The sequence below is a fragment of the Nannobrachium achirus genome, assembly GCF_963921795.1.
Source record: "Nannobrachium achirus genome assembly, chromosome: 23".
NCBI lineage: Eukaryota > Metazoa > Chordata > Actinopteri > Myctophiformes > Myctophidae > Nannobrachium > Nannobrachium achirus.
This window is the reverse complement of record NC_137830.1, coordinates 1,533,839-1,605,927: the sequence shown is the minus strand read 5'-3', so window position 1 is coordinate 1,605,927 and position 72,089 is coordinate 1,533,839. Positions and strand designations below refer to the sequence as shown.

At 42.5% G+C, this 72,089-nt stretch overlaps 2 protein-coding genes across 2 annotated transcripts in view; both read right to left on the bottom strand.

The window, feature by feature from the left end:
- msrb3 (methionine sulfoxide reductase B3) overlaps positions 1–10,177 on the bottom strand; it is a 24,993-nt gene extending 14,816 nt beyond the window's left edge. Inside the window, exon 1 of the mRNA XM_080754552.1 lies at positions 10,123–10,177. Within this exon, the coding sequence (XP_080610678.1) occupies positions 10,123–10,162 (40 nt within the window). The 5' untranslated portion in view covers positions 10,163–10,177. The remainder of the gene's footprint in view (positions 1–10,122) is intronic.
- An 11,553-nt stretch (positions 10,178–21,730) lies between these two features.
- lemd3 (LEM domain containing 3) lies at positions 21,731–61,106 on the bottom strand. The gene is made up of 18 exons (XM_080754543.1): positions 60,274–61,106; positions 57,370–57,639; positions 55,621–55,736; positions 49,713–49,816; positions 49,193–49,379; positions 47,558–47,687; positions 39,234–39,274; positions 37,638–37,707; positions 35,125–35,201; positions 34,464–34,546; positions 32,944–33,089; positions 31,874–31,975; positions 31,400–31,502; positions 30,850–31,031; positions 29,405–29,486; positions 26,092–26,197; positions 25,017–25,095; positions 21,731–22,336 (listed from the first exon to the last, which is right to left on the bottom strand). The coding sequence occupies exons 1-18, from the start codon at positions 61,097–61,099 to the stop codon at positions 22,161–22,163; spliced, it is 2,880 nt and encodes a 959-aa protein (XP_080610669.1). The 5' UTR covers positions 61,100–61,106; the 3' UTR covers positions 21,731–22,160.
- Between the last annotated feature and the right edge of the window lie 10,983 nt (positions 61,107–72,089).

Below are 72,089 nucleotides of genomic sequence, written 5' to 3'. Positions count from 1 at the left end.
GGAGCACAAGTAGGCCATACATGGCCACGAGTGCACAAGGTGCAAGTTGGCACCTCGACAGAGTGCAGTCTAGTTCTGAGAACTGAACTGTAATCCAAGGTGCATTGTGGGATATGTGTTTCTGAAGACTCTAATCCATTGGTTCTCAAAGTGGAGTCCGGGGACCCCCCCAGGGGTCCTTGAGGGACTTCCAGGAGTTCCCCAGCTAAAATATAGTTAGGAACCAAATGGACCCTTATGGGTCTGTTACTCTCAGAGTTAAATTAGATTTTGCATATAAATTGGGGTCCCCATCTATGAATGAGGTGAAAAGAACGCCAGGGAAGCAGAGATCTGATTGTTTTTACTACGGACACTTTACCGCGATGGTCGGCCGCGGTTTGGATTTTAGTTTCGCGAGCGTTTGTAAACAAATGGATTTTCTTCCTCAATCGTCAGTGGACACCCACGTGCACACGCACAAAGCTTCCGAGGCTCTTCAAAATAAAGCGTGAGTGAACGGCGGCAGCAGCAACAGCTAGAAATGTTCGAAACCTGAGGCATCCCATGTGTTAAATGGGGGTCTGTAGCCTCATGCATGTCAACACATGGTTGAGGATCACTGGTAGAGGTGTAAAGATCTTCTCTTATCGGGGGTCCCTGGCATATCTTTTCAAATGGGGGTCTGCGGGCTGATAAGTGTCAGTTTGGGGGTCCTTGACATGAATAGAAAAAGTTTCAGAAGCATTGCTCTAATCCAGGGGTCTTCAACAGGGGGTTAGTATTGACGGTTCAAGTGGTTAAATATCTGAAAACACAAATTGACATGAATCCAAATACACAGATGATTGTGCTGTCAAACAATGAAACTATATGGAATCTATGAACAGGTTGTGGGGGTCCCTGCTTCATCTCTCTCTCTACTAAGGGGTCCTTGGCCTGAAAACGTTGAAGACCCCAGCTCTAAGCCATGGTGCATTGAGGAATTTGTAGTTCTATGTACTGTAATCCATGGTGCATTGTGGGATATGTGGTTCTATGTACTCTACCTATCAGAGCGGCCCGTGGCAGCGAGGGGTAGCAGAGGGGCGTGCCATGCGGGTGGGGCCCTGCAGGAGGGGCGGGGCCACGCGAGCCATGCGTCTGAAGAGGGTGAGAGCCATGGAGCGCACGCACACATCACACACACACACACACACGTGCACGCACACACACACACGTAGTAACACACACTCACCGAGAGGTTCAGGCTAAAAGGGAAAGAGAGAGAGAGAGAGAGAGAGGTTAGATCAGTGTGTGTGTGTGTGTGTGTGTGTGTGTGTGTGTGTGTGGTGTGTGTGTGTGTGTGTGTGTGTTGTGTGTGTGTGTGTGTGTGTGTGTGTGTGTGTGTGTGTGATCAAGTCAACAGACAGACAGACAGACAGACAGATTTAAAGGAGTTAGTATATTAGACCCCCCCCCCCCCCCCACACACACACACACACACACACACAACATTCAACAGGAACATTATTTATCATCTGTTCTTAGAATGGGGAAAAATAATTCACTGATAAATTAATGGCACATATGGAGATCTCTGTATCAGTCCTGGAACCCTTTTATGCCCATATATGGAGATCAATATTAACATTAACATAATCATGGCCCAAGTGCCGCCAAACTGTGAGAGGAGTAGAGCGGCAAAATAAAGTTTGTGGAAAGATGGAATGAAATCCACTTTAGTGAATCTCATAACATTGGCCTGTATTGGAAAACAGATTTCCTGATTGGGGTATATCCCGTTGCATTGTGGGAATTTGAGTTTTTCTGTTCAGCCGCGGCTGGCTCACACACCAAAGCTAGGGGGGTCAAGCTAATCATCTGGGCCTGCAGTTTGAGGACCACTTCACTACCGATACAGTTTATTCCTGCTTTTAATCTGCATTAAAACATTTAAGACCAAAGTCCAATCATTTTGCAAGGAGCATTCCACACTGCTTAACACAACAACATGGCTGTTTTGTGTGTGTGTGTGTGTGTGTGTGTGTGTGTGTGTGTGTGTGTGTGTGTGTGTGTGTGTGTGTGTGTGGTGTGTGTGTGTGTGTGTGTGTGTGTGTGTGTGTGTGTGTGTGTGAGAGAGTTGCGTGCGTGTGTGCTGTTCTGAACAAATACTGTGGCTCATTGTTGACAGACACAAAAAGCATTGAAGTAGAGAATGACTACATATCCCATGATGCATCATGGAATGACAGAGGTCTCTACGGGAGTCCCTTTTTTGCAGGTCTTTCAGTCGGTTAAGGTGGAGACGACGGGAGGAGCGCCGTCTCAGGCGACCTTGAGCCACCTGAGACACCGCCGAGCGAGCGGTAGTGAGCGAGACGCTGTGTCGAGCGCTGCAAGGGTCGCAGCCTCTGAACAATTAGTCCATGGGCCATACGAGTTGTCGGTATCAAAAAGGTGGCAAAGGTTACCATGCATTTTTTAAAAGCTCTATATCTGTAGATTATATTTTTACATTCCTGGGGCTAAAACAGCCCCCACAAAAGTGTGAAAAGTGATGACTCATCACTTTTCATCACTAAACCATAGTCTTGTGGGACAGTTTTTAGCCCAAGGAATGTTTTTTGTGCAAAACAGATGCTTGCAATGGATTCAGCATCATGAAAACCCCCTAGTTTGACCCCTCATATGCTACTTAAAGCAGATTCATTTTTTGCTTTTTTTCCCAGTAATGTAAAGTTAATGGGACACCAACTCTAGCGGCTGAAAACACCAATTTAGCTGTGTCTAAGAAAGGGTTATCATACCAAAATATAATCTACAGATATAGAGCTTTTATAAAATGCATGGTAACCTTTGCCACCTTTTTGATACCGACAACTCGTATGGCCCATGGACTAAAAGATGAAGGGAGGGGGGAGAGGCGGAACACACCAGAGCTGTCTATTGGAACACAACATCTTTAACAATAGGCATTACTATGTAACCTACAGTAGCCAGGTTAAATGTTTGAGAGGAGAGAGGTCCATGGAGGGGGCCGGACAACAACACCCTCACCACGGTCACAGTCTATTTTAAAGATTCTATTCTATTTAAAGGGATATTTCACTTTCAAACTAAAACCGAATTTACATAGCATGTTATACAGAGACTGATGACAGCATCATTTACATTAAAAATGTAATAATGTAATTGTTTTTACTAATATTGTGAGTAATATCAATATCGAGGTATTCAACAACGTTATCGAATATGGAAGGTTTTCCTAATATCGCCCAGGGTTAGTTTCTATACATTATGAAAATAGCAGATCTACAAGCTCACAACACTTCGCAACGCGAGGCGTTGTGAGCTTGTAGATCTGCTATTTTCACCATTTCTGCCTCTAATATTTGAGAATTTGGCCAAAGTTTATTTTGTCATTTCAGAGGTATTAAAAAGTCCTTAAATTGTCACTTTAGAAATGTGCAGATATCATATACACTTAAACGTTATGTTGGTTTGTTTACTGTTGAGAGAGAAAACAATGTTGCACATTAAGCTAATCACCTGGGGACCCCCCAAAATAATGTGGGGACCCACATGTTGAGAACCACTGTTCTAAAGGCCAAGGAGAAATGGCAAAAACAGAAGAAAAAAAAAAAGGATCAAGCAGATTTTTTTAGTTTGTAATTCCATGGTCTGGTACTGGCAAGTCGCCATGTCTCCCGCTGACTGTTCAGTCCTGTTGCGTATCGATCCCAGGAATCAGGATTAATAAATATATGTAATACTAAATGTACTCTCGGATCCCAAATAATCATCCTCTATAAATAAACACATTTCCAGGCAGGTTGCCAATTTCAGCCAATCAGAAGAGTGTACCCATTTAATCAGCTTCCAATCTGATCACGATCCAGTTCAAATTGTGTCTACTCACGTCTTTGTGACCTCACTTCTCCTGAGCTCTCTTCTGACTGGACGAAACTGCTATCCTGACCTGAACAAATATTTTCTGTACTATCACCATAAAGAGCTGTTTAACTGTTACTGAACAAACACTCTATAGCGATGATTACTGTCACCATATAGAGCTGTTTAACTGTTACTGAACACACACTCTATAGCGATGATTACTGTCACCATATAGAGCTGTTTAACTGTTACTGAACAAACACTCTATAGCAATGATTACTGTCACCATATAGAGCTGTTTAACTGTTACTGAACACACTCTATAGCGATGATTACTGTCACCATATAGAGCTATTTAACACTGTTACTGAACAAACACTCTATAGCAATGATTACTGTCACCATATAGAGCTATTTAACACTGTTACTGAACACTCTATAGCGATGATTACTGTCACCATATAGAGCTATTTAACTGTTACTGAACAAACTCTATAGCGATGATTACTGTCACCATATAGAGCTATTTAACACTGTTACTGAACACTCTATAGCGATGATTACTGTCACCATATAGAGCTGTTTAACTGTTACTGAACACTCTATAGCGATGATTACTGTCACAATATAGAGCTATTTAACTGTTACTGAACAAACTCTATAGCGATGATTACTGTCACCATATAGAGCTATTTAACACTGTTACTGAACACTCTATAGCGATGATTACTGTCACCATATAGAGCTGTTTAACTGTTACTGAACAAACTCTATAGCGATGATTACTGTCACCATATAGAGCTGTTTAACTGTTACTGAACAAACACTCTATAGCGATGATTACTGTCACCATATAGAGCTGTTTAACTGTTACTGAACAAACACTCTATAGCGATGATTACTGTCACCATATAGAGCTGTTTAACTGTTACTGAACAAACACTCTATAGCGATGATTACTGTCACCATATAGAGCTGTTTAACTGTTACTGAACAAACACTCTATAGCGATGATTACTGTCACCATATAGAGCTGTTTAACTGTTACTGAACAAACACTCTATAGCGATGATTACTGTCACCATATAGAGCTGTTTAACTGTTACTGAACAAACACTCTATAGCGATGATTACTGTCACCATATAGAGCTGTTTAACTGTTACTGAACACACACTCTATAGCGATGATTACTGTCACCATATAGAGCTTAACACGGTTACTGAACACACACTCTATAGCGATGATTACTGTCACCATATAGAGCTGTTTAACTGTTACTGAACACACACTCTATAGCAATGATTACTGTCACACTATAGAGCTGTTTAACTGTTACTGAACACACACTCTATAGCGATGATTACTGTCACCATATAGAGCTGTTTAACTGTTACTGAACACACACTCTATAGCGATGATTACTGTCACCATATAGAGCTGTTTAACTGTTACTGAACAAACACTATAGCGATGATTACTGTCACAATATAGAGCTGTTTAACACTGATACTGAACACTCTATAGCGATGATTACTGTCACAATATAGAGCTATTTAACACGGTTACTGAACAAACACTCTATAGCGATGATTACTGTCACACTATAGAGCTGTTTAACACTGTTACTGAACAAACACTCTATAGCGATGATTACTGTCACAATATAGAGCTATTTAACACGGTTACTGAACAAACACTCTATAGCGATGATTACTGTCACACTATAGAGCTGTTTAACACTGTTACTGAACAAACACTCTATAGCGATGATTACTGTCACAATATAGAGCTATTTAACACTGTTACTGAACAAACACTCTATAGCGATGATTACTGTCACACTATAGAGCTGTTTAACACTGTTACTGAACAAACACTCTATAGCGATGATTACTGTCACACTATAGAGCTATTTAACACTGTTACTGAACACTCTATAACAATGATTACTGTCACAATATAGAGCTATTTAACACTGTTACTGAACAAACACTCTATAGCGATGATTACTGACACAATATAGAGCTATTTAACACTGTTGTTACTGAACAAACACTCTATAGCGATGATTACTATCACAATATAGAGCTATTTAACACCGTTACTGAACACACACTCTATAACGATGATTACTGTCACAATATGTAAGCAATTTACCCCGAGTGAGAGGACATTATGCTCTCATAATGTCCGCAGTGAGGGTGTTATCGGACGAGGCGCAGCCGAGTCCGATAACACACTCACTCAGGACATTATGAGAGCATAATGTCCGACCCCGAGTGGTAAATAGCTTTTCTACCACTTTTTCCCGTATACATGAAAGAAAACACATAGTTGTAACTTGCAAGGATCTTAAGTTACAATCATTATTGCCTATAAAACTTCCGCGAGACAGCAGATAGTTCCACCAACAACATCTTCTACTCACCAACAGATGGCGCCAACTCCATACTAATCCATGCGTCTAGCTTACAGCTAAGCTAACGTCAGTTAAAAGCACCGTTCCGGCCGTAAATAGAGGCTGTTCGCTTCCAGAAAGGCATAGGTTCAGAGAAAAGGGGCTTTAAAGTTGGCGGATTGCATTGGATCCAAATAAATCGGCGACGATAGTACGCACGTTAGTAAACATAGGACCGCTGCGACCTTCATTTGTTGGTTGGGGGACTACCTCCTGAAGTCCCCGGATGTACACTGAGGCGCATTGATCTCGGACACACAACTTTGCGGCAGTCGTCCTCTCATAACCTCCGGAATTTAGCCAATCAGAATCCAGTATTTGAACACGTGACTCGAAAAAGTGGTAGAAAGAGCTATTTAACACTGTTACTGAACACACACTCTATAGCGATGATTACTGTCACAATATAGAGCTATTTAACACTGTTACTGAACACACACTCTATAGCGATGATTACTGTCACAATATAGAGCTATTTAACACTGTTACTGAACAAACACTCTATAGCGATGATTACTGTCACAATATAGAGCTATTTAACACCGTTACTGAACAAACACTCTATAGCAATGATTACTGTCACAATATAGAGCTGTTTAACACTGTTACTGAACAAACACTATAGCAATGATTACTGTCACAATATAGAGCTATTTAACACTGTTACTGAACAAACACTCTATAGCAATGATTACTGTCACAATTTAGAGCTATTTAACACTGTTACTGAACAAACACTCTATAGCGATGATTACTGTCACACTATAGAGCTGTTTAACACTGTTACTGAACAAAGACTCTATAGCGATGATTACTGTCACAATATAGAGCTATTTAACACTGTTGTTACTGAACAAACACTCTATAGCAGTGTTTCTCAAATGGGGGTACGTGTACCCCTAGGGGTACGCAGAGGTACTGCAGGGGGTACTCAGGTAAATGCCCCCCCCCCCGCAAACATATTATTATTCATAGTTAAAGAATTAAAAAACATTAAATTAGGAGGGGGAAAATATGTTATGTTTAATGATGATACATGGAGACATTGGTGTGAGCCTGATAGTTGCCACCCCAAATTAAATAGTACCAGGGACCTGGGATGTGCTTGAAAGTTTTATAGTTATTGACATGAAAACTGGACTGAAATGTTTTGGCCACAGTGTTGAGAATAAATCTGTTCAGTGCTCATGTAGGCCTACCATTATTTATGGTTTGGTGCACCATGGAGTTTTATGAGCAAAATGTTGTCGGGTAAAGGGGGTACTTGGATTCAGAAATCAGGGAAAGGGGGTACTCAAGCCAAAAAAGATTGAGAAACACTGCTCTATAGCTATGATTACTGTCACAATATAGAGCTATTTAACACCGTTACTGAACACTCTATAGCGATGATTACTGTCACAATATAGAGCTATTTAACACTGTTACTGAACAAACACTCTATAGCTATGATTACTGTCACAATATAGAGCTATTTAACACCGTTACTGAACACTCTATAGCGATGATTACTGTCACAATATAGAGCTATTTAACACTGTTACTGAACAAACACTCTATAGCGATGATTACTATCACAATATAGAGCTATTTAACACTGTTACTGAACAAACACTCTATAGCGATGATTACTGTCACAATATAGAGCTATTTAACACTGTTACTGAACAAACACTCTATAGCTATGATTACTGTCACAATATAGAGCTATTTAACACCGTTACTGAACACTCTATAGCGATGATTACTGTCACAATATAGAGCTATTTAACACTGTTACTGAACAAACACTCTATAGCGATGATTACTGTCACAATATAGAGCTATTTAACACTGTTACTGAACAAACACTCTATAGCTATGATTACTGTCACAATATAGAGCTATTTAACACCGTTACTGAACACTCTATAGCGATGATTACTGTCACAATATAGAGCTATTTAACACTGTTACTGAACACTCTAGCCGCAAATTGCAACACTAGATTTTTTTATACTCGGATGAATCTAGGGTTGCAATACCACCCATAGGGATTCAATGCATGAAAACAGTTTTTTGCTAACTGATTGTATTAAACGACTTCAAACTCACCAATAGTGTGGCTCTATGGAAAGCTTGGAATTTACTCTTGTTAACTGCAAAGTGTTTGTTTCTGAAAATTCCACCGTGGAATTGTTATGATTTTATTTTCTGTCAAGAAATTCAGTTCGGGTGATTATTTTTTCTAAGTGCTGGAGTTTGGAAGCGCTTGTGGGAAGTCACTCAGCAGTCCTGTGTACCAGCTGGTTCTGTCACATAGCCTAATGCAGGAGGCAGCGGGACGTGGTGTTATAGAAGACGAGCGCTTCCTAAGTTCAAGACTTAGAAAAAAAACATGGCTGCTCGGATTTTATTAACAGAAAATAAATCATAACAATTCTTCGGTGGATTTTTCAGAAACAAACACTTTGCAGTTAGCAAGAGTAAATTCCAAGCTTTCCATAGAGCCACAATATTGGTGAGTTTGAAGTCGTTTAATACAATCAGTTAGCAAAAAACTGTTTTCATGCATTGAATCCCTATGGGTGGTATTGCAACCCTAGATTCATCCGAGTATAAAAAAATCTAGTGTTGCAATTTGCGGCTACTGAACACTCTATAACAATGATTACTGTCACAATATAGAGCTAGTTAACACTGTTACCAAACAAACACTCTATAGCAATATACTGTCACAATATAGAGCTAGTTAACACTGTTACTGAACAAACACTCTATAGCGATGATTACTGTCACAATATAGAGCTATTTAACACTGTTACTGAACAAACACTCTATAGCGATGATTACTGCCACAATATAGAGCTATTTAACACTGTTACTGAACACTCTATAGCAATGATTACTGTCACAATATAGAGCTATTTAACACTGTTACTGAACAAACACTCTATAGCGATGATTACTGCCACAATATAGAGCTATTTAACACTGTTACTGAACACACACTCTATAGTGATGATTACTGTCACAATATAGAGCTATTTAACACTGTTACTGAACAAACACTCTATAGCGATGATTACTGTCACAATATAGAGCTATTTAACACTGTTACTGAACACACACTCTATAGTGATGATTACTGTCACAATATAGAGCTATTTAACACTGTTACTGAACAAACACTAGTCTATAGCAATGATTACTGTCACAATTTAGAGCTATTTAACACTGTTACAGAACAAAACTCTAGTCTATAGCAATGATTACTGTCACAATATAGAGCTGTTTAACACATATTTTAAGGGTTTTATAATAACCTGATGACGTCACAGGTTTAATTATAGAGCAACATGTGAACATATAAAAAAGTACAGTACAGTTACACGGATGTCTGTGACCCATATACATGGGTGACCTCGCATGTAACACGATAGCCTGTGTGTGTGTGTGTGTGTGTGTGTGTGTGTGTCAGAGAGAGAGACAGCTTGTTAATGTTGACACATTGTATCAGATGACACAGCGACGCGACACACACACACACACACACACACACACACACACACACACACACACACACACACACACACACACACACACACACACACACACACACACACACACACACACACACACACACACACACACACACACACACACACACACAGTTATCTAATTATGACAGGCAAGTGCGAAGCAGACGCACGCACACACACATTGAAAAGCCACCACACACACAAAACTCAGTTAACTCACACAAACTCACAACAAACAAACAATCTAACAAACAAACACATCATACAACAACAACAACAACACATACCTGTCAGCAGCAGGAGTTGTATCAGCACGCAGACACTCATGTGTGTGTCAGTGTGGGTAGCGGTGTGTGTGACTGACAACAACACTGTAATGAAGGCCCGCCCCCAGCCAGGGTTGCCATGTCTTGGGCGAGAACTGAGCAACTCCTCTAATAACTGTTATACTGTATATCTATCTATCTATCTATATCTATATCTATATCTATATCTCTCTCTCTCTATATATATATATATATATATATATATATATATATATATATATATATATGTTACGGTCAGTTTGGGTAACTCTGTGAGATTGGGGTAAGAGCACTCGTTTTGTCGTTCACCACACACCCCTACCACCAACTGGATCAATTCACCTTGATAGTCTCTTATCACCTGTGTAATTCTGCGTATTCATGCACCATGAGATGGCGACAACAGCCATTCACTTGTGTAGTCGCTGACGTCACTCGTTTGCGACACCTCTTTCTTTGTTTATCTAACCTCGCATCACCAGGCTTTCCGCTGGGGGAAAGCCTGGTCTTCGTTTACTAAACGGGCCGTTTGATCCGGTCGGGAGCGGAAGAGCTCCTACGTTTTTCTGTAGTCCAAAACGGACTACACTTTGGCCGGAAACAACGACCGGAAACAGTTTCAACCCAGTTAGCGCATGCGCAAGTAGTTAGCGCATGCGCAAGTACGGGTTTTGGACTACAGAAAAACGTAGGAGCCCTTCCGCTCCCGACCGGATCAAAAGCCCGAAATTGGAAGCCAGCCCAGGCTATTGTTTATCTACTAGCCTAGCTTAGCTGTGTTTACTATGCCTAACTCTAACCCTAAACCTAACCTTAACCTCTGTAAAACTATGCCTAACCCTAACCTCCATGGGGTGAGGCGCTATATCATTCCTGCCGACGCTACGTTGTCGTGGATCAAAGCGACCGCTTGTTCCGCCCCGGACAGCAATCCTAAACTGTAATCCTGGGCTCTGCTCTCCCTCTGCCAACCTGGGGAGAGCCCTGAACTGAGCTCATGCTTCCTTTAGTGCTGTGCATGAGGAGTGTTCAAGCCGCTTCTTATCACCTGACAGGGGAGGAGTTTCCCCTGGTTGGTCGTATTGGTCGGGGGGGGGGGGGGGGGGGGGTGTTAAACCCCCAAAACCCCAACTAACAACTAACAATGTTTACAATCAACTTTACAGAAAGAAAAGCCCAAAGTGGCTTGGAATGAGCAGACATGGCAGCCCTGCTTGTGAGGTAATGACCCAGTGCATTCTGGGAGATTCCACTGGCTGGCTTTTAGATCCAAATATGAGCAAGAGAGAGAGAGAGAGAGAGAGAGAGAGAGAGAGAGAGAGAGAGAGAGCGAGAGCTCAGTCATGGTCGAGTGGCCCCCTATGTATGTGTATATGGAGAGACAACATTAGTAAACACTTATTGATCAGTGAACAGCCAACAGTGTCCAAGCTCAGTCCCGCCGACTCCCGCACTGCTTTGTTTGCAGACACTAATTAGAGTCAACATACGTATTAAACTAACATAAGATGCCTGTCTGGAACATTGGACCAATCAGGGGTGTCACACCAAATTCTGGGCCCTGGGTAAAAGGATTCACTGCATTATGTTGTGCTTTAACCATTGAAAAACAGCAGAACTACAAGCTCACAGCACCCGCTGTGAGCTGTGGTGCATACCACCATAGGCATGGATGCCTGGTGGCGTCGCCGGTTCGAGTCCCGATCCAGACGACCTTTGACGCGCGTCGCTCCCCATCTCTCCCCCCATTTCCTGTCAGTCAACTGTCCTACCAAATAAGGACATAAAAGCTACAAAAAAACAAATCTTTAAACTAAAACTCAACACAAACTTAATTGCTATCTGATTCTGGCCCTAAAACATATAAACTGGCAGGGTTTATGTAGCAGTGTCCAGGCACACATCAAAGGGGGGCTTGAGCCCCTGCCCTTTTACACGTCTGTAAAAAAGTGCCCTCTCCAGACCATGAATGTAGTTTTTACTAAGGTGAAAGAAATGCAAATGCCCCTCTTTCCATGCCATACCTGAAGGCAGCATTCAAGAGAATTGCCTTGTCCAAACTCTCCTGAACTTGAATGCAGCATCTTATGTTGAAAGTATTGTCCTTTCTGTGTAGAAATCCATGCTGTTACGCCACATCTCCAGTATTCACTTGATCAGTGTGGTATCAAACAATGAAAATAGCAGACCTACAAGCTCACAACGCGTCACACTTCGGAACAGAGCTGGAAACAAGGCCCTGCAACAAACTCGATAACAAATGTATTGATCACCTGGTATCAATAAGCTTTGGGCTTATCAAGCTTGTTATCGAGCATATAGCGGCCCATGATGTCATGTTTAAACAATCAATACAAGAGGCAATCAAGAAGTTATTACAGTACTATCCATAATATAAAGCCATTTAACACTTATTGCACACTAAAGAATGATTGTTTTAATGATATTTAATGATATTTGGTAGATGATAGACCATATGGTGGTCAGCCACAAACTCACAACAACTGGCCAATAATAAAGATACCAGTTCTGTCAGAATTTACCATCTCACGTCTTTCCACAAAATATTATACAACGCTCAACAGTGGTCTGGATAAAAGCCTGGATCAATAAGCAGGATCAATAAGGCGCTCATTATCAATAAACATTAACAAGCTCCATCCCTAGCCACGTTGAGCTTGGAGGTCTGCTATTTTAGATGTTTCCACCAAAAGGCCCTTTTTTAGAAATGTCAGCCCCTGCCTTTCTAACGTTCTCTGCACGTCCCTGCCTGGTAGAAACACTTGTACTTACAATATAGTAAGGGGAACATAAGAAAATCTGCGAAGTAAATCGTTACCAAGAAATTTCTTCACCAATGTGTTTCTAAAGGTGTGTAATAATATGTACTAAAAGGTTGAAATTCAACTCCCGGGGGAAACCTCGTAAAAAAAAAAAGATTTGTGTTTGTGTCCCATTAACTTTACTATACAGGAAAAAAATACAAAAAAAAAATCTGCTTTAAGCAACATGTGAGGGGTCAAACTAGGGTTTTTTCATGATGCTGAATCCATTGCAAGCATTTGTTTTGCACGAAAAACATTCCATGGGCTACAAATGGCACCCAAATAACGGTGAAAAGTGATGATTCATCACTAAACCATCGTTTTGTGGGTCCGATTTTAGCCCAAGGATGAGGTTCCCCCGGGAGTTGAATTTCAACCTTTTAGTACATATTATTACACACCTTTAGAAACACATTGGTGAAGAGATTTCTTGGTAACGATTTACTTCGCAGATTGGTCAAATATCTTATAAAATCCCCTTACTAAATAGTGAAAATAGCAGATAAAAGATGTACTGGCAGTCTGGTGTGATGAACCAGGGCTTTAACTTAGAGATACAAGGTTTCTGCCTGGCAGCAACAACAATTAAGTTAAGTATCCCGCAAGGACACTTAAATGACACAGAATTATTATTAATTAATTGAAGGAGTTAACAGCCTAGAATATATCCAATGAGCAACACATATACAGTATAATTGCAGGTGGTTTGGAGTAGAGGAGGCCTAACTGTAGATTCAACCACGCTTCACACAACACATTTACACTTTAAATGATAGTCACACTCTCTCACACACACACACACACACACACACACACACACACACACACACACACACACACACACACACACACACACACACACACACACACACACACACAGTTTAATTTGTCATTTTAGAGGTATTAAAAAGTCCTTAAATTGACACTTTAGAAATGTGCAGATACCCTCTATCTATACACTTAAACTTTGTTAGTTTGTTTACTGTTGAGAGAGAAAACAATGTTGCACATTAAGTTAATCAGCTGGAGTACAGGTTGAGAACCACTGAACTGCATTACCCAGGATGCACAGCACTAAATATTTAAACTGCAGATCGAAGGGAAAGGGGGCGTGGCTCGTTAAAGGTCTTTTTTTATTAGATGCAAATGTTTCTTTCTGCAAAGAAGAAGTTTATCTGTGTTGTTGAAAATAAAACAAAATAATAATAATTACAACGTATTAAAAATAACAATACAGAACAATGGCATAATAATAATAATAATAATAGTAATCTGGAATATAATCTGGACAGGAGAGCTGGATGATGGAACAGTTGTGAACACAATTAGAAACATAATCACAATAATAATAATAATATTTTAAAGGTAGGGTAAGCCATTTCATTTAATTCACCAACATGAAAACTGAAACTTAAGTGAAATCCCTCACCCTACCTTCAACTCCTCGAGAAAAAGAAGAAAGGAAAAGTTAGGAGAGGTATGATTGGGTGGATCGTTTCTCCCCTTCAATCAAACCAATCGGTATTGTACTCGATATCGTCCTAAAGCCTGATTGGTCTCCTTCACAACGAGGTACAGCTTGTTAAAGGTGTAGTTCACCCCAAAATGACTTTTTTTCTATTGATTACTCTCACGCCATGGAGACTTGAGTTTAATATTTGTATCTTGTCCCTAAGACACAAATCTGATTATAGTAAGTGTAACTCCAATGCTTCTGGATGGAGACACATGCATTTGGGTCTCCATCTGGAATCAATGGGGCAACATTTATTGTTATCAAATGGTCTGGTAATGGATACAAAACACAATATATTACTGAACTCCAGTCTCCATGGCTTGAGTGATCAATAGGAAAAGAAAAGTCATTTTGGGGTGAACTACTCCTTTAAGGATGGTGCGTTGGTGGAATGACCAACAGCTAAAGGTGCGAGTAGCGTCGCCCCAAAAGTGGAAGTCTCTTTTTCTATTGAAAATCCCCAACCAGTGGTCCAGGGACCACCAGAGGTCCTTGAGGGGGTTCCAGGTGGTCCAGGGACCACCAGAGGTCCTTGAGGGGGTTCCAGGTGGTCCAGGGACCACCAGAGGTCCTTGAGGGGGTTCCAGGTGGTCCCCAGCTAAATGGTGGTAGAGTTGGTAACCAAATGGACCCTTATAGATCTTTAACTCTTGAGTGAAAAATTAAACCAAATGGACCTGGTAATTCATTTCATGCTCAAGAGTAATTCATTTCATGCTCAAGTATTGTTAAAGGGATATTTCACTTTCATTTTATCGTCTAATCAGGCTTTTATGAACAGTTTTTAATTTGCTTGATTCAATATTTAGATATTTGATGTAAATGTTACCAGGCCCTCCAGGCCCAGGGCCTCTCCCCACACACATTCATTGTAACTTCAAACTCTATTTTAACCATGATAGATTCATTAAAAACACCTGTTATTTATTCTGGTGACTCATACTACCCTCCTAATACGTGAGCAGGCCGTTTTCAATAATCTTTTTCATTTATTTTGAATATTTTTTTTATTGTATTACATTTTTTTTCATTTTCACAAAAAATGTAAAAATAAATGAAAAAGGTTATTGAAGAAACACGGCCTGCTCACGTATTAGGAGGGTAGTATGAGTCACCAGAAACAAATAATTTGTGTTTTTAATGAATCTATCATGGTTAAAATGGAGTTTGAAGTTACAATGGATGTGTATGTGAGAGGCCCTGGGCCTGGTAACATTTACATCAAATATCTAAATATTGAATCAAGCAAAATAAAAACTGATCAGGGTGTTCATAAAAGCCTGATTAGACGATAAAATTACCAAAAGTTTTTTGAAAGTGAAATATCCCCCCATTTACCAGAAGTCTACACAATTATAGAATGTAGAAGAATTGTTATTTTGATCAAGGTTTGCCTGTTATCTCTGCTATGGAACCAACATGAATACAGCATGGAATTGTGGACAGGATCTTAATCCAAGGACAACTAAATCAGGGGTTCCCAAACTTTTTTGTCTCAGGGCACCCCATAAATATTTGTTTCAATACATTATACTTTTCACTCCCAGCACCTTATATTTATAGCATATCGTCGTTGTCGTGTGGAAACCTTGTATGTCCAAAACCGTTCGTTTTGTGTTTATCATCTATAAAATGTACTAAACTAGTGAAAACAGCAGATCTACAAGCAAATCAGCTGTTTTCACTAGTTTTGTGCGACAGTCTTGTATGATGAAGCAGGGCTTTGCTTTACCAAAAGACGTACACATTTGAAACTTGGAGATACGAGGTTTCTGCCCGACAGTGACGATATTTTAGTGATTATGTTGCAAGGAAAACATATCTGGCGGCACCCCTGGACTGCCGTCACAGCACCCCAGGGTGCCCTGTCACCCCTGGACTGCCGTCACAGCACCCCAGGGTGCCCCGTCACCCACTTTGAAAACCCCTGGACTAAATATTCTAAGTTTTGTTTCTGAGAGGTTAAATGTAACCAAAGGGTGGTTCTGTGGATCAAATGATCAAAATAATTAACCCATTTAGGCCTAAAATTATTGACTGCTTTAACCAGTGAAAAATAGCAGATATACAAGCTCACAGCGCGGCACCGAGTGCCGCGCTGCGAGCTTGTAGATCTGCTATTTTTGAAAAAGTCATGAAAATGTGTGCAAATCTTTGGATATATGTATATTCAAAGCAAACGTTTGTAACTCGAATTTCGCTTCTGGGTGGTCCCTGGAACTAAATATTTTGAGATGGGGGTCCTTTGCCAAATACATATCATTTTGGGGGTCCTTCACGTGAAAAGGTTTGAGAACTACTGTCATAGTAGTCTCTCAAGAAGAGACTAACTGAGCTCCAGTTAAGTGAAAAGGACCTTTTCTTTGACGATGGCTGGCCAGATTGCTGACATAGAAACATAGGTTTTTCAAAAAAACCTTGGAAGGATTCAAAAGACACTTATAGAATCGGGTCAAAATTCTAATTTTCACGATTTTTCAAAAATAGCAGATCTACAAGCTCACAGCGCGGCACTCGGTGCCGCGCTGTGAGCTTGTATATCTGCTATTTTTCAATAGTTAAAGCATAAAACATTGCGTCATAATGAGTTCAGGCCTAAATGGGTTATGAACCTTGATGTGAAAAGAGTTAACCTTTGCATGAGGACCTCTGCCTTGGATATCTTAGATCGAGTCATAAAAACTGTTCATAAAAAAAATAAACACATCATAAAAATGCCCAACCAGTCTGTCAGGTTTGTGACGGTGCCGTTTATAATGCTGTTTGGAGGGGGGAAAAAAAGATTTTCGATTTGCACTTTTTCATGTTAACCTTATGTTATATGTTTTACCATATAACATAAGGTAAAAATCACTCCATGTGTTTTATATTTTTCAGGAAAAATCTTCCTTAAATCTAAGATCTCTAAGGGGGGTGGGGGAGGCTGCACCACGCTATGAAGGCAACCAATCAGCCTTTACCACAACATAAAACTCCACACCCATTGGTTTCGTAAGGGAGAAGAAATTATCCAATCAAATAACTTGTCCAAACCTTTCTTCTCCTCCTTTTAAGGAGTTTTATAATCAGATTCGTTATAAATCGGTGGAAAGGTTTTATCGGACCCACACGACTGCTTTTCTATTGGACACGACGGAACCGCAGCGGTTTCTCAACGGTCGGGTCGAGGACCACCAGAAACTGGACACCAAATGGACCCGGCACTACCTGCTCACAACAAGGGTTACAGACCATGTTTAAGGCAGGGGGGGGGGGGGGGGGGGGGGGGTGTCACTAGATTGGGTCACTAGGACCCAATCATCATTTAGATGATTAGGTCATTTTCTCAAGAGTGTATAAAAAACAGGGTCCATATAATATCAAATGGGGGTCCGCAGTCTTGATGCACAACTGCAAGGACCCCCAAACCTTGACATTAAAATGGGGAGAGGGGGTCCCTGGAGAGAGAGGGGGTCACTGGGGGGAGAGGGGGTCCCTGGGGGGAAAGAGGGGGTCCTTGACATGGGGGTCCCTGGGGGAAAGAGGGGGTCCTTGACATGGGGGTCCCTGGGGGAGTCATTGGGGGGAGAGGGGGTCCCTGGAGAGAGGGGGGGTCCTTGACATGTAACACTTGGAGTAGCATTCAGACCTTATTTTTTTTAATTATTTAATGCTTTAGCTATCGAAAGAATAACAGATCTACAAGCTCACAGTGAGAGTGCTGTGCTGTGAGCTTGTAGATCTGCGATTTTTTAAAAATCTTGAATTTTTTTGCAAAATCTTATATATATATATATATATTTTTTTTCAAAGCAAACTTTTTGTTACCCAAATCTCTGCTTCTGGGGGTCCCTGGAAAGACATATTTTGATTATAGAAAAATAGCAGATATACAAGCTCACAGCGCAGCACCGACAAGTGCCGTGCCGTGAGCTTGTAGATCTGCTATTTTTTTAAAACATTACTATTTGAGCAAGTCTTTGTATATTTTTGGACTGGAATCTATGAATGACTACTAAATCCTAAAAGGTTTCTGAAAAACCTGTTTCTGTCATTCATGTGGACCCCCACAATGATATGTATTTGGCCACAGACCCCCATCTCAAAACATTTAGTTCCAGGGACCCCCAGAAGCAAACTTTGAGTTAGAAATGTTCGCTTAAAAAATACACATATTCAAAGATTTGCACAAATTCTTGCAAGGATAGCACATCTACAAGCTCGCAGCACAGCATTCGGTCGGTGCCGCACTGTGAGTGCTTGTAGATCTGCTATGTTTCAATAGAGCGTCGCAGCGGAAGTAGAGTCCTGGTGTCACTTAATATTCCCCATTCATTTTCGCCATAGACTTTTACAAAAATATTTATAACAATTATGTTAAGCCTCGAACCAAGCCATCCAGGATGGAGGTGAATCATGACCATACAACCTTTGATCCTATGTGAAAACATATTTTAATATTACATTATTTGATATACTACATTTAATAACTACCCTTTGTTTAGCGATTTTCAAAATGTTCTTTTCATAGAAAAAAAGGTTATATGGTCATGATTCACCTCCATCCTGGATGGCTTGGTTCGAGGCTTAACATAATTGTTATAAATATTTTTGTAAAAGTCTATGGCAAAAATGAATGGGGAATATTAAGTGACCCCAGGAATCCACTTCCGCTGCGATGCTCTATAGCTAAAGTATGAAATCATTCCAGGTCAAATGGATTAACGGGATCTTACTGTCGACCGTGAGCAGCAGCCAATCAAAACACACGCACATAGATAGAAGACAGCTTATTGGTTCTTGTAAAAAAAAAAAAAAAAAGTGAATAAAAAATGAACATCATTGATTTTATAATAATAATATGAATTCCCACCAGCTTTGCTTTGTATGGCCTGTGTTTACACCAGCGCCCCCTACAGCTGTGTCAGTGTAACCGCTGTCAAAGGGAACACAGAAAGAAGGATATTATAACGTCGTCATGGAAACGGATCAAAGGCAAGGCAGGCAGCGCTGCCCCGTGATTGGATAACAAAACAATTAACAGATCATAAATATATCATGGATTTTTTTTTTACCTCCCAAACGTAGAGAAAATAGCAGATCTACAAGCTGGCAGATCTGCCATTTTCACCACTTCGACTATTTTATTATAGAAAACATTATATTTTTTAAATATTTTATTTATGAAAATACTAGTAGTGATTCTCTTTTTGTTTAACCTTTTTTTTTTTTTTATCTTTTGAAATAATATAATAATCTATATTTACTAGCGACCTTTAAAACTTGGTCTGCGACCCAAAGAGCGGGTCCCGACCCAACGTTTGGGAAACGTTGCGCTACACACCAAGTAAGACCCGACCCGGATCCGACCTGGAATCACAGAACCAGGAACAGTTTACTGGAAACCTTTTGTTCATTTTTTATTTCACTGTCATTTCTGATAGAATAATAATAATAATAATAGTTTACAATAATAAGTGTTTAATTTAACCCATTCAGGCCTAGAATTATTGACTGCTTTAACTGTTGAAAAATAGCAGATATACAAGCTCACAGCGCGGCACCGAGTGCCACGCTGCGAGCTTGTAGATCTGCTATTTTTTGAAAAAAAGTCGTGAAAATGTGTGAAAATCTTTGCATATATGTATTTTCAAAGCGAACGTTTGTAACTCAAATGTTGCTTCTGGGTGGTCCCTGGAACTAGATATTTTAAGATGGGGGTCCATGGCCAAATAAATATCATTTTGGGGGTCCTACACATGAAAAGGTTTGAGAACCACTGACATAGCGGTCTCTCAAGAACAGACTAAGTGAGCTCCAGTTAAATGAAAAGGACCTTTTCTTTGACGATGGCTGGCCAGATTGTTGACATACAAACATCGGTTTTTCAAAAAATCTTAGAAGGATTCAAAAGACACTTATGTAATCGGGTCAAAAATCTAATTTTCACGATTTTTCAAAAATAGCAGATCTACAAGCTCGCAGCGCGGCACTCGGTGCCGCGCTGTGAGCTTGTATATCTGCTATTTTTCAATAGTTAAAGCATAAACTATTGCGTCATAATGTGTTCAGGCCTAAATGGGTTAAAGAATAACTATGTAGAGTTACAGAGCTGTAAGTAAGGCAGTGGTTCCCAAACATTTGTCTCAGGGCACCCCATGAATATGTTTTTAATCCGAGGCACCCCTACATTATAATGTTCACTCCCAGCACCTTATATTTATAGCATATCGTCGTTGTCGGGTGGAAACCTTGTATGTCCAAAACCGTTTGTTTTGTATTTATCATCTATAAAATGTACTAAACTAGTGAAAACAGCAGATCTACAGGCACACGACGCCTCGCGATGCGTTGTGTGCTTGTAGATCGGCTGTTCTCACTAGTTTTGTGCGACAGTCTTGTATGATGAAGCAGGGCTTTGCTTTACCAAAAGACGTACACATTTGAAACTTGGAGATACGAGGTTTCTGCCCGACAGTGACGATATTTTAGTGATTATGTTGCGAGGAAAACGTTGATAATAGCCATTTTGGTTAGAACTGAAAATAACTTTGTACTTTGTAGTTTAAAATGATACTAAAAAAAAATTCAAGTGACCAAATAAATTCCAAATATTATCAAATGATCTCGCAGCACCCCTGGACTGCCGTCACGGCACCCCAGGGTGCCCCGTCACACACTTTGAGAACCCCTGCTGTAAGGGTCCATTTGGTTCCACAGAATCAGAATACCTTAAAACATACTTTACAGTGAAAGGGTGAAATACTCTCATAGTTACAGGTTTAGAGGCAGATGGGTAAAATAAAGTAAATATTTATATATCTGTTGTTTTGTTAAGTAATCACAGAGCAACGTTGCATAGAATGCCTTTAATCTGAGCCGTACGTTAACGAGTGATCGTTAAAATCATAACAAGCATATTTTCACCACTTACAACTCAACAACGGATGATTATTTTCATTTAAAAAAAGGATGAAGTACAAAGTCTCTCTCTCGTTTTTTTGTCTTTTTTCTTTAAATATTTTCCGTCAGAAACTGGAAGCCTTTTTGTTTCCTTTGTTTTTGTTTTTTTATAAGTTTATGTTTTTAATGTTTTTATTCTGTAAATACAAAAAAAAAGAGCAATGACAACGAAAAATAAACGATAAAAAAAGAAAAATATAAATGGAGTCCCGTCAGACTGTCCGTCCGTCCGTCCTCATGCAAAGCTCCGCCCCTTTCTGCCCCCCCCCCCCCATGACTCCCCCCCCCCCCCTTGCAGGTGGTCCAGTCCAGTTTCATTCTTTTTTAGTTTTCAATTTTTGTTTTTATCAAAATACAGATTTACAAAGAGAAGGAAAAACTAAACAAAAAGTATATCCGAAAAGTACAAAGACGCAAGCGAGCCTCGCTGCAGTTCATATGTGGGGGGAGGGGGGGCTTTTTGCACGACTTTCTCTACAAAAACAATAAACTGCTAAATGCCTGATTTAGACTTCTTTAGGTTCGTTCAGTTGCACCCCCCCCCCCCCCATTCTAACGTTGGAGAGCTTGTAGATCTGATATTTTATACGGGGGGGGAAGGGGGTGTTGACGATTCCGAGACGCAGCAAAAAAAAAAAAAAAAAACAACAAAACAAAACAGGAAAAACAGATGTAAAGTCTCCATTGGTCGGCCGCAGCCCCTCCCCTCCCCTCTAGGTGGCGTAGCGGAGCGTCGCTCAGGAGAAGACCCCGCCCATCATGTTGTTGTCGGTGTTGTTGTTGCCCCCGGCGACCAGGTGCGGAGCGGGGGGGCGGGCGCTGGACGGCCGCAGCGGGGCACTAAGACCCTGGGCGGCGGGGAAGCGCTGGTGGTAGCGGTCCAGGCGGAGGTACTTCACCGTCACCAGCTTACCTGCAGGGGGCGACAGAGAGGAGCGCTCGTCTAAGGCACTGGCAGGGGTTGACACTATAATAATGTCATATAATATAATGTTTATCATGTTACAATTACATTGTTAACTGTATACATGTTACAGGGGTTGACGCTAAGCCCGTCGGGCAAGTACAGGTCATGTTCCACTTGCCCAAAAGGTCATGCCCTTAACCCTGCAAGGCCCAATGTTGCTTTTTGGCAACATTTTTTATTTTAGTTTAAATGTTATAATTAGTTTTCCTGTTCTTTTTTCACATTAACATCACCATTAAATCCTATTGTTTAGTATTACAATGCCATTGGCCACGATATTTGCATATGAATACGCCCCACAGAGGCTGACATTCACACCACTTAAAGATCTCTGGAGTCCAGAGTCTGGACGAACATCTTACTTTTTCACTGAAGCTATTCCTCACAAAAACATAAGTAAAATGCCTGTACTTAAGTTATTATTGTGAAGAATATCCCCAAAATGCAAATTAGAGCATGATTTATGATTTATGGCTATAAAACCTTACAAAAACATTAATCATTTTTAAACATTACATGTTCCTCTGATTAGGACTCCTACAACACCATCTGATTTTTTGTAATTAATTCGGGTCTTGTAGTAAATCTTCCATTCTAAAACGATAGGTAAAATGTACCTTTCAGTTTAACCCTTTTTTGTAACTATCAGGGGCTGATAAATACTGTCATACTGTACCTCCGTTTGTATGCCAAATAGCTAGAGTAGCGACAGTGAAAACAGCACAATCTTAGGCCTAGGGCAGACGGAGCTGGATATTTCATATATCCCGTTTTTTCAGATATCCACATAGAAAAATATCTAGGTCCACACGACAAAGATATCTAGGTCTAAAATAATCAGAGTCCCCAGACCTCCACTAGGGGGACAAGCACACACACAGTAAAGTCTTCAGAGATATCCGGGTTCCATGTCTAAATGGATCCAGTGAATCGGATATTTTTCAATGTCTCCACTTATTTATCCGGTTTCAAAAATATCCAGCTTTGTGTGGCTGCAAGCCCCAACCGCACAAAGAAATGTCTAGCAAATGTCTGGCTTCAGAAATATCCAGCTCTGTGTAGCCGGCACCTAAGTAGACAGTGCTCTTATTTTACATTTTAGAGAACATTTGGCAGAAATAAACAGCAGGGGTGGTGAAATAAAACAGTCCGACAAGCCCTGTACCGTCACAGTGTTGTGTTGTTCACCGGCAATTCAACTCACCGTGTGGTAGGGTAGCAACCCCAACAAAAAGATTGTCAAAAATGCCTGCAATTCTGTCCTGCTGGCATTTACTCTAGGCTTCCCTGGCACAGAGTTAAACATTAAAGTATAACAATTAAAAATGGACAATATGTATTGTTTTTTCTTTCCTTATTACTGTGGGAGAGTGCAATCATTCAATGCACCAAGCAACAAAGGTGAACACCAACAGAACAGTATTGCAGGCCTGCCAGGCGCTACCCACACGTTTGGCTTTGTTGCTCAATCCAAGAATACCCGATACTTACAAGCTGTACCTCGTTGTTAAGGTGACGAATCATCGACAACAATGATATCAAACACAATACCAGTTGTTATTATTAAAGGGGAGATATAATGGACCCAAGTTAAGTTTCTTGTGTGTAGGCTAAGAGTGGTATAAATCCATTGTAAATGTTTTGCAATGTTTTGCACAGCACAGTGGGAGCTTGAAGATCTGTTATTTTGTGTGGTGTGTCAGATGTCTCTACCTAAATTATTGTCTGGGGATCAATTAACTGTTCAGGCATGAAAACAGCCCAGATGTAAAGAGGGTGAAAACCTAAACCTAACCCTAAACCTAACCGGCCGCACGCATCACATTCACATTATTCCCTCGTCTCCAGCATGACAACTTTTGTGTTAACCCATTTAGGCCTAGAATTATTGAATGCTTTAGCTATTGAAAGATAGAAGATCTACAAGCTCACAGCGTGGCACCGAGTGCCGCGCTGCGAGCTTGTAGATCTGCATTTTTTTTGAAAAAGTCGTGAAAATTTGTGCAAATCTTTGAATATGTGTATTTTTAAAGCGAACATTTGTAACTCAAATTTTGCTTCTGGGTGGTCCCCGGAACTAGATATTTTGAGATGGGGGTCCGTGGCCAAATAAATATCAGTTTGGGGGTCCTTCACATGAAAGGTTTTGAGAACCACTGACATAGTAGTCTCTCAAGAACAGGCTAACTGAGCTCCAGTTAAGTGAAAAGGATTCAAAAGACACTTATAGAATCGGGTCAAAATTCAAATTTTCACGATAAAAAAAATAAATAGCAGATCTACAAGCTCGCAGCGCGGCACTGCGAGCTTGTATATCTGCAATTTTTCAATAGTTAAAGCATAAAATAATAATAAGTTGTACCTGTTCTGAATGGGTTAAAGACAACTTGTCTTTTTCACCTTTCAAAACAAAGGCTGACGAGACTCCTTGTGTTGGCCGAGGCATCTCTAAATGATGATGTACCAGGGAAACAGCTAACGTATAAAATAATGGTTTGAGTGATATAAAGTGACACAGGTGCTTTCCAGGTATAAATGAGGTTAAAGGGATGTTTCACTGTCGCCAACAAGTCCTTATTTATTCATCTAATGATGTATTGATTGACGTATTGACTGATTGACTCACCGTCGAACCAGGATCCGTGCAGAGCTTTGAAGGCTTTCCCTGAGTGTTCTGAAGACACACACTTCACATACACACACCCCTACACACACACACACACACACACACACACACACACACACACACACACACACACACACACACACACACACACACACACACACACACACACACACACACACACACACACACACACACACACACACACACACACACACAGTTTTAAGTAGATTGAAGCCTCTGTAATGTCCATAAATTAGTTGTGAGAGGTCTGCAGATTGAAGTCTCTGTAATGTCCATAAACTAGTTGTGAGGTCTAGAGATTGAAGCCTCTGTAATGTCCATAAACTAGTTGTGAGGTCTGCAGATTGAAGCCTCTGTAATGTCCATAAACTAGTTGTGAGGTCTGCAGATTGAAGCCTCTGTAATGTCCATAAACTAGTTGTGAGAGGTCTGCAGATTGAAGCCTCTGTAATGTCCATAAACTAGTTGTGAGGCCTGCAGATTGAAGCCTCTGTAATGTCCATAAACTAGTTGTGAGAGGCCTGCAGATTGAAGCCTCTGTAATGTCCATAAACTAGTTGTGAGGTCTGCAGATTGAAGTCTCTGTAATGTCCATAAACTAGTTGTGAGGCCTGCAGATTGAAGCCTCTGTAATGTCCATAAACTAGTTGTGAGAGGCCTGCAGATTGAAGCCTCTGTAATGTCCATAAACTAGTTGTGAGAGGCCTGCAGATTGAAGCCTCTGTAATGTCCATAAACTAGTTGTGAGGCCTGCAGATTGAAGCCTCTGTAATGTCCATAAACTAGTTGTGAGGCCTGCAGATTGAAGCCTCTGTAATGTCCATCAAATAGTTGTGAGGCCTGCAGATTGAAGCCTCTGTAATGCCCATAAACTAGTTGTGAGGCCTGCAGATTGAAGCCTCTGTAATGTCCATAAACTAGTTGTGAGAGGCCTGCAGATTGAAGCCTCTGTAATGTCCATAAACTAGTTGTTAAATGTGAACTGAAATGAATATGGATGTTAACGTGTGTGCGTGCAGTGTGTGTGCGTGTCTGTGTGTGTCTGTGTCTGTACCTCTCTAGAGCTCTTGTCCACGGCGATGTGCACGATGCCATCGTTGTCTTGGCATTTCTCCAGGATGGCTTCATGGATGGCAAGGTGCCAGTCCTCCCCCACCTCCCTGCGCGCGCACACGCACACACACACACACACACACACACACACACAAAATTCAATTCAAAGGGCTTTATTGGCATGAGAAAACGTACGTTTACATTACCAAAGCAGAAGTGCACACACAGTACAATACAATCAATATAACACAATCAAAATAAAATATGTATAATTTGAAGGGGTGGAACAATTTTCATGTATGGAGATTACTCCATGCAGACAGTGCAGAGATGTATGCACCATGATCAGTAGTCTTTAAGGTGGTTGTGCTCCATTTCACACACACACACACACACACACACACACACACACACACACACACACACACACAAACACACAGAGTGTCAAAATGGACTCCAATACTGTTCACTGCTGTTTGGGTTCCTGACACTTGAGTTGTGTAAAAATGGCCAATATGTGGGAAAAGTGCAATCATTCAATGCACCAAGAAACAGGTGAATACCAGCAGAACAACACTATTACATTATTGCATCCATTTAAAAAATTATAATTGGGAGGGTGCTACACACACGTTTGGCTGTGTTGCTCATTCCATCAATGCCCGACACTTACAAGCTGTACCTTGTTGTAAAGGTGACGAATCAACGATAAAGATGATATAAAACACAATACCAGTTGGTATTATTAACACTTATGTTGCTATGATTTCTCTTCAATGTCCCACGTTGCCATGGTTACCATAGACTTCCATGTAATTGCGCAATTGTGTAAAAAGTGCACGCCCATGCCTAGATGATGCACCACGTGTGTTCACACTGTCCACAGCTTTCAAACAAAAAAATCCGCTTGGAAATCCGTTCAGGCATTCATGATTTATCAGCCATTATGTTTTCTTCAGATGTAAACAAACATGGCTGCCATGTTTGAAAGAATGGGTTGGTATGGGGGTTAAACATGCAATTTCGCGATCGCGATCATGCCTAATACATTTCTGGAGGTCCAAAAGAATTTTTGGATTTTTTTTTTTTTTTTTTTTTTCAAGAACGGCCCAAACTCGGGAAACTCGGGGTTGGCACAGCGTTGGTACCAATACAAACTCGGGAAACTCGGGGTTGGCACCAGATGTGTTTAAGGGGAGATATAATGGACTGAAGTCAAGTTTCCTTTCTTTTTGTGGATAGTTTATAGTCAAAGACGTGTGTTAACTTAACAGTCTGACATATAGATAGACCGACAGACGTACAGATCATGGACTGTAACAAATATGGACGGTGGGAACCGTCACGTGACCCATTGGTTTCTATCAGAGCCAAAATGATGCTTTTTTTTGCCCTCGGGTGTCGCCATCATTGGTACCCAAGGAATGCTATTGGCTGCCAACGGTCACGTGCAACCGCAGGGATTCTTGGGAGCTTGCCGAAAATAAAGCACAGGAAGAAGGAGGAGGGCGGGACATATTTTCTACAGTCTATATGAGCATACCCAGCTTTAACATCAACTATAACATAAATGGGAAAATATCTTCACTAAACACATATCATGGTGATTGAAACGAGACTTTATCCTAGCGACAGGAACCATACATTATTTATGACAATGTTTATTAACTCATTTCCTGCGATCCCCGTCGACTCGAAACCGGAGATTTCCCACTGTACCACCCTGCCATGCCCGAGGAGCCCGAAGGTTTAATTAGCATCAAGATCGCTCTTTAGGCCCGCCTCCTAACTGTATCCGGTTGTATTTCCGGTTTGGACCGGATCTAGGTTTCCATATCCGGTCTGACGTCCAATCGGGGGCTGATCTCCATGGACGATGAGGCAGCGTACAGGGAGGAAGTGACCAACCTGGAGCAGTGGTGTGGAGAGAACCACCTCCTCATGAATGTCTCCAAAACCAAGGAGGTCATTGTGGACTACAGGCGTGGGAGGGACCCACAACCTCCTGTCACCATCAATGGCGCTGTGGTGGAGAGGGTGGAAAGCTTTAAGTACCTGGGGGTGAACATTCACGAGAATCTTAAATGGGAGGAACATACATCTGTGGTGGTCTCAAAAGCACAGCAGCGCCTGTATGGACTCAGACGTCTAAAGAAGTTCGGTCTGAGTCCACACATTATCAAGGCCTTTTACCGAGGGACAATTGAGAGCCTGCTGACGTCCAGCTTCACCAGCTGGTATGGGAGCTGCACCGACCGGGACCACAAGGCTCTCAGGAGGGTGGTGCGCACAGCCCAGCGCATCACTGGCTGTCAGTTACCCAGCTTGGAGGAGCTGTATACACAACGCTGCCTCAGGAAGTCCCTGAGGATCATCAAAGACCCCACACACCCCCATAATAGACTATTTGTGATGTTGCCTTCAGGGAAAAGGTACCAAAGCATTAAAGCCAGCACTAGTAGACTAAGGAACAGTTTCCTACCCCATGCTGTTAGACTACTAAATACATCTATGCAGTGAACTCTTTCTGTGGCGTTACAGCCTTGTATGCTGACTCTGGTTCTTTTAAACTGTTTTTTAACTTTTAAATGAGTGTTATTGTTTTTAGGCTATTATGTAATTTTATCTTTATTCTGTGTATTGTGGAGCACCCCCAACCTAAGTTTTTCACAGTGCATGTACTTGTACATCTTTGTGACAATAAACATCTTGAATCTTGAATCTTGAATCTTGAATCTTGAATCGTAGCTCCGTTCCCATAGGTTTTTCATTGTAAACAAAGGAAGGAGCTGCACGGCCATAGAATGGTATTTTTTCACACGTTCTTTTTATTTGGTAGCTGTTTGATTCCTCTACCCGCCTGGCATATGATCTGCGCACATATCGTCTGCTATGTGCGCGAACGTGCCCACGTGTTACCATAGCGCACAGCTGGCTGTTTCCAATGTTTTTTTCATGTAAACACTGGCAGATAAGTCGCGCACAGATCGTGCACGATGCGTGCACGTGCCCACGTTAAAAGGTAAGGACAATTTGGCAGGAAAACAGTTCAGCCTATGTTTAAAATAGCAGCAAATGAGTTAAGGTAAGAAAACCAAATCAAAAAAAGTTTTGGGGGAAATGAATGGGGTCCAATGGAGAATATATTCCTTTTGGTTCCAGCCGGGGGGGAAATGCTTTTTTCTAGCGGCCAATCGTAGGAACCTTTAGTCCGTATGTACGTCCAGGCAGACAGACAGACGTCCAGACAGACAGACGTCCAGACAGACAGACAGACGTCCAGACAGACAGACGTCCAGACAGACAGTACTTACATGACAGGATCAAACATGTTTCTGATCTTCAGACATGGAGTCAGACTGTTGGGAGGAGAGTTCCTTCTGTCTAGAGGAAACGCTGCAAAACAACAACATGTTCTATTATTATTATTCCATCCATCTCTCTTTTGTCAGGAGATATAGTCGGGTCGATTAATACAGGGTTCCCACACATCTTTAACAATTCATTTCCAAAACTTTTCCAGAATATTTAACCCGATTTCCAGGACTATATCTAACATATAATTAGAGAGAGAGGTCAGTCAGTCAGTCAGTCAGTCAGTAGGTCACAAAATGCACAAAATGCATTATCTATTCACTCGCTTCAGCGACTGATCTCAAATTTAACATACATGGCATTGGTCATTAGCATTATACACACGGTGACGGAGCCCGAATTTCATTTTTCCCAAATTCTAGCGATTTATTAGCGTTTCTTCACTCTACAGCCTGTTGTCAGGGTTACGGTCCGTTCCTCCAGGCCATGGGATCTGTAGCCCCGGGCCCACACACACCTCTCTCACAGTTAGGAATGTCTCTCTCTCTCTCTCTCTCTCTCTCTCTCTCTCTCTCTCTCTCTCTCTCTCTCTCTCTCTCTCTCTCTCTCTCTCTCTCTCTCTCTATGGTCACGCATGCAACGGGTGATGTGTGTCTCATCTTCCAACGGGTATAGAAAACGTATGTGGAGCAAATACATCCTCTTCTATTCACCTAATTTTGCTGTTAAATTATTTGTATCCATCATAAATATACACTCCTCCATGGGCTGCTCCTTACATTATGATGCTCCCACATATTCTCACGCACGCACCATGTAGTTACAGTTACTTTCCCCAAAACCCACACTCTGCACATATTTTGCAGCACATATATTCGAACGGGTAAGGTCTAGTAACAATAATTCAGCTAAATAACAAGTCGCTTACTCCTATGCACAATGCCCAAAGACAGGTAGTGTATGCCAGTGGTTCTCAACCTTTTTCAGGCCGTGACACCTGCCATAATCATATTTTAACTGGGCACCCGGCACCCTGACGAGCACTAAGAGTTGAGGAATTTTGTATAACACGTTTCTATTGTGAAAATAGCAGATCTACATGCTCACAATAGGCTATTTTCACAATTTCTGCCTCTAATATTTGACAATTTGGCCAATGTTTAATTTGTTATTTCAGAGGTATTAATAAAATCAATAACCAGGACCTTCCAAGACCCTTGATCAATTCCAAAACTTTTCCAGTACTGGAAAAATATTTTTCTAATTTCAAAATATTTCCAGGAATTTCATGACCGTGGGAACCCTGTTAATATTTTGAAAACAGTTTGGACACCTCCGTTGTAAAGAGACAGTCAATATATTCGCCCCAGCCTTGTGTGTGTGTGTGTGTGTGTGTGTGTGTGGTCAGCTCCGTGCACGTGAGCGGCAGCGTGCACGTCCTTACCTTTACCCTGCCACACTTTGGATGGGATGATTGACATCTTGTCGCTGGGGCTGATTGACGGCGGGATCCATCGCCACACCAGGAAGTCGGCTCCTCCGATTCGCTGCGTCTCCGTGCGGAGGCGGGACTCGTTGGCCGACAGGAAGTTGACAGCGCGCTCCCAGACTCTCTTCATCTTCCTCCTGGTGGCCACAGAGGGAACAACACCTTTTAGTCATTTTATTTCTCAATACAGTCCATTTAGTTTAGTCATACTTTAGTCCACTGGTTCCCAAGCACTGGGTCGGGACACATTTGTGGGTCGCGGACACATTTTTATGGGTCCCTTCATTTTTAGTTTCTTACATTAGATCGAAAATCGACTCATGCTCACCGCGACTCAAAAAGTATGCGTTGACTTTTTTTTTTTATTATTATTTTTTTACGTTTTTCCCCAAAACATTTTTTAATCGGCTAACAAAAGCCGATTAAAACAAAATTAAAAAAAGAAAATGTTTGGTTCTGAAAAGAGCAGATCTACAAGCTTGTAGAGCTTGTAGTAATGCGTCACCTGTCCTGCGGGGGCACCAGAGAGTCTCTGACGTGGGGGAGGGGCAGGTAGGGCTGCAGCTCCTTGTTCTCCTGACACGCCTCGCTGTGACTCCTTAACACATCTACACACACACACACACACACACACAGAGACACACACACACACACACACACACACACACACAGAGACACACACACACACACACACACACACACACACAGAGACACACACAGAGACACACACACACACACACACACACACACACACACACACACAGAGACACACACACACACACACACACACACACACACACACACACACACAGAGACACACACACACACACACACACACACACACACACACACACACACACACACACACACACACACACACACACACACACACACACACAGAGACACACACAATCAAATCATGTTCCAATCCTTAAACATAAGCGTGTTCATGTCATACATGTTCTAAGCGTGTTCTCACCTATGATCCTCTCCACCATGTCATACATGTTCCTGGTCTCCTCTTCTTCTCTTCTCCAGCGATACTTCATGTAGAGCACTAGCGCCCCCAGGAGGCCCAGCACTGCATAGCGCGCGCGCACACACACACACACACACACACACACACACACACACACACACACACACACACACACACACACACACACACACACACACACACACACACACACACACACACAGAGAGAGTACATGTTAATTTAGTGGAGAGAGACGGGCAATGACGCTCAGCGGGACTCAAACCTGGGACGTGCCGTCAGGCTGCATTGGAGCCTGGGTGCCCGGACAGCAAGGCTAAGCGGTTTGGGCCCAAACATCTTAAGATTGGAGGTGTTTTATACATTCATTCCCGGACGCCATTATGGAATCCGTAGGAGATGCAAGGGAAAGGAGCGGTTGTTTTCGGTGACGGAGGCGCACCGTCTGAGGCGACCTTGAGCCACGTGAGACACCACCGAGTGAGCAGTAGCGAGCGAGTCGCCTTGCTGAGCGTTGTAAAGGTTGCATGAGCCGACTCAGCGCCGTCCGAGTTACATCCACTGGGGTACTAAATCTATTTACCCACAGCCTCACATCCACCTCCACAAAGCGCATAAATGTTTTTGCGAATAATGAAAGTTTATTCGCATTTAAAGATTTACGCGCAAAAGCCTTAATGCGCAAAAAAAACTGCTTTATGGAAACGTCACTACAGAAAGGTAGACGCCTCCTTCGTGTCAGGTGCATATGCATCGGGGGACATCCATGTGCGTCACACATACGGACGTTGGTAGACCAATCAGAGGCAGGAACTGGAAGGAAACATGCCAATAAAGCTCTGTTGAATTGAATTGTCACGGAAAAAAGACACACTGTGATTGGCCAGTAGTCACTGACTGGCAGCGGTCCCTTGGTTCTTCCAGGAAGTCCGGACTACAAGTGTTACACGTCACTCCAATGAACTGCAGGAGAACGAGGCTTCTAGCTTTTTAGATCTGTGACAATGAGAATGACTCTGTGGGTTAGGGTCAGAGGTTAAAGGTCAGAGGTTACCTGTGAGGATGAGCACCACTCTGTGAATGACGGTGAAGAAAGCTCGTCTCAGACGACACAGGAAGGACATGTTAGGATGAACAGACTCCATCTGGTCGATCTCCTGGAGGTCTGCCACCTGCTGGCCTGGAGTCTGTCCTAACAACCTGGACAACAACATTATATTATAACACCCCCTAGTGGATGGAGTCTGACATAATGTACTTTCGGTAGGACCATAACAAAGTCACATACATATGGATCGCAATTCATGGGTTGCATTTGTAGTCCTACACCAGCCATTTTGAGGACCAACACAGATGTTTTGATTAACGTAGAACATTGGTTCTATGCCAATCAGACAAATTGAACACCTGTGTTGGTCCTCACTATGACCGGTTTAGGACTACAAATGCAACCCATGCATTACACTATTTGAGTTAACTATCATCATCAATATTTAACTCATGGGATGCCCACGAGGTGTCTACACGCCAATCTCTTTGATGTCTCTGGAGGCCCACGACGCGTTGACGTGTTTACTGTATTTACAGTATTAACTTTAAATCTCACCGTTAGGTTGGGGCTACGCATGGATGTAGCCCATTAGCCGCTAGTCGCTTCGAGTCGACGCTGAGAGCATCGCGCGGCCGTTTTTCTCCATATACTCCAATGCATTTCCCCATCTTTAACGCCCTTTATCTCTGATGTTTGTTTTATGGCTAAAACTGTGGCGGGGTGCGGCAAAATGTCAAAATTTTGATCGGCAACACTGGCCCATACAGAAAGTTACACAACAACATCCTGTCTGCGCTCATGTGACCAAGTGACGTCATGACGCATGCATTGACGCAGCAGGGCCGGATTCAATACAATGGTGGTGGGCCTGGGCAGCGAGACTAGAGGGGATAAATGGGGCAATCCAGGGGCACCCGATGTGTTAATATCAATGGTCGTTTGTCAGGTGTGTGCTCTGAACAAAACACAAATAACTCACATTACCAAATGTAACCAGAAGTGCAAGGTAAGAAATACAATACAATATCCTTTCTTTGACCCCTTCAGAATGAGACAACAGGGGACAAGGAATCCTGACAAATTATACTCTGGGAAAATATTCTTGTTTGCTGGCGGGCCGTTTATTTATAGTACAATTTAGGAGGTGGGGCTGAATTTTCCTGGAAGTTTTTTTTTTTTTTCACAGTGTGGTGTCCCTGCTGAAAGAAATCTGTTCTACGTCTCACGCTCTGTTGGTTGTACTCGCAATAAACAATATCAAAACAAAAACATGGATTCGGGCAACTTTACAACTGTTAAAAGCGATTTAAGAGCTCCAATCGTTGTGTTTGTTTGGCTGGGGAATGTAAACAGATCCGCACCGCATGACGTTAACTTCCGTTAAACGCAGCACTTCCACCACTTCCGCTAGAACCAAGCAGAAGTCATACCTTTCCCAGGGTGACTCCGATATGGACATCTGTTCAGTTTTCTGGTAACAATAAATCATTAATAGTAATGTAAGAGTAATTAAATCAACGTACCGTATCCCCACCACGTCCTCGCCAGCCTTGATGACCCACTCCAGAGCTGTCAGCACGAACCCTTCATAGGTCTGATTCTGACCCTAAAGAGTTAAATAAACACCTTTAATTAATAACCCTTCATTGGTCTGATTCTGACCCTACAGGGTGAAATAAACACCTTTATTTAACAATAAAACCCTTCTAAGGTCTCATTCTGACCCTGAAGGATTAAATAAACACCTTTATTTAACACTAAACACCTTCATAGGTCTGATTCTGACCCTACAGGGTTAAATAAACACATGTATTAACTATAAAAAATAACCAGCCCCCCCTTGCCCAGAAGCAAATATTTGAGTTACAAATGCTCGCTTTAAAAAATATTAGCAAAAACAAAATTAGGATTTTTCAAAAATATCAGATCTAAAGCTTGCAGCGCGGCCAATAGCTAAATTATAAAATGAAAGGGTTCAAGTGTAAACCAACGTAGCAACAGGTAAAGGATTGAAATAAGGTCATTTCTTAGGTCAAAGGTCATAGGTTAAACCTACGTACCAGCAGGTAAAGAATTGAAATAAGGCCATTTCTTGGGTTAAAGTTTAAAGTTTAGACCAACATACCAGCAGGTAAAGGGTAGATACAAGGTTAAAGTTTAGGGTTAAATGAACCTTCAACCTACCAGTAGGTAGACTGTGGCCTCGGAGATGGACAGAGTCCTGTTAGGATGTTTCTCCTGGTCTCCACAGTCATGATCTCCTGAAACAACATTTATACAGATATTAGGGATGTGCGCGTGTATTCGGTTATCCGATTACACGGTTTGTAAACCACTATTCGTTTTGAAAATACAATTCGATTATTCCATTAAATATATTTTTAATTATTGAGATATTAACTTTATTAAACATTTAAATTCTGCGCCCATATTACTGTCTTGTCTTAATAAAATGTTACTTTTTAACAAGCAAATTAAGCATTCCCTTTGTTGATTTGCGGAGCATGACTGTCTGTGTCACAATCTAACTGTTGCGCTGTGGTTAGTGGTCGCGCTGATCTGCTGTGAGTGTGCATGGCACTGCACGCAGCCACACACCAAGCAGGATGTCCACTGCGCAAGTAAATTAATGGCAATTAAGCAAGTGTATCTTAAAGATACTGGATGTGAATCACTCGTTACCTCGAGTAGGATAGCCTGCACGCTGCATCTGTGATCCGGTCCATGAATTAATCCATATTTTGGGGTGAGAACAAGCCAAGGAGAATGCTTAATCGAATGGAATACCATTATGTAGCTAACTTTGCAGAGAACAGAGCTGTTGCTCAGTTAGTATAGCGACTCCAGTCAGCAGCTGTTGTAGCGACCAAGCTGAGACTGATGCGCTAATTATTGATCTGACCTAGATTCACGCAATGACGTAATTGATTAATTTGAGCAAGATTTCAATATTATATAACATTTTAAAAGGCTTTTATATACTCTTGATACTTTTTTCAAACGAGGTTTGCCCTAATAGATCGAAGTGCTCAGTTTTGGCTATTTTCTGTGTGAAATTACAAAAAAAAAACAATTAATTTTCGAGTAGTCGAATATTCGTTTACAAAATTGTCGTGTACACGTCAGTGAAATTAGTCGCTAGGAACATCCCTAACAGATATATAAATATATCTATAATAAATAAACATCTTCACACAGTCACGATCACCTTCCCACATTCACACATCAACGGTGGCAAAGCTGACACCGGCCCACTCATTGGAGGCAATGTGGGGTTCAGGGTCTTGCTCAAGGACACTGAACGTTGACAGGAGGAGGAGCTGGGATTGGAACCATCGCCCACCAGGCTAGCTGAGGGAAAGCCTGGTGATCGTTAACAACGGGCGGTTTGATCCGGTCTAGGCGGAAACCACAAGCCAAAGAAGCGGCATCACTTTGTTTTGGCTCCCTCCGTTTGTTTCCCCAATCCCTATTACAATGTTCGAGTAACCTAGTGTAGTCTTGCCAGTCGCTACGAGTCGGAATAAAAGATGCATATACCAAATAAAAATTTCAAAAGCAAAACCACGCCGCATCAAGGAATTTATTAGGTAGGCCCTAAAAGTATGTCCTTGAGCGCAGGGGAATTATTTTGGGTTAAAACTGAATCCGGTTTGATAGTTCCGGCAAATTGTAGTCCTTTGAGTACTACAACATGACATAAAGTGGTTTCCTCTCCCGTCCGGATCAAACCTCGAAAAGTGAAGTGATCCCAGACTAGCTCCTCCTGAGCCACAGCCTCCTCATATAAACATGTTGACATCCTGACAGACTCATGGTAGGATGTTTCTGCTTTTAATTCCTTCCGCACAACATAAGTCTCTTTCTACAATCCACCCGTCATGGTTGTGGTTTCTACAACACACCAGTGGGTTTCTTTCAATCACTTTCACATCAAGGTTCATTATTTGTTCTGCATTTGAGCCACAGAACCACCGTTTCATGACATTGAGGTGCTCATGTTAATATATAAATATAAACGATAGTTTCCGTACCAGCGATACGGGCCAAGTGTTCATGTTAATATCAAACATATCATTTTCCAAATGTCTGTCTGTCTGTCTGTCTGAGTGAGTGTCTGTCTGTCTGAGTGAGTGTCTGTCACAGCGTTTCTCCTCAGTGGCTGGAGCAATTGATCTGAAATCGCATCACCATTAGCATATGAACACACCTGACATAACTGTGAAGCCCGTTAGTCACTTTCACAAATCATAATGCTGTATGTTAGCATTTTTATGGTGTATCTATATCTATTCTGCATTTAGCTTGAGGCATATCTATTCTGCATCTAGCATGAGGCAACATGTTTAACCAGCTGTGTGTGTGTGTGTGTGTGTGTGTGTGTGTGTGTGTGTGTGTGTGTGTGTAGGCGGGTGGGCGGGCGGGGGGTCGTTTGTCTTGCCCTGTTACAGATTTTGTCCAAAAATCATGCAGATCGGTACACAGTATCTCTGTAGCCATCAAACGAAACGGGTATTTCTTACATTGATGCCCCTACATATTATCATGCAAGCACCAGTTAAAGTTACTTTCCATCCCTCATATACTGTGTGCACAGTGCACATCCCATAACCCACACACTGCACATCATTTCGGAGCTCATATCTTTGAACGGGTAAGGGCTAGTATTTATAAACATTAAACGATAGTTTCCGTACCAGCGATGCGGGCCAGGTGCTCATGCAGGTTCAACAGCAGCTTCAAGATGATGTCTTTCTCTGTCTTGTTCTGCCAGAGGAGAAACAACAGGTGGAGTTAACAGGGTGGATGAACTACTAAAAATAGCAGATCTACAAGCTGGCACTCGGGGGCAGGTCATCGCCATGGAGACTTGAGTTCAATAATATTTTTTTAGCTTTTGTCACATTCCTAAAGCAATCATTTCAGGAGATTCTTTGTCTCTTTGGCTCATTGATTCTGGATGGGGACCCAAATGCATTTGGGTCTCCATTCAGAATCAATGAGGGTACATGTATTACAATCAGGGTTCCCACACATTTTTACCAATTCATTTCCAAAACTTTTCCAGAATATTTAACCCAATTTCCAGGACTATATAACAATAAATCCAGCTCAATAACAGGTCGCTTACTCCTATGCGCAATGCCCAAAGACAGGTAGTGTATGCCAGTCAGGAGTTGACACTAAGGTCTCAGAGGCACTTGCCCATCGGGCAAGTATAGATCATGTTCTACATGCCCAAAGGTCATGCCCACTTGCCCGAAAAGTAAATCTATTATAAAATGATAAGTAAGATTTTAATTACCGCTCAAGTTAACACTTATTTTAGCCCCCTGGGGCTGTGCAATAAATGTCATACCTACATTTTTATCCAAATACCTACACATAGCTGTGATTGAATATGACTAAAGGTTCACACCTATTTATATTTTTAAGTGCAGCAACAGTGAAAACAGCACATTATAGGTAAACAGTGTTCTTATTTTACATTCCACAGACCAGAAGACAGAGCGCTCTGGCCAAGTTCAGGTGTATAGACAGATATGTTGTGTTGTGTTGTGTTAGGCAGTTGCATCCCCTCTCAAATGAGCACTTGCCCTGTCGGGCAACCTGAAAGCCAACTTCCCCTGCCCCAAGGTTTTATTTACCTGCTGGGGGCAGGTGGGCAAGACTTAGTGTCAATGCCTGCCAGTGGTTCTCAACCTTTTCAAGCCGTGACCCCCGATATAATCATGTTTTAACTGGGGACCCCCCACCCCGACGAGCACTAAGAGTTGAGGAATTTTGTATAACAGTTCTATTGTGAAAATAGCAGATCTACATGCTCACAACTTTGTGAGCATGTAGATCGGCTATTTTCACAATTTCTGCCTCTATATATTTGACAATTTGGCCCATGTTTAATTTGTCATTTCAGAGGTATTAACAAAATCAATAACCAAAGACAATGCATAGATATCTTTTCCAGGACCTTCCAGGACCCTTGATAAATTCCAAAACTTTTCCAGTACTGGAAAAATATTTTTCTAATTTCAAAATATTTCCAGGAATTTCATGACCGTGGGAACCCTGTACAATCAAATTATGGTCTTAGTAATGCGACAAAAACTAAAAATATAATTGAACTTCAAGTCTCCACGGGGAGAGTGATCAATAGAAAAATCCCCAAATATTAGTTTCAAATGTTCGCTTTCAAAATACACACATTACAAAATACACAAATGCACACATTTCCACTACTTTTCAAAAATAGCAGAGCTATAATAAGCAGATGGTAAATAAATGGTACTTACATAAGAGCTGTCAAACTCTGGGCCAAAGGGATGGTTCTTTACTGCAAAGACAAAACAAACAAACATAGATTTATTCACAAACAGAACCAGAACGCATTAAGACTGGAGCTCCCATATTCATGGCAAAAAAAAAGAGTATTAGATCTTCAAAAGACATCACGCCTGTTTCTAAGTAGGTGCCATGGGCACCCTAGGCCAGGTTTTCTCAACCTGTGGGTCGGAACCCCCAGGGGGGTCCTCAAACTATTTAGGGGGGGTCCCCAGATGATTAACATAATGTGCAACATTGTTTTCTCACTCAACAGTAAACAAACCAACATAAAGTTTAAGTGTATAGAGCAGGGGTGCCCAACCAGTCGATCGCGGTCGACCGGTAGATCGCGGGCTGGTTACCAGTGGACCGCGAGATGATTTCAAAGAAATACTTTATTAATTCGGGGGGGGAGGACATACATCGGGCGTTTCAGTGAAACGACTCCGAGCGAGTGGATGATGTTGACTGAACTCAACTCAACGTGTAGCAGAGCATGTGAGCGGAGTGGAGCGGCAACTAAAGCCGCTCCGCGCTCCAGAGGGCTCTTGTCCCGCTCGCTCATCGCTCTGGTCGGCCACCGCACCGCTCCGCTCCCCGCCGCTCCGTCGCTCACGTTGATTTTCGCATTTCTCGCTCCGCGCTCGCTCCACGCTCCGCTCAGGGCCGTCAATCAGAGTCACCAGCCAAAATAAAAAAAGGATTTTGCTACCATATGCGAAACACTTTCTCCTTTGCTTTGCACAACAAGTGTTCCCAACACAAATGCCTGCGGTAACGTTACGTGAGCCTCGGCTTGATGGAGACCTGCGTTCACTGTTACAAAAGACGCCATCTAATCTAAGGCATTGTATTTTTTAATAAGACGGGCAATATTAAATCCAGCTGGTTATTGATTAATCACCACAACCGAGAGACGGAGGCGAGTCGTGGCGTGTATTTTTCAATCAGTCTCACTTGAATTCGTATCCGTTGACTGGCTGGTGATATATAACTTAACTGACACAAGGTAGGCTATGTATTATAAACATAGCCTACGTGTGTGGATGAGTGAAATCGTGATAAAGGGAATTCTCTGTCTGTTCTCCTCTCCATCTCCGCGGTGCCAACAAGGCTTCACTGCACTAGTAGGCTACTGCGCACGGCTCTGTTTTGTTGGAAACATGCGGCGCGCGGCCCCAATAGGGTCGGCTTGGAGCGGAGCGGAGCGGAGGAAATTCCTCGCTCCAAAGCCGCTCAGACCAGGCCTGTCAACTCTCCTGGATTTCCCAGGAGTCTCCTGGATTTTGAACCCCTCTCCTGGGAGTCTCCTGGATTGGCAAATCTCCTGGATTTCTCCTGGATTTTGTATCAAACTCCCAAAATTCACCAGAACACAGGAAATTACATCTACTATGTTAAAAATTTTTTGGGGGAGGACCCCCAGACCCCCCGCTTTAGGGGTGGGGGCAATGCATGCAAGAAAGATCATACAGATATTCACTTAAGTAATGACTTAAAGATGAGAAATAATTATTAAAGATGTCCTTTTGCTTCAGTCATCAAATCTGTACAACAACATTTGGCATTTTAAGGTTGAAATTGTACCCATGCTAGTAAAGTAAGCCTGATAAATGTATCAAACATGCACAAAATTCAACAGAACACAGGAAAAAATATCTATTAATACGTTTTGGGGAGAGGACCCCCCAGACCCCGGTTGGGGAGTTCCGCGCGCCCCCAAAAATAAATCTCCTGGATTCTGACAGTCCAATGTTGACAACCCTGGCTCAGACCCATTTGAATTTGGATCAACCTACCTGTGTGAGTCTGCTTTTTCTCACATGAAGTTCATCAAGTCAAAGTACAGAGCCACAATGACAGATGAGCACCTTGTGGCCTGCCTAAAACTTGCAACCAGCTCATACAACCCTGACTTTGACAAGCTAGCCTCCTCTTCCCAGTGCCAGGTTTCCCACTAAGGTAGAGAGACTGACATGGAATAAAGGACAAAAAAAAACTATAAAAAAAACTATAAAAAAAACTATAAAAAAACAAAAAAAAAAAAAAAACTAAACTGTGTTGTCAGTGCATAATATGCAGAGTGTGCAATAAATGGTCATGCTGTCTGTATGCCCAATGTGAGAAGTTGCAATCGTTTCATTCAATTACAATTCCTACTATACAGTATGATTACAGTACAGTACAGTGAGTACAATGTTATAATATCTATTAATATTTTCTGTTTTTTACATGTATATTGAATGGGTGTTACGGTACATTTTGGGCTGGTAGCCCTCAGCTAGGTGGCACATTTTCAAAGTAGACCTTGGGTCAAAAAAGGTTGGGCACCCCTGGTATAGAGGGTATCTGCACATTTCTAAAGTGGCAATTTAAGGACTTTTTAATGCCTCTAAAATGACAAATTAAACATTGGTCAAATTGTCAAATATTAGAGGCAGAAATGGTGAAAATAGCAGATCTACATGCATAGCAGATCTACATGCTGCGTTGCGAGGCGTTGTGAGCATGTAGATCTGCTATTTTCACAATAGAACCGATGTTATACAAAATGTAATGCCTCAACTCGCCTCAGAATAATTTGATACTGTATATCACTAACATCAATATCACTTCACTGTGCTTAGTAAAACAGACCTGATTTGCTCTGCACTTGTACACAACACAACGGTGTGAGCTTATAGATCGGCTATTTTTTTTTTTTAAACAAAGAGCCAATTCCAACCGCATAAATTCGGCTCTTTTTTATTATTATCAAATGATTGGTGTAGGAATGTGAGGTAAACAAACACAGGTGCAGATAGAGATGTGCGAGGGTTGTGAGATTGGGTGAAGGCCACATCCTTGACTGTTAGATCTTAAACAAACACTTCATTATAAAACAGAGTCAGACTCACTCCCTCTTAAAGCCAGAGTCAGACTCACTCCCTCTTAAAGCCAGATAAAAACAGACAGCCAGGCACACTCCCTTTTAAAACATTTAGTCCGGGAACGCGTTATCACGCAATATGATATGCTTTAGCTATTGAAATTTGAAAAAGTAGCAGATCTACAAGCTCACCAAGTGAAAATGTGTGCAAATCCTATAAGTAAATCCTTATAAGGTTTTTTTTTGTGGAAAACCTATGTTTCTATGTCAGTGGTGCTCAAACCTTTTCATGTGAAGGACCCCCAAAATGATATTTATTTGGCCGTGGAACCCCCCCCCCCCCCATCTCAAAAATATGTTGTTCCAGGGACCCCCCTCCCCAGAAGTAAATATTTGAGTTACAAATGTTCGCTTTAAAAAAAGATTTGTCAAAAGGTTTTCACGATTTTCCAAAAATAGCAGATCTACAAGCTCACAGCGCGGCACTCGATGCCGCGCTGTGAGCTTGTATATCTGCTGTTTTTCAATAGTTAAAGCATAAGATAATGCGTTTGCGGTCTAGATGAGTTAAGCCCAGATAAAGATGCTCTGCTCTTTCACAGCACTGTGAGAAGCCAAGGTCTCAGTGCTGTGACACACCTCACGGAGGAGAAATACAACCCGAGATGACCTGTCAGTCATCTGAGGGCTGGGGAATAGAGACAGGAAATCCCCCCCCCCCCCCCCCCCCAAATAAACCCACGCCTAGGGTGAAGTCATGTACAGTAGGCAGCTTCATTATCCCAAGGGGGAAATCAGTTGCCCAGAGGCAGCACATCGGTTTTTACGGTTATTTACAAAGTTACAGAGAAGTATGAAAAAAATCACACCCGTGTGAACTGAGCGGTGGTTTACCCACCACCCCCCCCCCCCCCCCCGTGTGTGCGTGTGTGTGTGAGTGTGTGTGCCTGGCCTGAAAACAGCGCCCCTCCCTTAACATGTGTGGTCATAAAAGGTACTACACCAGGCTTGAGGCTACATACAGACAGACAGACCCACCCACCCACATACATACATACCTACACACACGGCCACGCTATGGAGACGGTGTGACCACCGCTCAAAAAGAAAAGAAATGTACGGTACTGTTGTGTACAGTCAAAAAGAACAAGACACAATAAAGAAGAATATATACATAAAGGGTAAAAAAAAAAAACGTTCAACGCTCTTAAGCGTCACAACACAAGTAGGAATGGAGCTGGAAACAAGTAGCCGGGGAGCCACTGTGCCAAAATGAGAGAAGACCTGTGATGTCATGACATACTCCAAATTTTAGTTTTTCCTATTAATTTGGTCAATAAGGTACACAGAATGAGAGGCCTGCTCTGCCGGAAACACTGCGAAAAAAAGTTTCCCATTGACTTCATTCACTATACTGGAAAAAAACACACCAAAAAAAGTAGCATTTGAGGGGTCAAACTAAGGGTTCTTCATGATTCTGAATCCATTGCAAGCATTTGTTTTGCATGAAAAACATTCCTTGGGCTAGATTTCAGCCTCTCAAACCTGTGAAAAGTGATGAGTCATCACTTTTCACCTTTATTTTGGTCTGTTTTCTAGCCCAAGGAATGTTTTTCATGCAAAACAAATGCTTGCAATGGATTCAGAATCATCAAGAACCCCTAGTTTGACCCCTCACATGCTACTTAAAGCAGATTTATTTTGGTGTGTTTCTTTCCTGTATATTGAAGTCGATGGAGTGAATATACAAATGGCCATAACTTTTTTTCGCAGAGTTTCCGGCAGAGCAGGCCTCTCATTCTGTGTACCTTAATGACCAAATGAATAGAAAAAACTAAAATAAAAAGTATGTCATGACGTCACAGGTAAAACCCTATTCTTTGAGCTTTTGGGCCTGTGGCTCCCCGGCTAAAGGGTCTGCTACAAACTCTGACAAATGTATTGATTACTCGGTATCAATAAGCTCTGGGCTTGTTATTGAGCATAGCGGCCCATGACAAGAGGCCATCAATAAATTATTACAGTAACCTACTATTCATAATATAAAGCCATTTAACACTTATTGCACACTAATGAATGATTGTTTTAATGATATTTAATGATAATATGTGTTACTTTTGTCAATATTGTCATCTTCATAGATGGTGGTCAGCCACAAACTCACAGTCACAACAACTGGCCAATAAAAAAGATAAAAGTTCTGTCAGAATTTGTCGTCTCACATCTTTCCACAAAATATTAGAAAAGGCTCAATAGTGGGCTTGATAAAAGCCTGGATCAATAAGCAGGATGGATAAGGTGCTCATTATCAATAAAACCTAAGAAGCTCTATCACTAAGGCCTAAAAAAAAATAACTTTGGTTTCCGGTTGGCTGTCATTTTAGGGCTGAGTAGGTAGGGAATTTATTTTATTTTATTTTTATTTTTTTGTGGGCATGATGGGTAGCAAGGAATTTTATTTTATTTCCTCATGGGAAGGATGGGTAGGTAGTTTTTTTTTTTTTTGTAATTGAATTTGAATGTTTAATTACAGTTTTAATGAATTATGACAAATGAAATCATATTTCAATGTCTTCAGCGATACTCTTATGCTGAAGAGATTAAGAAGTCGACCACCGTCTTGAAGTATTATTGCATTACGAAAACGACCACAGCCTGGAAGTCTTATTGCGGCTAGCCCAACATATCTTATTCTGAAAAGATCGGCTACCGGAAGTGTTAGATTTTCCAGCTTAGATTTGACAAAATAACACAGCTCGGCGAGCGAGCGACAGAGAGCTGAGCCGTGAGCCCGCAGTCGCACCATAACCCAGAGAGACACGCGGGGGTCCGCAAGCACTGTTGCTGTTGCCGTACAGTCTTTCAGATGAATGCCACGCTGTCATAAATGTTTCGACTCCATCTCACGTCTCTCTGTGGCTGTGCAGGGCTCAGCTGTACTGGTGGATGGGCTGATAATTTTGCTAGCATCGCTGTTGTTGTTGACCGAGTGGAAACGTAGTTGTCCCCCGATTGTGTGTGCGCTTGTGTGTGTGTGTTTGGAGGAATACAAGAGCCGCTTCCCAATTCAGAGTGTGCGCCCTTCGTAGTGTAGCCCGTGTTTTATAGACGTTTTTGAACGACTCGTCGGATTTTGACTTAATTTTTTTTATGTTTTTATTTTCACTCCAAATGCCAATAAAATCATCTGGGTCGCACGTATTTAATAGGGTCGGTCGCCAACCGGAAACCAACACATTTTTTTGTTAGGCCTAATCATGAGGGAGGGCTCTATCACTTATCATGAGGGAGGGACCCCCCACCCCCCCAGTCCATCCCTTGATGCTGAGTGGCAAGCAGGAGACACTGGATTAACAGACCCGACCGGGGATCGAACCCCGACCTCCCAGTCTCAGGGCGGACACTCTAACCACAACACCACTGAGCTGGTAGTTAGGGCTGTCACGATTAGGACTTTCTCCAGACGATTAATTGTCATACAAATAATCGGCGATTGACAAATATATCGTCTTTTTTCCCCCTTCATTTTATGCCACTATGATAATAGGCTTTGAGCTCATACTCGTACTGTACCTTAATGAAGAGCAATTTAATTGCTTTTTAAACATCAGTTCAGTGGTGTAAACTGTAAAGTAACTATTAAGTACATTTACTTGCTAATTTACTTGCTAACTTTAGCCCTATTTTATACCGTAGCTATTTGAAAATAGCCGATCTACAAGCTCACAACGCGTTGCGGTGCGTTGTGAAAATAGCCGATCTACAAGCTCACAGCGTGTCGCGGTGCGTTGTGAAAATAGCCGATCTACAAGCTCACAACGCATCGCGGTGCGTTGTGAAAATAGCCGATCTACAAGCTCACAACACGTCGCGGTGCGTTGTGAAAATAGCAGACAACTGCAAAAATAGCCGACGCTGAAAATGGCGACAGTAGCCTATAATGTTTATCATGACACGATCCAACATCTATAGCTCGTCGCCGTCGGTGTGTAATCAATCATCATCATCATCATTCATCATCATCCCCTCCATAGCAGAGCAGCAGTGCTAAGCTAAGCTGCAGTAAAGGCATTGACTCCAGTCCTCTGTGTTGAAACGAAAGTGAAGTGAACGCCTTTTTCTGTATCGTATCAAAAGGAATATAGTCCCGGGATGTGTATGGTACATGTGTCTGTTCCGACAGTCTGGAAAAAGTAATTGATCGAATCGGTTGAAACAAACATTAAGCATTTTTAGTTAGCCAGCCAGCCTGCCTGTGCTGTGTGACGGCAGTGCGTTGTGTTGACTGACTGAGGAGGACCAGCATTGAGCGTTCACGGGTCCCTGTGGCAACAAGGGGGAGGCGCATTCAAGAATGCAAGTGTTGACGTGAAGTTTAACTTGTTTAACACCTTGACGTCCGAAATAGAATGGTGGTTGGTAGATTAGCCGTGACATTTCTATTATTGTATTGTGATCTGAGACATAATATTATGTTTATAAACATGACCCCGCAGCCCCTCCATCTTGAACAGCGCCGCTGTTTTTTCTTTTTTTTTTTCCCCCAGGCCAGTAACTCACCATGATTTTCTCGATTTCCGTTGGGATAGAATGGGGGTTTTGGCCGATCGTCGATGTCCCCGTGCGTTTCGCGTGCGCGATCCTTTCACGTAAATGTCCCCGCAAATAGTCCATGTGTGACTGAAGAACAGAACTGAAAAGTTTCGCTAGCATAGCCCCAAGCATGGCTGCTGTAGGAGCTCGAGTGTGCAGACAGCAAATGGATGGCTGGGAGTAGCCTTGGAGAAGGAGAGGCGCTGACGTCACCTCTGCTTCATGCACGGTCTGCATGAGCTATCAGTGCACGAGTGGTGACTAGGGAAGGTTAGACGATCGCCGATTTTCGGATCAAAAGCTTTTATTCCGGTTTTAAAGACAAAGTCCGGGAATGTACGACGTGGCTGAGAGTCCCTGGGGGGATGTGCGATATAGTACGGTTTTAACATTAAGGGGCTCCCCTTGGCTTAGAAGGTGTTAAGAATGGTTTTATTGTCAAAACTCACTACCTTTTAATTACATTAGATAATTGACGATAATCGCGAATATGAAAAATATTCGCGAATATGAAAAATAATCGCGATTAGACGATTATGTATTAATCGTGACTGCCCTACTGGTAGTGTGAAGTGAGAGGCCCCTGGGGCCCCAGCTTCAGTTATGTGAGGATCTGTCCTAGGGTCCCATGGCCCCCACTCTGAGAAAACCCTGCAGATAGCAGCTCTTTCTGCGTGGGTGTGTGGGGTCAGTGTACTCACCAGGGACCCCCAGGGACCCCTCCTCTCATCCTCAGGTATAACAGACCCAGCAGAATGAAGAACACACAGGCTGTGTGTGTGTGTGTGTGTGTGTGTGTGTGTGTGTGTGTGTGTGTGTGTGTGTACTCACCAGGGACCCCCCCAGGGACCCCTCCTCTCATCCTCAGGTATAACAGTCCCAGTAGAATGAAGAACAGACAGGCTGCTGTCAGCAGGAACATGGACAGATAGTGGGCACTAACACGCCCCCTACTGGACACCTGTATAGAGATAAATAACATGTTAATATAGCAGAGAGTGCAGTAACCCTTATAGTGTGTGCCAACGGTGACGCAATTCACCCTTTGTTAGCCTCCTGGTTGGTCCCTGACTGACCAACCAGCAGGCTCTATCTGCCTTGTCCCGCCCTGGTTCCGCCTTTTTTATGTTGAATTAGCTAAAACATAATTTTTGGAGAAATAAAAACATTTAAAAACATGCTGATTCACTATGCTGCCACTGAGCAGCTCCAATTGACTGAAACAAAGTTTGAAATTAGAATTGAGCACACAGAATAACAATATGAAGCAACTGAATTAACATGGCAGTGGATGGAATGTCCCACTGAATGTCCCTCCAAGTCAAAGCAACCAATGGGTGTGGAGAGGGGCAGGACAATGGGCGGGACTTGACAAAGGGTGAATTGCAGTCCTAGAGCGGCCATATGTTGGGTCAAACACAGGTGTTTCAATTGGTTGATTGGCATAGAACTAATGATCTGCTCCAATCAGAACACCTGTGTAAGGCTGTGTTTGACCCAAAATATGGCCGCTCTAGGGCTACAATTGGCAAACCCAATCCACCTCTTTCCGCGGGAGTTTGCTGGAGGAGACTGGAGATTATTTGGACCACACACTTGGTCTGTTTAACAGCAGACATGCAAGCTCACGTCGCGTCGCAGATGCAGCCTGTTGTGAGCTTGTAAATCACACTCGGCTGCGGCGCCGGAAGCTCGGTACAGCGTCTGCGCAATGCACTATGGGGCGTTGGAAACTCGTGGATAGTGATTCCTGAAGCCATGTACCCCCTCTTCCCATGACTACAGCATTTTGCTTAGAAAAGGCTCATCAAAAGTCCAGTTCCCATACCAATATGTTCAATATAAAACAGCATAATGGCAAATAAACATTGCTTTCTATTCAATAACAGTTGTACTAGTCAAGGTCATGATGTAATGTTTAAATGTGTGAGTGTAGGTCTGTCACAATCATTACATAAACGTCTCATCACAATTATTTGAGGTAATCACAATTATTTTGTCATAATTGTCATAATCACCATGTTGAGAAATGTTCTTACATTTTCAAACATTTTCAAAATGTAGTGGAAATAGCCTCTCAAAACACATCGCGATGGGATGCGTTGTGAGCTTGTAGACCAGCTATTTCTACTATGAACGCATAAAGAATAAAGTGATTAAATATGCCAGTCATTCATTTGTATATTTAGGTTATGTCATATCTGCCACGTGCAACTTCAAAGCCAAACAAGAAATGTCATTTTTATTCACTCCAGTGTTCAGCGACAAAAAACACAATTAAAATTGTTACCCGCAATTATACGCGTGACAATTAATCGTCGCGTAAAATGTTTATCATCATGACAGCCGTGTGTGTGTGTGTGTATGTGTGTGTGTGTGTGTGTGTGTGTGTGTGTGTGTGTGTGTGTGTGTGTGTGTGTGCCTACAGTACATGTGTCTGTGTGCGTGCGCCCAGTGCACTCTGACCTCCTCTCTCTTGAACTGCTGCAGGAGTTCGTCTTCGGGAGCGTCGGCCATCTTGCGGTGCTTGAGCCCCCCCTGCAGGCCGTAGGGCGAGGCTGCGGGGGCGTGGTTGGGCGGGGGGGTGTGGTTGGAGGTGGGGGGGTGGTGGTTGGAGGAGGACGGGGTCCGCTGGTAGGCCTGGGACAGCGCGCTGCACAAGGTAGAAGAAACTCTTAATCCAGAGAGATTTACAACATGGGTCTACTACCCCCTGTAGTAACTCAGAGTTACTACAGGGGGTCCTCCAAATCTTTGTGTGATAGAAAGTTATTTTTATTATATATATATATATATATATATATATATATATATATATATATATATATATATATATATATATATATTTCTTTTTTTTAACCACTTGAACCCTAGTGTCCATATTCTGAGAACTTTAGCCAAAAATACAGATCCACAAGCTCACAACGGCTGGCGTTGTGAGCTTGTGAACTCGTGGTAAAGCAGTGAATGAGTTAATATTTCATACCTGTAGCTGGAGAAGCGAGGTCTCAGGCCGATGCTGAAGCGCCCACTGCCGCCACCGGGGGCGCTGCCGCTGCTGTTAGCTTCTCCCTCCGGGTCCATGTGGTTCTGGATGAATAGAATACAACACAACTTTAATCGACAGGGGTCCATGTGGTTCTGAAGGAGGCCAGGGACGTGCAGAGAATGTTAGAGAGGCAGGGGCTGACATTTCTAAAAGGGCCTTTTGGTGGAAATATTGAAAATAGCAGACCTCCAAGCTGGAGGTCAGCTATTGTCAGCACTTGATACCACACTGAACTGAGCATAATCAAGTCAATACTGAGATGTGGCGTAACAGCATGGATTTCTACACAGAGAGGGCAATTCTTTCAACATAAGATGCTGCATTCAAGTTCAGGAGAGTTTGGACAAGGCAATTCTCTTGAATGCTGCCTTCAGGTATGGCATGGAAAGAGGACATTTGCATTTCTTTCACCATAGTAAAAACTGCATGCATGGTCTGGAGAGAGGGGGCACTTTTTACAGACGGGTAAAAGGGCAGGGGCTCAAGCCCCCTTTTATGTCTATGTGTGCACGTGCCTGGAGGACAATGAATAGAACGTGACTCACATCACATGAATTTGTGAGCTTGTAGATCGGCTATTTCCACTATCAATGTTCTTTTTCAAGTATAAAGTTGTCAAATGTGTCAGTCATTTAATTGTATATTTAGGTTATGTGTCATATCTGCCATGTGCAACTTCAAAGCCTACAAGCCAAACAGGAATGTAAGTGTCAACAACAAAAACACAATTAAATCATAAACCCAGTTATTTGAGTGACAATTAATGGTCATGTAAAATGTAAAATGTCATAATCAAACTGTGGGTGAGAAACAAGCTCACAGTGTGCTGTGAGCTTGTAGATCTATTTTTGTTTTAATTGAGAAAATGTGAGCAAGTCTTTGAATATTTTGACCCGATTTTAGAAAGTGTCTTCTAAATCCTTGTTTCTATGTCAGTGGTGCTCAAACCTTTTCATGTCAAGGACCCCTAAAATTACACGTATTTGGCCGCGGGCCCCCCATCTCAAAATATGTTGTTCCAGGGACCCCCCAGTGGTAAAGATTTGAGTTACAAAAGTTTGCTTTAGAAAAATACATATTCAAAGATTTGCACAAGTTTTCAAGATTAGCTTGTATATCTGCTATTTTTCAATAGTTAGTGTATAAAATAATTCCAGGAAAAAGTGCAAATCAGATCTTTCACCCACGGCTGCCTTCCTTCTGTTCCATGAATACAACAATGACTCTTTATGCTTTGACCTCCGTGTTTCCTTTTCATGTCAAGGACCCCCAAATTTACACTCATCAGCCCACGAGTGGACCCCCATTTTATCTTTTGTTTTCATGTGGGGATGTCCATTAACATGCATTGTCCCCTCTAAATAAAAATACATTTTAAAAGATAGCCAGGGACCCCCTCATTCTCAACCATTTTAATTTCAAGGACCCCCAGTCATTCCCCTGAAGAAGACCTGCAAAGGTGGAAACGTTGGGTTTCTCTTCTGTAAATAAATATTGCATCGTGGCTATGAGAATGCAGCCTTTAACGGCATTTCTATCTCTGAGACCCCAATCTATATTGTAAAAATACAATGTTAATTGAGTGCACAAATGGAAAGGTCCATTAGTGCACTCTCTGAGTTACATAATATAACTATCATTTAGCTGGGGACCACCTGGAACTCCCTCAAAGACCCCAGGGGGTCCCCTAAACACACTGAGCACCAATTCTTTAACCCATTTCCACCTGGAAAGCATCCCTGTCATTTGAATAGGGCGGTATGGCTTTTTAGTTATCACTGAAGTCTGTAATCCTGGGCTCTGCTCTCCCTCTGCCAACCTGGGGAGAGCCCTGAACTGAGCTCATGCTTCCTGCAGTGCATGAGGAGAGAGCAAGCTGCTTCTTATCACCTGACAACCTGGGGAGAGCCCTGAACTGAGCTCATGCTTCCTTCAGAGCATGAGGAGTGAGCAGGCCGCTTCCGTTACACCGTGATCAAAGTGAGCCTAAAACTCTGCATATTTCATGTCTTACACCTTATCAGAATACAAAAGGAAGATTTGCCACATCGTGAAATATGAACAGCAAATGAAGATAACACAAAATACAAGCCTGGTATTTGACGAGGGTTTAAGTCGTTAATCCACCACAGACAGAGAGCGCGCTCACACACACGGTTCAGTCAACAGAGTCGCCCGTACGATGGAGAATTGTGAGCTTTCTTATCTCTAGCAGCTCAATATATCAAACCTTCCTGGTCTGGGCTCTCACTTCTAATTGGCTAGCAGTTTACAGTTCTCAACCTGGGGGTCGGGACCCCCAGGAGGGGCACAACATTATTTTGGGGGGTCCCCAGATGATTAACTTAATGTGTAACATTGTTTTCTCTCTCAACAGTAAACAAACCAACATAGAGTTTTAGTGTTACAGAGGGTATCTGCACATTTCTAAAGTGACAATTCAAGGACTTTTTAATACCTCTAAAATGACAAATTAAACATTGGGTAAATTTGTCAAATATCAGAGGCAGAAATTGTGAAAATAGCAGATCTACAAGCTCACAATGCCTCGAGATCTGCTATTTTCACAAGCTATCTCGAGATGAATTTACATAGGAAGGGGAGCCTCAAGTATAAAAAAAAATCAAACCCAGTTTTAATTGAGGGGTGGATTGCAAACTTAATGTCTAACGTGCCCGGGTAGCTCAGTCGGTAGAGCTCTCGCCTTTGTACCGCAAGGTCATGGGTTCGATTCCGGGCACCGCCAACTCAGCGTATGAGTAGGGGTCTAGCACATTGTAACGGGGACAGACTCCTGCGTGTTACCGGCTGATACCGACAATAAACCTCTCCCGACCTACTTTGGCCATGCCTCTGGAGAATATTGTGTCTGAAAACCCTGTTATTTTGAGTGTTCCTGTGCTCGCCATCCCAGCACAATGAATTGGGGGACCCCTCTAATGGGGGACCCGTCTAATGGTGGACCCCTCTGCTTGATCCACCGGAGTGTACTGTGCACCAGACTCAGTAGTGAGTTGAAAGATACAATGGACTCAGTTATGGCTATGATTAACTTGATCAGAGCGACCTCCAGTCTTCAACACCGTCTGCTTCGTCAACTCTTTGCCGATATGTCAGCTGATCATAGTGATTTGCTCTTACATAATGATGTCCGGTGGCTAAGCAAGGCCAATGCCCTTAACCCATTCTGTGCCCCAGAAATTAACGGATTAAAATGTCCACGATGCCTCCCTCAGGCTGCATTCACTAGCGTTGTCTTATTTTGAAGGCCAGAAGTCCATAGCGTAAACACTTCCGGTCTGACGTCATCACGTCCTTCACCGGAATCGATCATTGTTTACGGGGTGTAATGGCGGATCGGATCGGTGCTTTTCAACATGTGTTATATAAGCGAGCATCTGCCTCCATCCTCGCTTTGAAAGTGTTGTTTTGAGATAATGGACATTAAAGATGATATTCCCTGTCTGCCTCAATGCAGTGATGTCATTACGTGCGCATCCCGCATCAAAAACTCATTCAAGTCACCCAGGGACTCATTCATGTCATGGTCCTGGGGTCCCAGGGATGCGCCTCCATTGGAGTCCATGTTAAAATAATTTACCGCATCGCGGTAAAAGAAAAAAAAAAGAAATTCCACAGACACCACCATTGTTCATGGGTGAAAGCATCCTACTTTACCCTATGTTAACACAAATAAAATCCACGTAGAAAGTCTTAAACAGGCGATAGAAACGTCAATGTTTTGATTCCACCGACGTCCGACGCCATTTTGCGCGCGTAAACTTTATATCGAGGACTCATAAAACTTTTCTGGGACCCATTTGAATGACCACCTGTGGGTCCCGGGACCCATTACATTGAAAACCTAGTAACATCACTGCTCAATGTTATGGGATTACTATTTTGTGCTCGTGGATCCGTGATGATGATAAATCAGCGAGGGAGATCGGCTCTGGACCTTCCGCCATTGTACCCGGTAGGATAACCGCCGTTACAGTAATATATTACTTTTCGCGAGATATCTCGGGATTGGCACTGCGAACATCAAAGGGAATTTCGCGAGATATCTCGGGAATGGCACTAAATCGGTTAAGAGGGTATGTGACCTCAGAGAGGAAAAAGTAGCTTTACTCCGTGACAGCAAGCACAAGAAAGCCAACACGATTCTGTTGCAAATGCTGGATGATGGATTTGTGTCATAGATGTGCTTTTTAAGCAACATCTTTCATCATTTGAATGAACTGAATCTGGGACTGCAGGGAGAAATAAAACTGTGGTTGATGTTGTTGAAAGTCCAACTGCGTTTCAAAAGAAATTTGTTCTTTTCTCTTCTGATCATCTCACTAATAGAATGCTGCACTTTCCCAACACTTTATCAAGTCATCAGCCAGTGCCAAAGTCACTCAAATAATGTCAGATTTCATGGATAGATGCAGGCATAAATTTACAGCACAATTTGATGACTTTAACATGCCGCATTTTGTGATTTCCACCAAGGGACAAGAGTTCCTTGCATCACTTGATATTGATGAAGGTTCCTTCCAACTACAAATCATTGACATGCAGGAATCTTCTGCTCTGAAGCAGGCACATCAAGAAAAGGAGGGATTAACAACATTTTGGACAAAGTGTGTTCATGTGAACAAATTCCCCAACACATAAACTTGGCCATATTTGTGTTGACTATGTCGGGATCAACAGCTTCCCTCACATCAACGCCATAAAAACAAGCACGCGTGCCTCCTTGACAAACCAGCGTTTGCATCACAGTTTGCGAGTCGCCCTCACTTCATATGAGCCCTGCTTCTCTGCCTTTGCCAATTCAAAGAAGTGCAATCTCTCTCATTAGTAGGCAGCAGCAGCCTAGGTGTGTAGTAGGCTAGACCTGTCTACCCCAGCCCGATGTGTGATAGTTAAAGACAGAGTTGAAGATGTAGTAGTCAAAATGTGACAAAATAGTTATTTTTTTTGTTTTTATTATTGTATTGGGTATTGTGTTTATTGCTTAGTCCCCAAAGGGAAACACGTTTTGCCACCAGAGCGAATACAAATACACCAAATCAAAGACAACATATAACAAACATACAAATACACAACAAATAACAATAACAGACTTTACAAATTACATGACACCCTCCCAAAACCAAGCTAGCGATGTACGTTAACGTTAAGGAATCTAACAGCAGCAGGAACAAAGGATTTCTTCATTCGCTCAGTAGATATTGTAGGCATCAAAATCAAATACCTGTTGCTAAACTTGCTACGCAGGTCATTAAATACCTTATAGAGAGGATGGCCTTCGAAGGAAAGAATAGTGTTCAATTTGGTCCTCGTTCGCTTGGCTATAGTGATATCCAAAGTATCCTGAGGGAGGCCAATCACTGAGCCAGCCTTTTTAATCAATTTATTGATTCGGTTTTTATCATCGGCCGTGATGCTGCCCCCCCAGCAGAGCACAGCATAAAAGAGGACACTAGCAAGGATACCTTGGTAGAATACATGAAGGAGTGGCCTACTGATCTCAAAAGATCTGAGCTTTCTCAAGTGGAAAAGTCGAGACTGAGCTTTCTTGAACACAGAATCTGTGTTCATCTTCCAGTCCAGCTTCCTGTCCAGGTGGACACCAAGATACTTACGGTATAGGACTGAACTATTTCTACCTCCTGCCCTTTGATGATGACAGGTGAGATAGGCACCTTCTTTTTACAAAAGTTAACAACAAGCTCATTGTCTATTAAATCTATCTATCTATTAAATGTCTCTCAACTTCAACCACCTCATAATAATAATAATAATCATCATCATCATCATAATGACAATAATAACAGCTTCTAGAAGATCTTACGTGGTTCTTGCTGTAGGAGGATGAAGATCCTCCTCCTCCTCCTGAGGCCAGAGACACGTAGATGGAGGTCCTGGGGTTGGGACTCCTCCTGAGCACCGAGCCTCCTACAGCGCCTCCTAGGGGTGGGACAGACGGAACAATACAATATAATACACAATATTTCTCCAAGCGCTATCACGATACACCATCTTATCACGGTTCTTTTTAATGGTTATTTTTTACGTTTAAGTTACTTTACAGCAGGGGTTCTCAACATGTGGGTCGGGACCCCCAGGGTGGTTCCCAAATTATTATTGGGGGTCCCCAGATGATTAATGTGCAACCTTGTTTTCTCACACAACAGTAAACAAACCAACATAAAGTTTAAGTGTATAGAGGGTATCTGCACATTTCTAAAGTGACAATTTCAAGGAGTTTTTTAATACCTCTAAAATTACAAATTAAACATTGGCCAAATTGTCAAATATTAGAGGCAGAAATTGTGAAAATAGCAGATCTACATGCTACATGCTCGAGCATGCAGATCTGCTTTTTTCACAATAGAACCGTGTTAAACAAAATTTAATTCCTCATCTCTTAGTCCTCGTCGGGGGGGGGGTCCCAGTTAAAATATGATTATCTTGGGGGTCGCAGCCTGAAGAGGTTGAGAACCACTGCTTTACAGTACAACAACCGACTACAGCATACAAGGTAAGAAAAAAGGAGTAACAGATCCTTTAGACCAGTGGTCCTATTTAGGCCTGAACACAATATGACGCAATATTTTTATGCTTTAAATATGAAAGAATAGCAGATATACAAGCTCACAGCGCGGCACCGAGTGCCGCGCTGCGAGCTTGTAGATCTGCCATTTTTGAAAAATCGTGAAAATTCGAATTTTGACCTGTCTTTTGAATCCTTCTAAGATTTTTGGAAAAAACCTATGTTTCTATGTCAGCAATCTGGCCAGCCATCGTCAAAGAAAAGGTCCTTTTCACTTAACTGGAGCTCAGTTAGTCTGTTCTTGAGAGACTACTATGTCAGTGGTTCTCAAACCTTTTCATGTGAAGGACCCCCAAAATGATATTTATTTGGCCATGGACCCGCATCTCAAAATATTTTGTTCCAGGGACCACCCAGAAGCAAAATTTGAGTTACAAACGTTCACTTTGAAAATACATATATTCAAAGATTTGCACACATTTTCATGACTTTTTCAAAAATAGCAGATCTACAAGCTCGCAGCGCGGCACTCGGTGCCGCGCTGTGAGCTTGTATATCTGCTATTTTTCACTGGTTAAAACAGTCAATAATTCTAGGCCTAAATGGGTTAAAAGTTGTGAAAACTTGTGCAAATCTCTGAATATACGTATTTTTTGCTTCTGGGGGGTCCCCACTCCCTGGAACTAAATATTTTGAGATGGTGGTCCGTGGCCAAATACATATCATCTTGGGGGTCCTTGACATGAAAAATGTTTGAGCACCACTGACATGGAAATATATAGGTTTCTTGCACACATTTTCAATTTTTTTCAAAAATAGCAGATCTACAAGCTCGCAGCAGCTTGTATATATTTTTTCCATAGTTAACATTCATGGGGGGCCCGCAGTGAATACTTGTACCCAGGGCCCAGGGAATTTGGTGTGACGCCCCAGGATGTATTATCTTGCTTATTGTAAGTCGCTCTGAGAGTCTGCTAAATGCCTAAACTGTGACATGACATTGTCATATGGTCCCAGCGTATTCATCGACATATGGTCCACTCCTACCTCCTGCTCTGCTGTCCTCCTGCTCCTCCTCCGCTCCCCGCTGCTCCAGACTCCCCTGAGGAGCAGCAGGAGGAGGTGATGGAGGCTGGTGGTGGTGGTGGAGGTGGTGGAGGCTGTGAGAGCGTCTGGAGGAAGACGGAGGAGACAGACGACGGTGTCTCTCCGTTCCCCCGTTCTCCTCCTCCTCCTCCTCGTCCTCCTCCTCGGAGTCAGAGTAATCTGCGGCCGGTTTGGAGTCCCAGGATGAGGGGCTGCTTCTGCTGCCGTTCACTGGAGAGGACAAAAACAAAGATAGTTTCATTGATATCAACGTTTTCAGCTCAGGGACCCCTTAGTTGAGAGAGGGATGAAGCAGGGACCCCCACAACCTGTTCATAGATTCCATATAGTTTCATTGTTTGACAGCACAATCGTCAGTGTATTATGCATTCATGTCAATTTGTGTTTTCAGATATTTAACCACTTGAACCGTCGACACATAATAAACTCTTTTCCCCCCTCTACACCAAACCTCTTTGCCGAAAATGGCCGATCTACAAGGTCACAACGCCTCACGCTGCGAGGCGTTGTGACCTTGTAGATCGGCTATTTTCGGCTAAAGTTCTCAGAATATGGCTAAAAAGGTAAAAAGATAGTTTCATTCAGGGCAGGAATTTCATGAAGGCCATGGCCGTCGTTGCCCCTCAGTTTGGCCTTGTGCCCCTCAAACCAATGGCATGACCTGAGGCCACAGTGGCCTTAATGCCCCAGCTGACTGGACCACTTCCTGCTGTCTCGGTCTTGTCAATATGTAGACACCAGTGTCTCTTTCTTGTCATGTAGACACCAGTGTCTCTTTCTTGTCATGTAGACACCAGTGTCTCTTTCTTGTCATGTAAACACCAGTGTCTTGTTGAGTCCACATGTTTAAACCAATCCAGTATCTTTGATGCTGATCTTTGTGCAGGGCTGAGCATCAGATTGTAAATACACAATTATTTATTTCACAGCAGATATTCCACGTATTACATTTAATCCTTAAATTCAATTAATTCTTTCAATAGACTAAAATCTTGTTTTATTTGATGGCCTTCCTACCCTGGCATTTGGCATTTGTGCCCTCAAAAAATGGACAACACCAAAGGCCAAGTGGGGGTCAGCAACCTTTTTGAAATGAAATGCCATGATTTTATTTTCTAGATAGTCAGAGTGTCATGTCAACATACATTTTAATGACAACCCAACAAAACACCAGATGTATTTTGATTGTCAGGACATTGTTATGATCATCATTAGACTCAATAACTCACCTATCAGCAATAATCCACCTATCAGAGTTCAGAGTTTAAATGAATGTAGAAGTATGGATATAATTTGCTGCAAATGTGGTGACTAAATGTAATTGACCATGTTTAAAACAATATAAAACAATATTTTATTTTAAAATCTCTCTCTCATACATCTCTCAGTGTGCCAGTGATCACTGATCACCCTCCCCTGTGCCAATGTTGGCACCTATGGTTGCTCTACCCCTGATATGAGGTGATGTTTTTAATGCCAGGATGTTAAAGGAGTAGTTCACCCCCAACATGACTTTTTCTGTTGATTACTCACGTCATGGAGGACTTGAGCTCAATAATATTTTTTTTGTATTTGTCGCATTTCTAAGACAATAATTTAGATTTTAGTAAATGTACCCCCATTGATCGGTGGTACATTTATAGTAAACTTAGAATAAGCAAGGTCAACATCAACACATCAAATGCACAACAATAGTAGAAGAACATAGGTAGACCAAGCACCTAATCAATAAAAAAAGGTTATAAGCAACAGATAGAAGATGATCTAAAAACCATGTATGGTCATTGAGTCTAGGCAGGTATCAGTGAATCGCCTTCCGATACGATACCATCTCCATAAGGTGCCGATTCGATTTATATTGAGATTATTATTAATCATATTGCCATGCAACGATTGTTGCGATTCGATATTACGATTTATTGCGACCCCCTCACCCCAAAATGTATGTTCTAGTATATATAAAAGCCAAGTAATTTGGGGCGAGTAAATCTCAATATTTCTACGTGTCATAAGTTACTTTGACTAAGGGTTTGGGTTAGGTTTAAGCACCAGGTTAGCATAATATCGAATCGCAACAAAATTGTTGAATCACAATATGATTAAGAATTGATTGATTGATAGAAGAATTTAATAAAAGTTTGCAATAGGAAAAAGTACAGTTTCATTATAGCACAAATCACTGGCACAAGGTCAACTAAAAGGAGATCCTATTAAGCTTCACAGCTTATTTACACAGGAACCACTTTATGTATCTCATATAACATTGAAAGACAGACGGATAGAACACAGTACTATGCATGAATCCAAAATACACTGATGATTGTGCTGTCAAACAATGAAACTATATGGAATCTATGAACAGGTTGTTCAACTAAGGGGTCCCTGCTTCATCTCTCTCAGCTAAGGGGTCCCTGCTTCATCACTCTCTCAACTAAGGGGTCCCTGCTTCATCTCTCTCAGCTAAGGGGTCCCTGCTTCATCGCTCTCTCAACTAAGGGGTCCCTGTTTCATCTCTCTCTCTGCTAAGGGGTCCCTGCTCCATCTCTCTCTCAACTAAGGGGTCCCTGCTTCATCTCTCTCTCTCTCAAAGGGGTCCCTGCTTCATCTCTCTCTCAGCTAAGGGGTCCCTGCTTCATCTCTCTCAGCTAAGAGGTCCCTGTTTCATCTCTCTCTCTCAACTAAGGGGTCCCTGCTTCATCTCTCTCAGCTAAGGGGTCCCTGCTTCATCTCTCTCTCTCAGCTAAGGGGTCCCTGCTTCATCTGTCTCTCAGCTAAAAACGCTGATAAGAAACCCCTGTCTTAAGGAGGTACAGTGAATGGTCCGCGGACCCCCAGCAGCCTTACCGTTCACAGAGCGGCTGCTCCTCCGTGGAGGGGAAGAGGAGGCTGGCTGGTCCTCCTCATCCTCCTCCGGCTCGTCCACCTCCTCCTCCCGGGCTCCTCTGTACCGGCGGACCCCCCAGCCTGACCCAGAGCCGGACCTCCTCTGTCCGTCTGGAGCCAGCAGCAGAGAGGGGTCCCCCGCGGACCCCCCTGCTCTCCTCCGGGCAGCAGCAGGAGGTTGTTGTGGTTGTTGTTGTTGTGGTGGACTCCCGGGCAGGAGGCCTCCCCCGGAGCCTCGGTCTCTCCTGTGGTTCAGGCCGGCCTGCGAGGCCTTCCTCCGGGGCAGAGCCTCGGCGTCCGACTCGTCGGAGCTGAAGCCCAGCAGCTTGGCGGCTCCTACTGCCCGCTGCTTGCTCAGGGGAGAAGAGGAGGAGGAGCGGAGCAGGAGGCCCAGGCCTCCCGCTGAAGCCTCGGCGTCGCAGTAGCTGCTCGCCCCGCTGCGGGTCTTGGGAGAGGCGGCGGCGCCGCGGCCTCCTCCTCCTCCCGCCGCCGAGGCCCGGGAAGCCGCGGTGTTGTCGTGGACGGCGCTGCCCGCCGAGCTGCGCGTCTTGCCGGGCTTGGCTCTGTCCTGGAGCCCCGGGGAGGCCGGGGCTCCCGCCGCTCCGGCTCCCCGCTCCCCTCGCTCCCCTGGCCGGCTCGCGGAGCTGCTCTCCTCCCGCAGCTTCTTGAGCTTCTTCAGGTACACGGGCCGGGTCTGCTCGGTCACCGGGCCCGGCGTGAAGCCCAGGCTCCGCAGCTCCGAGAAAAGCTCTGAGTCCGACAGAGAGCCGCCGCCATGGGCCGCCATGTTGTCTGATCGCTGTAGACACACACGCTACTACACACTGCCCATAGACACTGAACCGTCTGCACACACACACACACACACACACACACACACACACACACACACACACACACACACACTACACACTGTCTGTTCACTGGAGGGGGTGGGACGTTCGCGAACGAATCGAGTCTTTTGAACGGCTCTTTGAAATGAACGATGGGATCCGGTTCACACTAGCTGGGATCCGTTCCTTTAATGAACATGTGAGTAAGATGTTTTTGTTACATTGCAGTACTTAAGTCTTAAGTGCTGCAATGTAGAACTACTCTGCCACAAGTAGAAGTTCAAGTATAAAAAAGTACAAACGTATTGGTATCAAAATCATAATGTACTTAATACTTAAAATCACAAAGTACTCATTATGCAGAATTTCCTGTTTCACAGGTTTTCCAATGAATAAAATGTAGAAAAATCATTTGAGCAGATCTACAAGCTCACAATGCAATGCATCGCGTTGCAACACATTTTGAGCTTGTAGATCAGCTAATTTCAAATGGCGGAAATGTATATATATAAGGCCAAAATGTATAGGGTTGTAGTGATTTGTAATTATAATCAAAATCTAAAACGTAACTAGTAACTAAAATGAGCCAGTCTTTTGAACGGCTCTTTGAAAGGATCGGATCCCAGAGATCCGGCTCACTTCAAAGAGCCATAAATCCCACATAGTACATACACACACTGCACATAGACAATGAGCTGTGTGCACACATAGACATACACACCACCCACACACACACACACACACACACACACACACACACACACACACACAACGTCTGTCTGTCTGGGCAGGATGTGACGTAGTGGTTCCCAAACGATGGGTCGCGGACCAATTGTTATTATGGGTCTTAATGGTAAACTAGAAATGACACAGTCATTATATAATCTGGTTCCTACTAGTAAATATCCCCTTTAGCCTTTAGCCTATTTGTATTTGTTATTTATTGTTGTCGCTGCCAGGAGAGAGTATATGTTTTCGCCCCTGTCCGTCTGTCCGCGTGTCCGTCCGTCCATGTGTCCAATTAGTTTATTACCAGCTAATCTCTGGGCGCCGTTGGCCCTGTCACGGCCAAACTGTGCACACACACTCCCTGGATGCCGATTCAGAACCTTGCCCCATGTTTTTTCACATGGCCCTGTTCTAGCGCCACCATGAGGCTGTTGTTTGCAAAACACATATTTGGACACTACTCCTACAGATTTTGTTCACAAATCATGCAAATCGGTAGACATTATAGCCTATCTACAGTCATGTGATCAACATGGATCTGTCTAATTTTCCATATTCCATCCTGATTGGCTAAAATTGCCAAAGTTTGCAGGATTGGCCCGTTTTGAACAAAATGCCTCAAATCATGAACACAGTGTGCAATGTTGATCAAATTGGGCACGCACATTCCCACTAGGCAGAGGAATAAATACCACTTCAATCTTTTTTTCAAATCAGCCTCATGGTGGCGCTATGACAAGCCCATTTGTGTTTTTACCTTTAACTCCACCGATCAGTGAAAAACGTTGTATGCGCACTCCCTAGAGGCCAAGGACGAACCTTTGCCCTGCATTTTTCACATTTGCCTTTTATAGCGCCACCAGGAGGCCAACTTATGTAAAACAGATTCTTTGATATGCCGCGTAACCAATTCTTTCTGGGTATTAACTCTAATCTGAATAGTCCTGCTGAAGAAGTACTCTGTGGCCTATATATTTTGAGTACTTGTGATGGGCTGGGCCCATACCTAACCTGACTTTCGCCAGATAGTTGCAGCAGTGCGTAACGCTCTGCCTTACATCTGGGATCTCTCGGCCAGACTCTATGTAAGGGGCGGGCCATTTTTTGAATTTCTGTAGCAGGTGATTGGATGTGGCCGTTTCTATCACAGTCTGGGAGTGCCAACTCCAACCACTCATATTGGCCTGTCTGCATGACGTTGCAGACAGGCAACGTCATGCACTCAGGCAACGTCACTCTATTGGCTCAGAGCCGCTCAGAGCCCGCCCATAGCTGCCGCTGATTGGTCCGGCCCGGGACTTTACGAGTGTTATCAACGCTGGCGGACCGAGCCCAGATGGTAAAGCAATGCAACGCAATGCTGCCACCATCTGGCGAAAGTCAGGTAAGCCCATACCATGTAGGGCTTTAAAAACAAGAAGCAAAGATGTTGACTGTTATAGTTTTATATTAACACATATGGTGCCAACCCCGAGTTTCCCGAGTTTGTATTGGTACTACCGCTGTGCCAACCCCGAGTTTCCCAAGTTTGGGCCGTTTTTGAAAAAAAAAAAATGTTTTTTTTTTTTTTCAAATTTTTTTTTGGACCTCCAGAAATGTATTAGGCATGATCGCGATCGCGAAATTGCATGTTTAACCCCCATACCAACTCATTCTTTCAAACATGGCAGCCATGTTTGTTTACATCTGAAGAAAACATAATGGCTGATAAATCATGAATGCCTGAACAGATTTCCAAGCGGATTTTTTTGTTTGAAAGCTGTGAACAGCATCTACACACGTGGTGCATCATCTAGGCATGGGCGTGCACTTTTTACACAATTGCACAATTACATGGAAGTCTATGGTAACCATGGCAACGCGAGACATTGAAGAGAAAAAATCATTGCAGCATAAGTGTTAATATATCTTATAGTAGAACTTGTACAGTTACTCAGAAGTTCTTCTCCTCTACAGGTTTCGGTCACCTGCAACTGTCCTCCTCTTCCTCCTCCTCTGTTGGCAATGGAACATGGCAAGGACGTTGACGCGGTCGCTGTGGCAACCCTTTCCAGCACCCTGCAGGCCTGGTACATGTGTGGCTACCGTACGCTATTATTCCTACTGAAGGAGACGCCGTTTGAAGGAGCGCTCGTTTTATTGTCCACGACATTGCAAGCGGCGCGAAGGCCAGCGGACCTTGGTCCTGCTCTTCGCCCCCGAGCGCTGCAGGCGCGAGTGGCCGCGAAGAGCGGGCCATGGCCGCGCGGCCGGCGGAGCGCCGCGCGAGTTACGAAGCCGTGGTGAATGCAATCGTTATATTTATGCCCAGGCCGTAAGGCCTGGGCAAGCCCACGATAAACGCATTCACACCCGCCCGCGCAGTCCAAGTGACCACAGCCGAGCGCTCCAGAACTCCGCTCCAGCCAATCACAGGCCGCGCTTTCTAATTTATGCACACGCGTCTCCTATGGTAGGAACACTCGCCTACCGCACAGGACGTTACATGGTAAGAGTCTAAATGCCATAGCCTGGAGGGATGGTCATGCTCTCAAGTCATTGACTGGCGGGATTCAGAGCTTTTTTCACCAACCTTTGAAAAATCGCTGAATATTCTGCGTCGCTCCGATCCACACATGCGAGCATTCAAAAGACGCCCAAGAGTGTCCTAGAATTGGAAAATAATCCTTGTCCAAACGCAACCATCCATTTGGAAGATGGAGACTTTAATACTTTTGATTGTAGGTGGCTATTTATTAGCTATAGTGACAACCAAAATAGGGATGTCAGGTTGAAATTGCTTAGAGTTGACATAATAATTATGTTGGCATGGTCTATGTGAATAAATAAGGCTGATTCAATGCTGCCCTCAGTTGAATAAACCAAGTACTTAATGTGACATTGTCAACGTGTGTTCCAGACTCTGCTGCAGAGAGAATAAGAACTCCGCTTCCACAGAACAAGGTACCGTCTCTGAACCTTCTGATTACTAACACCAGGGCTCCACTGCAGCTTGTGTGTCTTGCCGGTGATTAAAAAGGGAACATTCCCTGCATCGACGCAGGCATGACGCCTCATGGCTGCAGTGGAGCCCTGATGTTACTGGGAACCATCAGGCCAAACACTGGTCTGGGGAACCCCCAGGGGTCCTTGAGGACTTATGAGGTCTGTAACTCTCTCCTAAATAGACTCTATGCATAGCAGCCATATTGAAAAGAAATTGGGCCTTTTCCTTACTTCCTTCACAGGTGTTAGTAATGATACTGAATAATGAAGGCTTTGTTTAATTCTGGTAAAACCAAATCACGGTGCTAATATTGTGCATGCCTGGGTCACTAGAAACACCAGTGGGTCCCAAGTTGGGGTCTAGGGGCCCTCATGTTTCCTTGAGGTTGGTTCCAAATGGCTACTTATGGGCATGATGTGTATGATGTGTCTGCGGCCTCATGCATATCAAACTGCAACTCAAAAGGTTGTCAATCTCCAGGGTTAAAGGTTTATACACACAAGTATTTCTATTCTATTAACCAACTTTCCATGTTCTTATTTTTTTTTATTTTTTTATTTTTTTTACAGATTATCCAAAACCCCTGAAGCTCCAGGCTAAAGATTGTATTCCAGGGCAGTGGTGTTATCACACAGATGTGTGTTCTTTGTTAGTATTATGTTTGGCTTTTACTAAACAGTTTTTCTGTTATGTTTGGATGTTACTAATGTTTTTCGGTTAAGTTTGGTTTCTACTAAACAGTTCTTCTCTTATGTTTGCTTTTACTGAACAGTTTATTTTCTAAGGGCACAGTGATACAGCACTTTTATTCTAGTTACAAGGGCGGACTCTGCCAATGCATTTCAATGGGAATGGAACTGTTTGCTGCCATTTGAGGTTTTCTGCAAAAGAACACTCCATTCCCATTATGAAATGCATTGGCAGAATCCACTCTCACAGGTAAAACCAGTAAGACTCCCTAATCGGGAGATAAGCGACCGTCAGGTCGCAGCGTGATTTTAGGCCAAAATGTGTAGGAGAAGTGTCCAAAAATGTGTTTGTAAAAATCGGCCTGATGGTGGCACTATATGGGACAGATCCATGCTGATGAGATGAGTGTAGCCATACTGTGTACCGATTGGCGTGATTTTAGGGCAAAATCTGTAGGAGCAGTGTCCAAAAATGTGTTTGAAAAAATCAGCCTGATGGTGGCACTATATGGGACAGATCCATTTTGATGACATGAGTGTAAACATACTGTGTACCGATTTACGTGATTTTAGGGCAAAGGTTTTAGGAGCAGTGTCCAAAAATGTGTTTTTCAAGAATCAGCCTCATGGTGGCGCTAGAAGAGGGCCATGTGAGAATTGATTGGTTGTGGTTTGGCAGGCAAGGAGTATGTGCGCAAAATTTGGCATGGATCGGGGCAACGGTTGCGGAGATATGAGCAGGGCAAAAGTGTGACGTGTGACGGACAGACAGACAGACGGACGGACAGACAGACAGCCGGTGGAGGTTTTGGTTGACTTTGGTTCATTTTCATGACTGCCCTCCTGTGTTCACTTGGGGTAATATATATGATTATATCCATACATACATTATATACAGTCATTGGTCTATTATATCAGTGTTCAGAGCCATGATAGTATTATTCTAACATGTCCTAGTATGACATTTCCTCCATGTTTAATGTGTAAAGGACTTAAACTTGAATGTGTTTCATTTCAAGGTGACACCCACATACTGCCTGGTTATAGTCTTTCTTCATTCCCTGCCAGTGAACGCATATGGATAGAAATGTTTCAGAGATCACTTCAACAGCCTAGCTCATGGGTCTTCAACGTTTTCAGGCCGGGGACCCCCAAACTGATGGGGAGATGGAGCAGGGACCCCCTACCACCTCGTAGGGTGGGTGGGTCAGGGCTACGACATATTTTTTTTTATTTTAAACATGTACAAGTTACAGCGAGCAGGGTGGGCCGTACAACTACCATTTCTAAACATACTATTTATTAACTGAGAACCAATGTCAATAATATCAACAATCTGTCAATTGCATAGTAATCATGTATTCAAGCTATTCAAAATGGATAGAATCATGATTTATTTTTTTACATAAATGTGAAAAAAAAAACATTTTTTGAAATCTTTTTTTTTTTAAGCAATAATTTCGCGGACCCCCTGCAATACCTCCGCGGACCCCCTAGGGGTCGCGGACCCCCTGTTGAAGACCCCTGAGCTTGTACCACAAATACTGTACAAAATATTAGTCCGATTCTTCTAAAAGCCTGCTTAAACTTACTGGTGAAAGAAAGAATTCATTGACACAAGCTATAACATGGCAGCTCTCTTGAATGTGATTTGTGAACAGCAAATATTCTGCGATATTAAGGTTCATTGTCAAACTTTTAAAAAAAAATCACACTCGTGTGAACTGAGCGGTGGAGGCTGTGTGTGTGTGTGTGTGTGTGTGTGTGTGTGTGTGTGCGTGCGTGCGTGTGTGTGTGTGTGTGTGAATGTGAGTCTGAACAACAGCGCCCCTCCCTTAACATGTGTGGTCAGAAAAGGTTACTGCAGGCTACAGACACGGACGGAGACAGACAGACCCACACACACCGCCACGTATAGGAGCGTTGTGACCACCGCTCAATGAGCATAATATACTATTTCCTCCATTGAAAAAAAGAAAGATCTCTCAAATGGTTCAATCCCGTTCTCTCAATTGGTCATTTTAAAGGACAACTTTTTGTTTGTTTGTTTTTTACAACAGGGTTCATATTTTAGATTGTAATTGGAGAAAAGAGTGTTAAAATGTTTTCTTTTACTTTAGCGATTCTAATGATTTTGATTTCAGTGGGTTGGAGCATGCGTACAAGTGGCTAAACATATCTTTTTAGACAAAGCCCATTCCCAAGATGATCTTTCATGGGCAGATGAGACTTATCATGCATGCATGTGTTACTGTAAATAGTAATAAAGAAATCACCGGCTTATTGGGTCTAAAAAGACAGGTTTAGCCACTTGTACGCATGCCCCCACCCACTGAAATCAAAATCACTAAAACGATAGAAGGCAGTAAATTAAAACATTTTCACTCATCTTTTCTTTATTTACTCGAATCACAATCTAAAATATGAACCCTTGTTGTAAAAAAACGAATTTGTCCTTTAATATATGCCAAGGAGGGAGGTAAGGCGAGAATTCTGAAGATACCTACTTGAATGAATCAACTATGTTGTTGCAAGTTGTAGCATTCTAGGATAACATCTTTTAAAGGGCCAGTTCACCTCTGGGACAACCAGATCTTATTTTATTGTTGTTTGGGACAAGATCAACACAATCCTGTGTTATTTTTTGTGTTCAATCTGTGTTTTGAGATATTTTAGTATTTCAGCATGAATGATGATGCATTTTGCATAATACGACTCATCATCATGCTGCATCATATGATGCAAAATAACTTAACTAGCCCTCCCTGAGAAATGCTCTGTGATTTTAACTTGAATGTGTTTTTCAGACACCCACATACTGTCTGGTTATATTCTTCATTCCCAGCCACTGAATGCATACAGTATACATAAGAGATCATTAACCGCCTTGAATCACAAGGCAGGGTTTCCCAAAGGGTTCCCCGGCACCCTAGGGCAGTGTTTCTCAAATGGGGGTACGTGTACCCCTAGGGGTACGCAGAGGTACTGCAGGGGGTACTTGAGAGAACATGGAACATGGAAACATTTATTTTACCGTTATGTTTATTGATAAAACATTGACAAATGTATGTGAACGTGCTTCTCTGTATACGTAGCTTTAAACCAAATTAAGTATGAATTTTACTGTTACTGAATAGAAAACAGGCTACTTACTTTTATTTTCAACATATTGACATCAAAACTGGACTTTTGATCTCAGTATTTTCTAGTCAAAATGTTGTCGATTACAGCAGTGTTTCTCAAACTATCACATTTCAAGGTCTCCCCTTAAATTCTGACAGTGTACAAATGGAACCAAATGAACCCGTCATGAGGGTTCATTTGGTTCCATTTGTACACTGTTAGAGTTACAGACTTGTATGGGTCAATTTAGACCCCCCCTAAAGGAGCCCACAGTCCCTGGAATCCACTTTGAGAACCAATGGATTAAAGGGGATACTTGGGTTCAACAATCAAGAAAAGGGGGTACTGAAGCCCAACAAGTTTGAGAACCACTGCCCTAGGGTGCTGTTATAATCATCAATATTGTTAGTAAATCAGGCCTGCTTTGCACTATACTTGATTGAGTTCTTTTTCCATCTATGGCCAACTCCCTTCACCAAAAACAGCCGATCTACCAGCTCACAACGCGTCACAGTGGTTATTTTTGGTGAACCTTCCAGAGTTGTAAAAAGTACTCACGTGTAAAAGTATCAACACAGCAATGTAGAAATACTCCGTTACAAGTAAAAGTCCAGAATTCAAAATGTACTTGAGTAAAAGTATGAAAGTTTTGGCATTAAAATGTACTTAAAGTAACAAGAGTAAAAGTACAAAATGTTTGAAAATAGCAGATCTACAAGCTCACAACGCGTCGCGATGCGACGCGTTGTGAGCTTGTAGATCGGCTATTTTCAAATAGCCAAGGGATAAAATAAGGCTAAAGTGGTTAATGTATGTTTTATATATATATATATATATATATATATATATATATATATATTATAATTTATAACTGCGAAGTAACTAGTAACTAAAGTTTTCAAAAGTAAAAGTACAATATTTGGATCCGAGATGTAGTGAAGTAGAAGTAAAAGTATTGGAAATTGGAAATACTCAAGTAAAGTACAGATACCTCAAAATTGTACTTAAGTACAGTACTTAAGTAAAAGTACTTAGTTACTTTACACCACTGGAACCTTCCCCCCAGAATAGGGATGCTGGGTTTAGGTGGTTAAACGTCAATGTAAAGTTATTGTCAGTGTAAAGTTATTTTCAGTCAGTTCTGATGGAAACATATATTTCTCTGTGACATAGCATACTGTATCTCGGGTAGAAAGATGTCCATATTTACGTCACGTAATATGATGCAAGATTCTAAAAATTCAGGGGTGCCGTGGATTAAAAGGTTATTATTTACAGGGGTTCCCTTAGTAAAAAAAAAAAAAAAAAAAAAAAAAAGAAAGAAAATTGAAAACCCCAGCCCAGCCCTATAAAAATGTTCCTATGAACTCCATGAATTGATTTGGCTTCACTTGGTACAAAACGTTTTGGATAAATCTGGTGCATACCTAATAATGAACAAACCAGGTACCATTGTGATCCTTCCAAAGGATACATATTAAATCAGGCATTGAATTATGTCTGGCTATAGAGGGTATGCGTGTGACATCACTGTTGCCGGAAGTTATGTGGGAACGCCTACTGAGTGGCAAAACACTAATTTCTGCCATTGACAGCCCATACATCCAAACAGAAAAGTCCTATCGGATTGCATTAAACAACGTTAAACTCACCAACATTGCGGCTGTACTGAAAGCTTGAATTATCCTCTTTCTATCTGCAAAGGGTTTGTTTCAGAAAAATCCACTATAGGCATGTTATGAGCTACTTTCTGTCAAGACATTCTGTGCAGGTTTTTATTTGTCCAAGTCTCAGAGTTTGGAAGCGCACATTTTCAACACAACATCCTGCTGCCTCCTGCATTATGTGCAAATTAGAAACAGGTGGTATGCAGGGCCGTTGAGTGATTTGCAACAAGCGCTTCCAAACTCCAATGCTCCATGCTGCTCAATGTTGTGCCACTCAGTCTAGAATAGGGAGAGGGTCCCAGTGGACGTGCATACCCTCTATATAACGAGGTGTACACTTTAAAGCAATATTATGAGTCTTTATCTTATTTTTTACCCATTACAACTGTGATAATTCAACATGTATTCATCTTTTTAACACACTCTTCACAAATATCTAGTATCAGCCCAGGATCTTTTCACTACTTTACAAAGTTGTCAATGGGACCACACCAACTTACTTATTCAGTAGTGTGGTTGCCTATCGGCAACAGACTATAGTTCTCTCCCAACTTTATAGAGTAACCCCAAAAGTCCAATGAGTTCAATGGATGCCTATAGCCTATAAATAAGCAACCACACTTGCAATGTACCAGAATTGCACCTTTCTATTTCTTTTTAGGAGAAAACAGGAGTACAGCTGCCTTTGTCTTTGCTACAGGCTGAATATATATGATTGAAATTCACAGACCTTCCCTGAGTGGTCAAGAGACAGTAACCTCGCCCACCAGGCTTTCAGAGAGAAAGCCTGGTGTTCGTTCACAACAGCCTGTTTGGTTTCCGCCTAAAGCGCGGAAACCACTAGAAGAAGCGGCGTCGCTTTGATTTGCTTCCCTCTGTTTGTTTCCCCAAATCCCTATTAAAATGCTCGAGTAGTCTAGTGTAGTCTTGCCAGTCGCTAAAAGTTGGACTAAATGATGCATACACCAAACACATTTTTCAAAAGCAAAACTACTCCGCATCAAGGAGTTTATTAGGCAGGACCTAAAAGTATGTCCTTGAGCGCCACGGGAATATTTGAGGTTAAAACTGAATCTGGTTTGATCTTTCCGGCAAATTGTAGTCCTTGAGTAGTGAGTACTACAACATGACGTTTTGTGGTTTCCGCTCCAGACCGGTTACAAACCCGAAAAGTGAAGTGATCCCAGACTAAAGAGACAGTGGAAAGAGGATACATTCAGAGGGCCCCAAATACAGAGGCACGGGATAACACAGATGCTTTATACACAATCTAATTGACCGTTTTACTATAATGTGTGTTCCAGTATCCTGTCATTCTTCTTCAACAGCTCAATGCCCTGACCTTCCACATTCTCATTATCGTTGCATAACTGTCTGTTCAATTCGAGGCGATCCACATTCCACATAATCTACATTTCTCTTAGGCCTTCCTCTAGGTCTGCCCAACCTATTATATTTGCGCTTATAGTTACGCTTCTTTGTACACCCGCTCTCTTTTTGCTTCTCCTCATCGCCAGCATTTTCAGCATTGCATAATGTCTCTTTCATCTGAACTTTCATCCTTGGCTCAGGGACAGTTCCATGATAACGCTGGATGTGACTTTTCAGGCTAACATTGTGATTAAAGGACTTGTCACAGAGCTTACACTGGTAGGGTTTCTCTCCTGTGTGGAGGCGCATGTGGGATTTGAGGTTGCACGACTGGGTGAATGAGCGCTGGCACACCTCACATACAAACTGCTTTGCTTTT

What these genes read in the sequence shown, in the direction of transcription:
- lemd3 (XM_080754543.1), bottom strand. Translation starts at nt 61,099, where the DNA reads ATGGCGGCCCATGGCGGCGGCTCTCTGTCGGACTCAGAGCTTTTCTCG. An exon ending in GAGCAGCCGCTCTGTGAACG is followed by an intron (nt 57,640 to 60,273) that starts GTAAGGCTGCTG and finishes TGTCCTCTCCAG; the next exon opens with TGAACGGCAGCAGAAGCAGC. An exon ending in CAAAGTGTGGCAGGGTAAAG is followed by an intron (nt 29,487 to 30,849) that starts GTAAGGACGTGC and finishes GTTGTTTTGCAG; the next exon opens with CGTTTCCTCTAGACAGAAGG.